At 34.8% G+C, this 72,089-nt stretch overlaps 2 protein-coding genes, 1 long non-coding RNA gene and 1 other non-coding gene across 5 annotated transcripts; all 4 read left to right on the forward strand.

Annotated features, from left to right (window-relative positions):
- Positions 1-3,083: 3,083 nt before the first annotated feature.
- Positions 3,084-3,189, forward strand: LOC127133903 (small nucleolar RNA R71). The gene has a single exon (XR_007807705.1). It is a non-coding gene; the product is annotated as a small nucleolar RNA R71 (small nucleolar RNA).
- Positions 3,190-13,144: 9,955 nt separating this feature from the next.
- On the forward strand, positions 13,145-13,793 carry LOC127126080 (uncharacterized). Its single transcript, XR_007804904.1, has 2 exons — positions 13,145-13,295; positions 13,441-13,793. It is a non-coding gene; the product is annotated as an uncharacterized LOC127126080 (long non-coding RNA).
- A 6,044-nt stretch (positions 13,794-19,837) lies between these two features.
- Positions 19,838-27,377, forward strand: LOC127126081 (coatomer subunit delta). Of its 2 annotated transcripts, XM_051054930.1 has the most exons (12): positions 19,838-20,004; positions 21,327-21,397; positions 22,281-22,320; positions 22,823-23,046; positions 23,468-23,710; positions 23,811-23,967; positions 24,131-24,435; positions 25,756-25,954; positions 26,041-26,194; positions 26,495-26,557; positions 26,635-26,731; positions 27,000-27,377. In XM_051054930.1, exons 2-12 carry the CDS (start codon positions 21,395-21,397, stop codon positions 27,087-27,089), a joined length of 1,575 nt encoding a protein of 524 aa, XP_050910887.1. In that variant the 5' UTR covers positions 19,838-20,004; positions 21,327-21,394; the 3' UTR covers positions 27,090-27,377. The 2 variants fall into 2 exon arrangements, with proteins under 2 accessions (XP_050910887.1, XP_050910888.1); XM_051054931.1 differs by lacking the exon at positions 22,281-22,320 and having other exon boundaries at positions 19,839-20,004.
- Positions 27,378-48,176: 20,799 nt separating this feature from the next.
- On the forward strand, positions 48,177-49,529 carry LOC127126082 (PRA1 family protein F2). Its single transcript, XM_051054932.1, has one exon. It carries the CDS (start codon positions 48,677-48,679, stop codon positions 49,280-49,282), a length of 606 nt encoding a protein of 201 aa, XP_050910889.1. The 5' UTR covers positions 48,177-48,676; the 3' UTR covers positions 49,283-49,529.
- The last annotated feature ends 22,560 nt before the right edge of the window (positions 49,530-72,089 follow it).

Here is a 72,089-nt window from a genome sequence, read left to right on the forward strand (position 1 = left end):
TGGAATGTCCAGTCGTAATCCCGAATATTAGGCTCAAGCTGTAAGAGCTTGCAAGCCATAAATATTCGTCTTCACTTCCACACTCTAATATTCAAAAATCATCTTCTAAATAAGTTAGAAGAAAAAGATTACCTGGATGGAATGTCCAGTCGTGATCCCGAATATTAGGCTCAAGCTGTAAGAGCTTGTAAGCCGTTAATATTCGTCTTCTCTTAACATTCCAAACATTCAAATATTTTCCTAAATAAAATGTGAAGAAAAAGGTTACCTGGATGGAATGTCCAGTCGTAATCCCGAATATTAGGCTCAAGCTGTAAGAGCTTGCAAGTCGTTAATATTCGTCTTCTCTTTAATATTCAAATCACTTTCTTAATAAAGTTGGAAGAAAAAGGTTACCTGGATGGAATGTCCAGTCGTAATCCCGAATATTAGGTTCAAGCTGTAAGAGCTTGCAAGCCATAAATATTCGTCTTCTCTCCAAAACACTTGTAAGTATCTCAAACCATCTTCTTAATAAAGTTAGAAGAAAAAGATTACCTGGAGGGAATATCCAGTCGTAATCCCGAATATTAGGCTCAAGCTGTAAGAGCTTGCAAGCCATAAATATTCGTCTTCCCTCCAAAACATTCATAAATATTCGAATCATTTTCTTAGCAATTTTGGAAAGAAACAGACTGCCTGGGTGGAATGTCCAGACGTAGTCCCGAGTATTAGACCCAAGCTGTAAGAGCTTGTAGGTCACAAGTACTCGTCTTTCAAACTTCAAAATACCTAATTCCTACCTTAATACTTCTTCAATAAAGATGGAAATGGAACATGGTGTATACCGTGCCCTCCTGAGGCTAGGATTCGAGATGTATATCTCGCTCATCCAAGTTCTCGCCATCACTCAAAATACATCCAACCAATCAAACTTTTTTTTTCTCGCCGCCGTGCGACTAATCAAAAACCTTTTTCATAAATGAAAGATATATTGTCTTAAATGATACAAAACAATGTTTCGGCCACGATTGTTGAGTAGAGATAAACGACGCTTTTCCGAATGTAGATCTATAAATCCGTTCGATGTGTGGTATGCGTCCACTCCTCATCTGTTTTGGGTAAAACAATGTTTTCGTCGATTAATACAATATAGCTTTCGCTAAAATCGACCAACAAACAAACATTTTTCTACCCAGAACTACGTAAGCCTTGATTTCTCTTTTGAGATACGTAGGAGCAGGATTTTTAAATCTTGTCAGGCCCACTAATAAAAAACTTAGGTTTAGTCCTTCGTTAAAAAATCCAAAAACATTTCTCCTATCTTCTATTCTTTCATTCCCACCTAATAAATTGAAAAGCCTAACATTTCAAACTAACATTAATGCACACAACTGACCTAATGGTTCCCGTTGAGTACAACGGACGTGAGGGGTGCTAATACCTTCCCCTTGCGTAATCGACTCCCGAACCCTGATATTGGTTGCGATGACCATATCTTATCCTTTCTTTTGTCTTGGGTTTTATCGATATTTCCCCTTTCCTTTTTAGGAATAAATAAAGTTCGGTGGCGACTCTGTTCAGTCCATCATTGCGAGCGTGCGATCGCGCTTCGCTTTGAAGTCGTATCCCCATATTTTTTCGAGGTGCGACACCTCTTCTATCTCAATGATCACAAAATTAGAAGGTATATGAGTTGCCTGATCCATATGGGCACATCCTCTAAAATACCTATGGGGTATTTAATCGTCCTGTCTGCCAACTATAGAGAAATATTGGTGGACTTCACATCACCAAGGTCGAGTTTTTGACAAACAGATAAGGGCATCATGCTAACTATGGCCCCTAAATCACACAATTCCCTCTTGAAACTCATCATTCCAATAACACATGGTATTGAAAAACTCCTCGGGTCCTTAAGCATGGGTGACAAGTTGCTCTTAACTATGGCACTACAATCTGCAATAAGCACTACATTCTCATGATCCTCTAATTTTCGCTTGTTATAGAGGATTTTTTCCCCAGAAATTTAGCATAAGAAGGCATAGAGCCTCTATGAAAGGGACGTTGATGTGGAGCTTTTTCAGCAGCTCCACAAACTTCTTAAATTGGGCATCTACTTTTACCTTTACCAATCTCTTCGAAATTGGAAGAAGTGGTTTATAAGGAGGAGAAACAACATAATGTTCCTCATTATCTTCCCATTTAACAACCTATGTCGCAGACGATGTTCATTCAGTCTCTTTAGCTTCCTCATTTTTCTCATAACGACCCTCCACTTGCTTACCACTTCTCGTTGTTAGAAATTCATATGCCCTTTAGGGTTAGGTTTAGGATGACCGAAAAAAAATTTGGGATAGGAAAATTATGATGTTTGTTTCTGAGCAACTCGAGAGATCCAAGTCTCAAACATCTTGGTGTGGGTGGAAATGGACTCCACCCTGGTGGATAACTGCATAAGAACCTCATTAGTGTGGAGATTTTGGTTCACAAACTCCTCATTTTTGTAAGTTTGAACCACTATAAATTTTTCCATCAACACTTCTAGATTTGATTTCTTAGGGGCAGCAACCACGCCTTGTTGGTAACCCGGTGGTCCTATAGCAGGTTGGGAAGTTATTCTTATAAGAAAGTTGGGATGGTCTCTCTACCATGGGTTGTAGGTGTTAGAATATGGATTACCGTGCTGATTAATATTAAGATAGTTAATACTTTCTTTCCTTGTTCCTTCGACGAGGATCATATGAAAATCAGTTGCGGTATTTCCCTTTATTCCGCAAACTTCATAGAAAAGAACTATAGGAACAGCTGGAGCTAGGAATTGCAGGTGTTATGCTTATATTTTCTATCTTTTGGTACAAAGCATCTATGATTAATGTTGGTCGAAGGGACTAACTTCCTAAGCTCCACCTTTTTTAGGGGCTTTTGTAGTGAGTTCATGGACGCTTCCCCACGTGTGGTGGTTTTTTGTCATGTCCTCTATAAGATTATAAGCTACATCCTTAGAGTTATTGATAAGGGCACGATCTTCAACCGCATCAAGGGCCATCCTTGTGGAATAAAGGAAACTATTATACAAGGTGTGGACATTGAGCCACTTTTCAATCCCATGAAATAGGCACAACCTCACTAAGTCCTTAAAATTCTCCCAAGCGTCAAATAATGATTCCCCTTATTCTTGCCTAAAATTCGATATCTCACTCCTAAATTATGTCATTTTACTCGGCGGGAAATATCGTGTGAGAAATACAATTTTAGCTCATCCCAAGTTATGACGGAGTTTACTGGCAAGGATTGTAGCCTAGTGCGGGCTCTATCCCGTAAAGACGAGGGAATACTATGAGTTGAATATCAGCGAGATCAACATTGTTAGATTTCAGTGTGTTGCAAAATTTGACAAAGATAAACAAATGTAGGTTGAGGTTCTGAGTTGGTAATCCTGAGAACTGGCTATGTTGGACCATACCCACAAGTGAGGGCTTGATATCATAATTGTTTGACCCTATGGGTGGGTGGACTATACTATAATGGTTTCCTCGCCAGTAGGAACAACATAGTCTTTAAAGGGGTTGTTATATATTTTTTTAACCATGTGTTATTATCTTAGTAATCGACGTCTCTCGTGTAAGAAACACTAAATTTTGTTAATCAACTCAAAAAGGTTTCCCTCACAACGAGATCTTCAGATAAGCTTGAAGTGAGAAAAGCAATAACAAAACACTGAACAATAATGTGTTTTAGTTTATATGGTGATAACACAAAATTTTAATATCAAATCAAATTGGTCACTGGAAACAGATCCAAAAACTTGACATGTTGCAAGCATGCGACAATATCGAGTAGTATACAAAGTATCGTACCATAGAGACCAAGTGACTGACTACCAAATTATATCTTATCTTTGGGTAGCTAAAATGATCAAAATAGAGTTTGTGAATGATTTTTACGTTTACAAGTAAAATAATTAAAACAAGCATAGTTTAAGACTTTGATTCATGCCTTTAATCCTCTTGTAGACCCTAGTTACGAGAATAAATCCAGTTTCATAGAAAAATGGAAAAGATTGACAACACCCACTTTCGTTGGCGTGTTTTCTTACTCTTATCAAATACGCTATCCACTTTCATCAAAATAATGTATTTGTTTAGAGTCAGTTTTCAAAGCAACCATTAACAAAAAGTACTTTCTCTGTTGAATTTTTGAGACACTTTCATCACCTCAATTCGACAGTTCAATGTTTCTAATTTTGTTATCGCACTACACTCTTTCAACGTATAAGCGATATCCAATTCTATAGTGTTATATTTTTACTAGGCCATAAGGATGGTTAGCTTACGAGTAAGGCCAATAAGGAGGCGGGAGACGAGGCGCTCGACTAAGCCACCCCTCGTCCAAAATGACCTATGAAGTCGCCCGAGTCTTAGTAACCGCCTGCTCGATTGGGCTTAGTGCATCTGGACTTTTTTCCTCTTGTCTCATGGACGTGGAAGATAATGTATCCCATTATAACGGACTTGAAGAGTGGGTCAAAGGAGGAATGACTCCTTCCTCCCCATGATCTAGTAGTGTGGGAAGTAACTTCCTTTAGCCATAGGCCTAAGAGCCTTTATAAATACTCTTTCACCCAAGGGAGAAAGGTGAATCTAAGTCATACACATATTTTACAACTTAAAAAGCACCATACTCCTAATAACCACAACACACGACTATTGTAATGACCATCATACAATCCTGGCAGCACCAGCCACTAATAGGGTCTCTCACCTCATGTGGGTTGGTCTTCTAGACAAACTCAAAAACCACCGCCTAGGGCTTCTCATTACCGTGAGAAATCCCTCACCATCAAAACATGTTATACACCTACTAAGGACTCTGAGTCTCCCCGCCATTGTAGGGGAACACTCACATTGTACTTTTTGACTAGTATAATGGTGTCCACCGTGAGACATCATTAAAACTAACCTGGGGCCACAAAGATACAGTTCTCTAGAATTTCTATGACATGAGTTGCACCATGCCCACACACGAATTCCATCTTCACTCAAATAGTTTGAATCACTTTTATGTTGATTTAAACTTCTCTAATTCAATATGTTGATAGATGATCATTTAATCATATTTTTGGCACTTTGAGTTAGTTATAGATCATCCCTAAATTGTTCCATATGTTTGGGTCCTTTGACTTGTTTGGTAGTGGATCCTAAGTCAAACACTTGAGCTTGATTTCATCTTTCCTATTATTCTCTTCTTTTCTCTTTGAGTTTTGAAACAGTTGTGCTTAATGCCTTGAGAGTTTGACTTTGTATCAATACTCTAACATGATTTCCACATACATTGTTTGGCTCATGATCACTAACTTGTTAAAATTCTAATATGCAAGGAAGCATAATTGACATAGTGCTGGAAAGACTGAACAATCTGTTGATTGAGTCATCGTTAAAATTCAAGTTTAAAGCTAGCAACAATTGGGGTGAATATAAAGCTCTCATTACCGACATGACCCTCACCCTAGAGGTAGGAGCCTCAACTTTAAAAGCCAAAAGTGACTACCAATTGGTGTCAAAATTGGTCGTTGGGGAATATTAGACGAACGAGCCATAACTCACAATGTATTTGAATAAGGTACATGATTTGTCTGAGCGTTTCAATACTTTTAAAATGGCACATGCACCTAGGGAGATTTTTTTTTAGAGAAAATCTCGTATCTAAGCTCGTCTGTTAGAAGAGAATGGGGGTACAACCGCTGTGATACGGTGAACTGACTTTGTGTTTTTGCTTTGAAAAGCAATGTTGCGGATAGCAAGAGTCGCCACCGACTTTTCTTTTATCCAATAAGGAAAGGTGGAAAAGAACAGGAAAGACCTTGATTAGATTTTGAGTTCGGGAGGTACACTATACAAAGGGAAGGTGTTAGCACCCTTTGTATCCATGGTTATCCATGGGCTCTTAATTGCTTAACTCACTTATGTTTTCCTTGTTTGAGAAAGTGTTTGAGAAATGTGGTGTGTTTAGAAAATATTTTGAAAGGAGAGTTTAACTTTGTAATGATTCTTGTACGAATGTATACAAAGTGTTTATCTCGTTTGATTTTGAAAGATGTTTAGAAAAATATAACTCGGCGATGATTCTGGTGTGAATGTATACCAAGTGGTGATTTTCTAAAAGATGTTATGAAAAGTGTGAGGTGTGAAAAGTATTTTAAGCTGTGAGCAAGCATTTAAGAGTTATACCCAACCAAGGTCTTTATAGGTATTTCCTATCCTTAGGAGGGTAAAACTGTCCTTACTATTGAGAAGTAAGTAGTCTTATCCTTTGGATGTAAAGGGACATCGTGGGGTCGTCGATTGGTCATTGAAGGCAACATTTGTAAGGATACCTTAGCATTCAAAGAGACGATCATCATTTAATCGTAGGCCACGACGAAGGGTCATCGAGGGACAAAGTCATATATTCGAAGGCAACGTTTGAGGGACAATGTCATATATTCGAAGGCAACGTTCGAGGGACTATGATTTATCTTGTAGGGACATTGACTTTTTGATCGAAGGGACTATGACTTATCTGTTTAGGGATGATGATGGTTTAATCGAAATGGTCTTTGCTAAGGGTATCCCCATATTCGTGGGACATGACCGTAATATCGTAAGGCAACAAAGAGAGGGTTACCCTAGAGGTGCAAGTGTGGAAATGATATATTATCTTGAATTAATTTATCTAAGTTCGATTATTTATCTTTCCATGCAATCCTATTAGCATACATCTAGACAGTTATATTCACAGTATGGAAAAATTAAAGTGCGGAAAATAAGACTACGCTATTACATGGCTTCGGGATGGGGGTACATAATTTAAAAGGGGATATAAAATATTTAAATCTTAATTAACGAGTACAAAAGTAAAAGGGCATGCCAAATAATAAAACCTAATTAAACTAAAAAGAAAGAAATAAAAAAAAATCTTAATTAAATCTATTACATAGAAAGTTCATGACAAATGAAATAAATAAACTAAATTTAAGAATGAATTAAGAATATTTTTAGTCTATAATAATAGAAACTTTTTTTTAATGAATTTATGGAAAAACTTAGACTAAATTGATAGAAATTTTAAAAGAAAAGAGAAAAAAAATATAATTAGATTTTTATTATTCAAAATAGCCTATTTTAATTAATTAAGTGATATATAAAAATTTAATTAATAAACTAGATTAAATTATATGCTAGTTTAAATAACTAATATAATATATTAATTAGAAAATTAATTAATGAGTTTTATTTTAATAATAAAAACTTAGACTAAATTGATAGAAATTTTAAAAGAAAAGAGAAAAAAATATATAATTAGATTTTTATTATTCAAAATAGTCCATTTTAAATAATTAAGTGATATATAAAAATTTAATTAATAAACTAGATTAAATTATATGCTACTTTAAATAACTAATATAATATATTAATTAGAAAATTAATTAATGGGTTTTATTTTAATAATAGAAAAATAGTGGTGAATTAATTATAATGGAAAGGGAGTAAACATAGTCTACCAACGAGCCATGTTGGTCCATTCGTTATTTATTCGCCTTCATTAAAATATATATTAATTCTACATGGATTTTTCCATTTTGACGCAACACCACCATGCATGTTAGAGCTTTCTCTCTTACGGCAAGCTACTTTATTTTTTCTCATGCTGTTTCTTTCATGTGAATACAACAAACCTGTAACTTCATCTTATATCAAACCATACACATAAAATAAGATCATATGTAATCATCATGCAATAATAAAAATAGCCATGCACAAATCAAGAAGCTTATATTATTTTACTCATGTATTAGTTCTCTTTACTGCAAGTGATAATGATAAAACAAACCTTACACATACATGTTAAAGACAACCAAGGATTTATATTATCACCATTATATCATCATCATCATTATTATGTAATAACAGCATGTGAAATAAACATAATCATGCTAGAAACAACACTCATATAATAATAATTAAATGGCAGATATAATTCTTTAATCATGCAAACAGAATTTCTCCAACATGTTATGACATATCAAGAACAGATGCATACTTGAATAAAGCAATATCAACATCCACCAAACCATGAATACATCATCTCAATATATATTAAACCAATATTATTCAAGCATGAATTAAGGAGTATTGCAAGGTAATCATGCTGGATGCAAATTCCATAATGAACACTTACTGGAGATTTGATTCTTCTAGCTTGCTCATTGTATGTGTGTTGTTCTTATTCAGGCTATGAGTGCTTTATGGTTGCTTCTCTTTTCCCTACCCGTGAATCTTCTTGCTTCTGCCTTGCCTTGTGTATCTTCTTCTGCTGTATCTCTCCTCCTTTTCGTCTCCCCCTCTCGCTGCAACCATATGAAGTATTTATAATGGTGTGGATTAGGGTTTAACCTTGCTAAATATTTGGATCCCTTCCTATACTTTAGGGTTTAACCTTGCTAAATATTTGATCCCTTCCTATACTTTAGGAGAGTTAGGGTTTAACCTTGCTAAATATTTGGATCCCTTCCTATACTTTAAGAGAGTTAGGGTTTAACCTGGCTAAATATTTATTAAATACAAATATTATTATAAATAATGAATAAATTAAATAAAAATTAATTTAAATTCTAGTTACATAATTGAATTAAAATTTAAACCTATTTCTATTTTTACTTTCATCATTTAAAAAAAATATATCAAAATTATTCTTACTTATAACAACCAAAATTATTTTATAATTTATGGGCTTAAAAAATGTTACTCTTATAAATAAATTTTATTAAGTAAAAAACTTGAATTACTAAATAAATACTATTTATAAATAATGAATAAATGGAACATGAGTCACTAAATTATAAAAAATAGTTATTATAATTTAATGGGCTTTAATAAATAAAATTAATTTAAAATTTTAATTATACAATTAAAATTCAAATCTATTTTTATTTATCATTAAATTAAAACTATTTTTATTTATATATATATATATATATATATATATATATATATATATATATATATATATATATATATATATATAATTTATATCATACAGATAACCAAAATTATTATTATTTTTTATATCTGTATCACATAATAAACAAATTAAAATTTATAATTTATATGAGAATGTATGCTAATGAATGAATGCAAATGTGAAATGAATGCCATGCATGAATCAATTTATCATAAAAATTAACAGGCAAATTTTGGGGTATGACAACCGCACAATAATTCAGGAGACACTTGTCATCCTTAGTATCGACGCATGCGAGACCAATACTATCGAAGTCGCCCAATCATCTAGTTGGATGATGCCTATAATACATTATCTGCAATCAAACGAGTTATTGCATAATGAATTAGAGGAAAAGAAAATCCACAAACGCGTAATAAAGTACATTTTGATGCAATAAGGCTCGACAAAATGGGAAGGGCCTCTCCCATGTTAACGTGCTTGGGGAGCCCAGGATCACTTTGTTCCTTGATGAACTATATAAAAGGGCTTGTGGCAGCCACATTAGCGGGCGAGCCCACAAGCTGTTGAGGGCAGGCTATTACTATCATACCTTAATGAAGGAAAATTGGTGTTCATCAATAAATGTACCAAATTTTAGAGACACACGAAGCTAGCAAAAATATACTCGAACGCATCGCACGCTCTAACATAAAACATAGTCGTCATCAAACTTTATTTATTCCCGAAGGAAAGAGAAAACATCGATAAAACTCGGGGAAAAGAGATATTTGGGTAAGGAAGTCGGTTATGCAAGGGGAAAGTATTAGCACCCCTAACATCCGTTGTACTCAACAGGAACCGTTTTGATTGTTATTGCTCGAATGGGTGTTATATCTAAGGATTACTCACAAAAGAATAAAGGATGGAATAGATAAAGTGCTTGGTAAGGATTAGGGCCCTCATGCCTACATATTCTCATCGTGCAATGAGAAAATTAGAGCTCTGTAGTTCATAGAACTAATGGTGGAAGGTGAAAATAAATTGTGATTAAGGTATGATCTGAACCAAAGGATAATGATTTGAACTCTAAAAAGGGGATGAAATCAGAACCCAAGAGTAAAACTGGTATGAACCAACAAGTGAGGGGCCTAAGGCATGATATCACTATATTGGAATAACCGAAAAACAAAGAGAATTGCCTGTATACAACTGCAAAGTAAGTAATGAGGTGTTCGTCTAAGAAATGTGAGGACTAACAAGACAAACAAATCTGCTCTTGGTTCAGAGGCAGGAACTAGATATTTACCCAAAAGTATGCATGAAACTAAAAAAAATATTGTATTTGGTTCAAAGATAATAATATATCACATAGAGTGAACGAAGGTAGAACATATTGAATGAAGGTATTTGAATAGTGAATGATGAATGATGAATGGAAGGTTAAAGAATAAATATGCTTGTGGAGGATTCGAACCCTCGTGCCTACGTATTCTCATCGTGCAATGAGAAAGTCAGAGCCCCATAGTTCATGGAACTAGTGATGGGAGGTGAAAAGAAGTTGTGATAAATGTATGGTCTGAACTAAATGATTGTATGATTTGAACTCCAAGAAGGGATGAAACTAAACCCAAGAGTAAAACTGGCTTTGACCAATATGTGGATAGTCTGAACATTCACCACTATATATGGTATAGCCGAAAACAAAGAGAGTTAAGTGTTTGGTTTCACAACATAAACAACTCTTGGTTCATAAGGTGACACAAGATGAAGCTTAAACAAATAGTGTATTTGGCTCAAAGATAGGTATATCACATAAAGTGAATGAAGGTAGAATTATGAATGCATCATGGAGATGGATGGGGAGAAATAAATAAATATGCTCACGGAGGATTCGAAACTTCGTGCCTATGTATTCTCATCGTATAATGAGAAAATCAGAGCATTAGTAGTTCGTGGAACCACGAAAATAAGGAAAAGATTGATATGATTGCCTAGAGGCGAAGCAAATTGCTTGACAAGCAAGGGTGTGGCATTGACCAATGATGGTAATCAACCACAAGATATTAATGAAGGCATGGTCTGAACCAAAGGTGCTACAAGAGTCTGAGACTCTACAAGGTAGGAAAGGATATTGCCATGGTCTGTACCCCATAAGGAAGAAAGAGATATGGCCAGAGTCTGAACTCCATAGGGAAAGATAGATGAATGCCATGGGGCATGAACATAAAGATGTGTCATATTCTGACTAATACAAGGGAAAAGAACGGACTTCCAGAGTCTGACACTCAATAAGAGAAAATGAATATGATGTCAAAGTCTGAACTTCAAGACAATATCAAAGGCTGCCAGAGTTTGCACTCAATGGGCAATATGTATAAGCATGCCATAGTCTGAACTATACAAGGCAAAAGAAATGATCTGAATTCCAGAGTCTGAACTCAATTAATGCAAAAGAGTATGATGCCAAAGTCTGAATTGTAAGGCAACGAAAGAGGTAGTCTGAGTCTGAACTCCATGGGTTGGATGAATAAATGCCAAAGTCTGAACTATAAGGCAGAATAATATGTCAAAGTTTGTAACTGTATAGGCAAAATCAGGATGGCCGAAGTCTGAACTCAATGGGGCAAGGATGCCAAGGTCTGTACCTTTTGGGCAAAGAACAAATCCAGAGTTTATACTTTATAGGCTGAAAGAAGTTGCCAAAGTCTGAACTTTATGGGCAAGAAACAAAGTATGCCAAAGTATGAATTGTATGAGCATAATTAAGGGTTGCCAAAGTCTGAACTCAACGTGGCAAGAATGCCAAGGTCTGTACCTTATAGGAAAAGAATAAAGCCAGAGTCTGTACTTCATGGGCTGAATGCCAAGGTCTGCACCTTATGAGCAAGGAATAAAAGATGATATGGTCTGAACTGTTAGGCAATGCATGAGGCAATTGATTAAGAGATAGGTATGTGACCCTAAGATAATGGTCCTAAAAGATGCATGAACATCAAGGAGGAGAGTCTGGTACTGAATCCAAGAGGAGAGTAATGATGTTTCACTATTGAAGAAGAATTGATGTGCAATGATGCTTCACTGTTGAAATGTTGAATGATTGATGCTTGCTTGAAGAAGACTTGTCAATTGCATGATTCAAATTGCACTAAAGTCTATGAGCGAAGGTGAATACTTTGAATAGTTAGAGCCTATGTCTCGTATGCAAAGGTACTCTAGACAAGTGTAGGAGAAACTCCATCTCATTATTCTTCATTGCTTAAGGCTCACTGTGTGTAACTCTCATCATAATTGACAAGTATTTTGTTAGGGGATTCTGATTAATGATCTTGATGATTCAATGTTGTTTGTTGTACTGAGAAGACTTGATCATTATTTGATTTGAATTGTGCTAAAGTCTATGAACAAGGACAAATACTTTGAATAGCTAGGGCCTACGCCCCGTACGCAAAGTCACTCTAGACAAGGGTAGGAGAAACTCCGTCTCATCATTCCTCGTTGCTTAAGGCTCATGGTGTACAACTTGAATTAGAATTGACAAGTTACTTATACCTTTGTTGTGCTTGAGAAATAGTCTACTTTGTTATCTATGCTTGATTGGTATTGACTTTTAAGTCTTAAACTTGCATTTGAACCTTGAGGTCCTGAGCTCTTGAGATTCAACATATCTGATATAACTTGAGCACAATGGACTTGCCCTATCAAGTGATCAAGGGTCTTTTGATCACTTGAATAAGCTTGGGGATTATAACATAATACAAAGGATTTGGTTGACTAAAGTGACCTTTGGTCAACACTAATCAGTGAGATTGAAAATATTAGTTGAATTATGTACAATTAACCTATTGAATTAACCAACTATATAAAATCATACAATTTCAATTAAAGCCCTAAGTTAAGGGATCATGCATAAAAACCAGAATTTCTAAGCCCTAGGGGCAAATGGTCATTATGTCAAAAATGAATAATTAGGAACATATTGAATGAAGTTCTAATTAAAACCTAATCAAAACTAACCTAATTAATTCTAATGTCATGAGATAAAAATCAAGTTAATCTATAAATTTACCTAAATTTAATATTTAATTACACAATTAATCAAGTTTTAATTGAAATTAATTAGATCTTTAATCTTAATTAAAATTAATATGATATCACATAGTGAAAAAACTAATTCTAATTGTTGTGTGCATTGCCCTGCTGTAATGGCTGCCTAAGTATTGGTTTACGCTAAGGTACATTTGTTGTTGGAAATGCAGGTTGTATGGTTGATGATTGTATGCAAAATGTTTTCCTATTGTACTTTGTTGCTATATGGTTGCTTAAAAAGTCAGGTATTAGACCAGTTCTGAAATGCTAGTTGTTGTTGCTCTTGATGCAATTATGTTAATTGGTTTTACTTATGCCATATGCTTGGAATGTTTGAAATCAACTTAAATTAAGTGAAACCTTCTAATGTGCATTGGTGACATGTTGCAGGTTGTCTTTGCATTGAATCAAGACCTCAAAACATGAGCATCATTAACATCTCATGGCCAAATGCAAACTAAGACTTCTTGTGATGGAAGCAAGCTTGGATGGAAGATTTAATGAGGTGATGCAATATGAAGACTCAAGATCCATGAAATTTAGGATTTAGGTTTAGAGAAATAGAGGGTTGAATTTGGTCAAAGTTGACCAAAAAGTCAACTATTGACCAAAGCCAACTTTTGGTCAAAGTGCCAATTTTGTAATTTTTTGTATGAATCTTGGTAAACGGTATTTGTATGAATGAATGAATAACTTTAAATGAACAATAATCCTTTATGATTCAATGTAAAATGTTTTGAATTCAAGTTATAACTTTCCCTCCAAAACTCAAGTTTGAATCATCCTCTGAATCATGATCTTTGTATGGATTAATGGACATGAACAAATGGATTATGAATGAGGTTCATGAATCAAGAACCAATGGCCTAGGAGTACCATAAAACATGAGCCAAACTATGCACCATGAAGACTGAATCAATGAATGCATCAAGGGCTTAAGTTAATGAACTATGATATTTGAATGAACCATACCTTATGAGGATCTTGAATAAGATGGACTATGAAGTATAAATCGGTGAACTTGAATGGTAAATTGAATAAAAACTTGAATGAGACTTTGGATCCAATGAATCATCAAACACGTAGGTATGTAAATCCAATAGTCAACTGGTTAAAAGACACTTGATTATTGATGATGCATGATAATTATCAAGAACCATCCTCTAATAAATTAGGGTTTGAAACAATTACAAGGTGAAAATCCAAATGAAGGCCCAATAGGACCAAGGTTTCCTGATTAGGGTTTCATGGTGCATCCCATCTAATCAAGGTCTTCAATCCAAGAATGAGGATCTACAGACAAGTCCCCACCATATGGGCCCATGATTAGGGCTTAAATGATCCAACCTATGCTCAAGAGCCAATCACAAGACCCCATAACATCATAGCCAGGAATTAGGGTTTGAATACCATAAGGAATGCATCCATATCTCAAGCAATTAGGGTTTCATTCCCAAGATGAGCATATGAAGATCCATGTCATACTTCTAGGGTTTAATCCATAAACAAACCCTAGCTTTGCAAGCTATAGAGCTTTGAACCCATTAATTAACCAATGTCAACATGAATGAGTGCATATGAATGAAACATGAATATATACAGATGAATCTCAAGTCCAAGGTTGAGTGAAAAGATGAAAAAAAGAGGGAAATTTTTGGGGTACGACACACACCAATCTCCATCGCGTGCCACCTGAACTCCTCTAATATGTCACAATGCCCTGGCTATTTTATCAATCAAGTGAGGATATTATAGGTTTGTTTCCCTTGCCTCCAAGTCATCTAAAACTCCTGGTCGTTAGGGGTAGACTATTTCATAAAATGGACTGAGGTAAAAGGTGTATCCAAGATTAAAGTAGAGAGGGCTCTCCATTTTTACTGGCAAAGAATCATGTGAAAGTTTATATTGCACGAGATCATCATTTTCTAAAATGTAACTTAGTTCGCCGCACCTCAGTGGTTGATTTCTGTCATGACCTGAGAGGTAGCATAAACATCAACCACATAAGGCAACTAAAGTATCGCCTGAGGGATCCAACTAAAGTCTTGTCAGAGGAACTCAAAACAAAAGTCTCGTGTGAGGGACTCAACTAAAGTCTCTCCAGAAGGGGCTTAACTAAAGTCTCGCCTAAGGGACTCAACTAAAGTCTCTCTAGAGGAACTTATCTAAAGTCTTGTATGAGTGACCCAACTAAAGTGTTGCTTGAGGGAATAAACTAAATTTTTTCTAGAAGGACTAAACTAAAGTCTAGCCTAAGGTACCCAACTAAACTCCCGTCAGAGGGACTCAAATAAAGTCTTGCTTGAGGGACTCAACTAAATTCTCACTCGAGGGACTCAACTAAAGTCTTACTTGAGGGACTAAGCTAAAGTCTAGTAAAACATCCCCGACTCGGGCCCTGTTGAAATATTCCATTTAGGGGCCTGTTACGGGTGTGAAAATAAAGGATGAGAAGTTAAAACACTTTGCCCTTTACAAGTCCTCATGTGTTGAAAGACGATGTATTAGTATATCCTAAAAGGGGCCAACAAGGAGAGAGGCAGAGACTAGGGACCTAAGTTGAGTCCATAACGCCTCTCTGGTCGCCCACTTTCTTGTTCGGGCACCCCTTTACTGGACATGTCACCCGTTCCATTGGTCATGTCGCCTCCCGTTAGGAATGGTCGTCTGATATGGGGAAGTGGGGGAATACCGTGTCCCAATTCCTTAACAACAAAGAAGGGGTCATTTGACCATATTCTCGAAAATAGTGGTGGGCTAACCATCCAATCTTGCATTTTCTCAATAGCAGTTGTTATTCCTCAAGGGCCTAGGATCCAGACCCATAAACATTATAAATACCTCAATGGTAAAGTTGAGGAACAATCTCATTCAGATACAAAAACCCAGATACACAGAGCTTCTCACCCCTAGAGCTAGCTTTCATCCCCACAAAATACCTTAAAATCTTTGATAGATATTAATCAATAGGAGTTGTCACGCATTGTACATTTTAGCAAGTACAAATATCAAAACAAAAATGAGAAGGATACAATCACACTAATAAGAAGTAATGTGAGATGTCAAATGATGAATGTTATCAAATTTCTTTCAAATGACGTAGCCTTGATCAAAATAGTGTATGGAAATGATTATTGAAACTAATTTGAGTGAATAGAGAGATCTTAGAAGGGAATCTTAAAATTTTAGGAGTGAGAATACATAGGTTTTCTTAAACCCATTTTTCCAAATGTTATTGAATATGGGGTGTTGAAAGCAACACAAAATTTATATTAAGGACGTGTTTGGATTACAAAATTGAATGACGTGTCTGAATAATGTTGTCTGGACTGCATGTTTTCCTCCATACGAATAAATGAGTCGATGTTGAGGGAATTATGATGTGTATGAATTGTATTATCCAAATAATGTGATAGGGACATTTTTCAAAAATACTTAGAGTTTAAGAGAAACACTAAGGGTGTAATGAGCAACACCCTTTGAACATTGAGAAAAAATGACCTTGTTGATCCAACCGTAGTTTAACGTGAGTGTTACATTTACGGACGCACCCGTTCAACCTAACTCATTGTCCATCCTTGATTAGACTCTATCAATTTTTTCCCACCAAATTCTATGTTACTTTTTTTTATCTCGTATATTTTTTAAGGATTTTTTAATGATAAAATCTATCAAAATATACTATATAATAATATTTTTCTAATAAAATATACTATTGAAGATGCTTTCGATAAACACAATCAATATCTATCAAAATATACTATCGAACAATATATTTTGAATTAAAATACGTTATAGGGAACCATGCTTTCCATAAACAAACGTGTTTTAAGAGGATATATTGAGAAATCCTTTTTTTTGAGATATTGATATGTTTACCTTGAGATATTTATTTTAATTTTAAAGTACTTATCTATTGGTCTTTATTTTTTATTTTATTTTAAACAAAAATTTATTTTTTAGATTAAATCAAAATAAGTTAATAAAAAAACACAAAAAAACATAACTACATCATAATTTTTTAAAAATACATGTTTTATAATTACTCATATATATATATATATATATATATATATATATATATATATTGATTTTAATTATCTAAATGTTATTATTTAATAAGAATTAATTTTATGTGAATATAAATTGACTAATGTTTAAATAATTTTTAATAAAAGTAAATTTTAAAAAATCTATTTATTATAGATTAAAAACATAATATTTATTAGTTTAAATATTTTTAGAGGTTTTTAAAATAATGTAAAAATGTTTTTAAAATAATGTAAAAATGTTTTTAAAGAGGAAATCAGGTAAAGTGATATATTTTATAGAGAAACTAAAAATAACTCTGATTTGAATTTTTTTTATAAATTTCTAGATTTTGATTTCTTTAAAGAATTTTAACAAACATTCTTAAAATTATTTTAAAAAGTGATTTATTTTTTAAAAAGTTATGACAAATGATTTTAAAAATAAATTCTTGTGGTTTTTTTACCAAGATAACCCAGTTTTTCGAAAAAATTCCCAAAATAACCCAGTTTTCAGCAAAATTCCCAATCTACCCCACTTTTAGGAGGTGTCTCCAATTGAATTGGCGACTCCTCTTAAAAATTGCAAGGAGGCGCCAATTGGATTGGCTAGGGCAGGTGCCCTAGCCAATCCAATTGGCGCCTATGTGTAATTTTTAAGAGGAGTCGCCAATTCAATTGGCGACACCCTTAAAAAAGGTTCAAATGGCAAAACCTCCAACATGAAAGTTGTAGATCTTTTCAAGACAATGAATTTGGACATAAATTTTGCATAATTTGGAATTTTTATGAGAAAGTTATGAGCAGTTGAAGTTGGACTTCTGATTTTTTCAACTGTTATCTGACCTATAATGTCTTGCATTATCGCATGTGTTTCTTTTAGAAATATGAAATTTTGTCCAACATAACATTTGAAGTAGACATCTCAAATTTTGCAATGCACTTGGTCCCACCTCAAAATAATTAAAAATGAGTGAGTTAGGTCCTTGCGAACTTGACCCAAAATTAGGGTTTCTGTCAAAACATGTGTATGTGAATTTTGCCAAAAGGGACCAACTTCAAGCCCTTCTGTTTGAATGATAAAAACCTCAAATGACAAAACCTTTAACATAAAAGTTGTAGATCTTTTCAAGATAAAGAATTTGGACTAAAATTTTGCATCATTTGCATTTTTGTTTAGAAAGGTATGGGCACCTGAACTTGGACTCTTTGACATTTCAACTGTTATCTGACGTATAATGTTTTGCATTATCCCATGTGTTTCTTTTAGAATTATGAAATTTTGTTCAACATAACATTTGAAGTAGACATCTCAAATTTTGCAATGCACTTGGTCCCACCTCAAAATAATTAAAAATGAGTGAGTTAGGTCCTTGCGAACTTGACCCAAAATTAGGGTTTCTGTCAAAACATGTGTATGTGAATTTTGCCAAAAGGGACCAACTTCAAGCCCTTCTGTTTGAATGATAAAACCCTCAAATGACAAAACCTTCAACATAAAAGTTGTACATCTTTTCAAGACAATGAATTTGGACTAAAATTTTGCATCATTTGCAAAAAAATTTAGAATTTTAGTACCTTTCTCAAAAAAATTGCAAATGATGCAAAATTTTAGTCCAAATTCATTGTCTTGAAAAGATGTACAACTTTTATGTTGAAGGTTTTGTCATTTGAGGGTTTTATCATTCAAACAGAAGGGCTTGAAGTTGGTCCCTTTTGGCAAAATTCACATACACATGTTTTGACAGAAACCCTAATTTTAGGTCAAGTTCGTAAGGACCTAACTCACTCATTTTTAATTATTTTGAGGTGGGACCAAGTGCATTGCAAAATTTGAGATGTCTACTTCAAATGTTATGTTGAACAAAATTTCATAATTCTAAAAGAAACACATGGGATAATGCAAAACATTATACGTCAGATAATAGTTGAAATGTGAAAGAGTCCAAGTTCAGGTGCCCATACCTTTCTAAAAAAAATGCAAATGATGCAAAATTTTAGTCCAAATTCTTTATCTTGAAAAGATATACAACTTTTATGTTGAAGGTTTTGTCATTTGAGCTTTTTATCATTCAAACAGAAGGGCTTGAAGTTGGTCCCTTTTGGCAAAATTCACATACACATGTTTTGACAGAAACCCTAATTTTGGGTCAAGTTCGCAAGGACCTAACTCATTCATTTTTAATTATTTTGAGGTGGGACCAAGTGCATTGGAAAATTTAAGATGTCTACTTCAGTTGTTATGTTGGACAAAATTTCATAACTCTAACAGAAACACATGCGATAATACAAAACATTATAGGTCAGATAATAGTTGAAAAAATCAGAAGTCCAACTTCAACTGCCCATAACTTTCTCATAAAAAATCCAAATGATGCAAAATTTATGTCCAAATTCATTGTCTTGAAAAGATCTACAACTTTCATGTTGAAGGTTTTTTCATTTGAGCCTTTTTTAAGGGTGTCGCCAATTGAATTGGCGACTCCTCTTAAAAATTACACATAGGCGCCAATTGGATTGGCTAGGGCACCTGCCCTAGCCAATCCAATTGGCGCCTCCTGTAATTTTTAAGAGGAGTCGCCAATTCAATTGGAGACACCTCCTAAAAGTGGGGTAGATTGGAAATTTTGCTGAAAAATGGGTTATTTTGGGAATTTTTTCGAAAAACTGGGTTATCTCGGTAAAAAAACCAATTCTTGTCATTGCAAATCAAATATACCAAAAATAAATAATTTTAATTAATTAACGTAAATAAGGCTAATAGGATGGACCCACCTAGGCGCACCGGACCTGAGTTAGATTAAGCACCGGCATCGATTAGCTTCGTTTCGTTTCGGATTCTCTTCTCTTCTCATCTCGGTGTCGCGAATCCTTTCTTCTGCGATTCAGATCAGATCAGATCTGCAGAATCTCAGATCCTGCATCGGTAAGATCTCTCTCTGCTACTTAGCAATTCAATCACTACATTACATTACCTTAGGTTAAATCATACTGATACGCTGAATACGATATATTAGGAGAGTTTTAACATAGGTCAAAGTTTGATTGTTAGTCAAATTGGTTTCTTTGGTGTAAGGATTATACTTTGAATTTTAATTAGGAATTTCAGTTGTGTAAAGGTGTGAGAAAAGTGATCAGTATTTGAATTGAGAGAGTCTAGGTAAGGGTACTGATCCTTGTAATTTTATTTAATGTGGTTTTGAATTATGTCGATTAACAGTGTTTATGATGTTCTGGTGTATATGTGATTATGTCAAATGTGTGTTGTGTTTATTTGATGAGGTGTGTGATTTGGTGAAGTCGTGTATGTTGATTATTCTTAATCTATATAGGCTTGTTTGAATAATGTTTGGTGAAATTTTTGATAAAATTGTTGTAGTGAGAGTGATTGGTATTGGTTATGTATTTTACATGCATGTAATGAATTCCTAAGGTAGTAGCCCTTTTAAGGGAGTGGTGATAATAGCCCTTACGAGGGAGTGGTGATAGTTTCCCTTACAAGGGAGCGATGATAATTGCCGTTACGAGGGAGTGGTGATATTGCCACCACAGCTGTTGGAGATGTCAGAGTATTGTGATCATCATCCTAGTTAGCCGGTCTAGTACTAGTCTGCGGGTAATATGCAATGTCAGTCTCGTTCGGCGGGTTGTTGCGGATCAGCTTAGATGTCACTTTTGTTTTCTTTATTTTGGATGCTATGTTTTTTTTTGGATGGTATATCTTAAGAAATGTGGTTGGGCCTAACTCATCCCTACAAAACCGGCTTGTAAGGTGAGGATTGCCTCCACTTATAAACACAACACATAACACAGGCCATATCTCTAAGCAACATGGGATTAAATCCACCCCTTCAATCCCAACACAATGAAGGTGTTGGAGGCTACAATGAATGAAGGCAAGCCAAAATGCCGCAATTTAGACAATTAGGAGCGGACCGCAATGAAAGTGGAAATTCCAACAGTATATTATTATTTTTTTTTTGAAAACTTGGGTTTGTTTACAAACTTGTGTTTAAAATCTTGTAAGCTGTTTTTTTTAAGGTAATACCTTGTTGCAAATTAGTTTGTATATTTATTTTATACGTGATTACTCTGATTGTCAGTTTTGAAAAGAATAAAAAAATTGGTATTTTGAAAACATAACATTTTGGTTTTATTAATGTTCCAAGAAGTTTGGGATGTTACAACCTTGCTTCGTGATCCCATAGCTCCTTACTAACAACAGGACTGTTTTTTTTTTTTTTGCAGATTTAATTGCAGATTCAATTCAACCCTAGAACAAACATTTTCCTGATTTCAATTATCAATCGAACAAAATGGTAACTCACCACTAGTTTGATATTGAGAACTTGCATGTGTTTTGCATTGCTTAGGAAACCAGTTTACATTTATTTATTTTCTCTCTTGATTTCAGTATTTATTTTTTATTTGTGTGTTATATAATATATTCATGTTGATGGAGTAATTTTGGTACTGGAGTGGCCTGTAGCTACTCCAATTTTGTTATATATATATACAGTTTTAATTCGTGATCGGTAAACAAAGACCATGGGAGTTTTAGTTCTTTCCTATGAATTTTCTCTTCTGTAGTAAGCTTTTAGCATGGTTTTTATTCTACATTACTGGTAATTTTGGATCTTCCAGTGCAAGCTTATGCTGCTAAGTAATGTTTGATTTTCTTTTACCTTGAATATAGTTATGTAACTTTTGATATTTGATTTTCATCCAAAAATGTGCTGAGCTTAATGAGCAAGTTGTTTGCTAGTTTGGCGTAGGCTCAATTTGTCAGGGTGAGGCAGGGTTTATGCAAAGGCCATACAATCACATTCCCTTTAGGTTTTGTTTGCAAGTTGGGTTTTAAAGGAGAGTGAACTGGAGGACTTACTTTTATTTTTTAAATCAAGGACTCTAAAATGTTTTTAAAAATAAATTGTGTGTGAATGAAGTATAATATTACCATTTATCGTGCTGCTCTTTCGATTTTTAAAAATGATCAAATATAAATCAAAGTACAGGCTTGGCCCTCTAAAATTCCCCTTCAAAACCCCACTCGCGAACACAGCCTTAGTAAACTGGAGAAACAAACATCTATTGGCTTCAGAAAAATAAAAGATTCCTATCTGTTCCTGATTTTCTCTTTTGTTTGTACCATGAGTTTTTTTTTTCTCTCTTTAAATGTTTTTTGTTTTATTTGTTTAACAGGTCGTTCTTGCTGCATCCATTGTCGGCAAGTCTGGTAAAGGTGAGTTGCTTGCAGCCCCCATTCACCAGTGGTCTTTTATCCTTTAAACTTAGAATAATTAGCACCGATAGTTTGTGTCTGGCTCACTTTTCATTTGTAGTCATTGTATTGTACTTAAGTATACATCAATTTCACTGAAGGGAAAAGAAACATATTAAATATATCATATATTGCTCTCGAGATGCAATTTTTTATCATAGTTAACTTTAGGCTAGACATGTCCTCATCTTTATTTATAATATTTGAATTTTGTCACATAGACCATTGAGTTATGAAATCCATTTACTATTTCAATTATTCCATCTTTTTTGTGTGTCTAATTCTTAATATCGCATCTTATTAGTGGGAGATTAATGTTTTTGCTTTGACATTCAAAATAACTTTTTAGTTTCTAAACAGCAGCGTAGTCCTGAAATGATGTTTTATTTGATGGTGCCTAAATAATAATGGATTTAACACCCATACCCTTATGCCACTAAACCTCTTGCTTTTTTGTTTACAGTGCTAGTTTCTAGACAGTTTGTGGATATGTCTCGTATAAGAATTGAGGGACTTCTAGCAGCATTTCCCAAGTTGATAGGCACTGGGAAACAACACACATATATTGAGACTGAGAATGTGCGCTATGTTTACCAGCCAATAGAAGCTCTGTACCTGCTACTTGTAACAAACAAACAGAGCAACATACTGGAAGATTTGGATACTCTGAGACTTCTCTCCAAACTTGTAATCTTTCTCTGATGTTTCAAATTTGACTTCTTATTTTCTCAAATCCATTTATTTTCAATTGATTGGTCTTTTCATCTTGTTAGGAGCATTATTTGTTTTGTCGTTAACTTGGTATGGCTTGCTAGCATGAATCTAGAATTTTTGTGTCCTGTCTTCTCAATTTTCTGTCATGTCGGTGCTTTCAAGGGGTTTTAATGGTACACTTATGAAATGCATAAGCTCCACTTCTCATTTAAACATGGCGTTTAGTACATTGAATTTTATCTGCGTTGACTACATTGATTTCTATAGGAAGGTTTAGGATTGATGAAATGTTTTTAGTGGGAGGTATTTCAACTTTTCAAATCAGTTTTAAAGCCCTTGAGTTAAACTTTTGTCAAGACTTTCTTAAATTCTGTTATTTTCTTAATATTTTCAGGTCCCTGAATATTCGTATTCCCTTGATGAAGAGGGTATCTGCAGACATGCCTTTGAGCTGATTTTTGCGTTTGATGAAGTCATCTCTCTTGGGCACAAGGAAAACGTGACTGTTGCACAAGTTAAGCAATACTGCGAGATGGAAAGTCACGAAGAGAAGCTACACAAGCTGGTTATGCAGAGTAAGATCAATGAAACTAAGGATGTGATGAAGCGGAAAGCCAATGAGATTGATAAAAGCAAGGCATGATCGGGGGACTTCAATTTAAAAACTTTTTTATGTTTTAACTTTTGAGTCTGGGATTGCTCATAATTTAATTGAACTTAATACATTTTTTGCGCAGATTGAAAAGAATAGAAGTGATAAAGGAGGGTTTGGTCCGTTATCATCAATGGGTTCTGGAAGAATTGAAAATAGCTTCAGTGATTCAAGCATATCTAGCACTGGAACTGGTTTTGGATTGAGTACTGATGTTGATTCCTTTTCTACGAAACCTAAAGGTTGGTTTCCATAGATTCTCACAAATTCATCTAGAATGTTTGTAAATGTTACTACTTAGAATGGCAACAGATCATGCAGTCTCCAATTCTCTTCATTAATGTATCGTGTTTTGGAATTAAGAGTTATCTTTTCATTAATGTACTCTCCTATTCTCTTCCTTAGGTCGTCCAACTGCATCTGCCGCTGCTCCGCCAAAGGGTCTTGGTATGAAGCTTGGTAAATCTCAAAAGACAAATCAGTTTTTGGAATCATTGAAAGCAGAAGGCGAGGTCATTCTAGAAGATGTTCAGCCAAGACTTAGCCAGTCTCGGACAGCTGCCCCACCACTTACCGATCCTGTCACTTTAACTGTTGAGGAGAAATTAAATGTGACTCTGAAACGAGACGGCGGAGTTGGTAGTTTTGATGTTCAAGGCACATTGTCTCTGCAAATTCTTAACCAAGAAGATGGACATATTCAAGTTCAGGTATTGTATATTTACTATCTTTCTCAAGCTGTGTCCTGTGGCTGCTGATTTGCATACCAGTAATTTATTTTTTATAACAAAATGAGTTATTGACATGCAAAAGTTATAGTTGTTTCATTTAATCTCATCATGATTTGGTAACAGTTCATGTGAAACAAAATTCTTTTCCCACCTTAGATGTTGTCTATAGTGTATATACACTTTTCTCATGGTTTATGTGAAGTTTAGTTTGCACCGATTTGTTAGACAAACAATTATCTATGTTTCTTATTGTTAATGTTTAAAAATCAGTCTGTATGCATGTTTGGCATGTTAAGATAGGTCAATTATAAAGTTTTAGTTAGATATTTCAGGCATAGATGTTAAGCTCAATATGAGCTATTTTTTTTGGTATGCTTTAGCCACTCAATCAATCTTCTTACACACATGGGGCTGGTACATATTTTCAATAGAGAAAAGCTTATCTTTAACTAAAGAGTAGAAGAATAACAGCCTTCAGTTGCTGGAGCAGCCTAGAGATTTTCCTCATTCTGACAATTTAAGAGGCCCAAGTGCTCTCCCTATCGCTTTCAGTTACACAATCTGTCTCCCAGGACTGTTCCGTTCTTTCCTTTTATTAACTCCTCCCCAACTAACCTAGCCTATATAGAGTTAAAGCTATCATTAGTTCAGTTAGTTACTGATCGTGGCTCCCTACAACTGTTGCTATTTCTCCTACTGTACACCCATTTAACAGGGGGTATGGTAGCACACCAGTTAGGTTATATAGTTGTGTATTACCTTATTCTCCGATATTTTGGATGGAAAAAGAATAGGCCTGAGTGAGAGAACAACTACAACAACCAAGCCTTATTCTGGTAAGTCTAGGCAAGGATCGGGATCCTGAAAGAGAGAAATAAAGAGAAAAAGTCTATATGGTTGTGGTTCAATTAGATCTAAAAAAAGAAATTGAAAAGAAAGATAATGGGATTTAAAATACATGTAAGCTGATTATTTTTTTGGTCAATCACAACATTCTGATGCTTTTGATATGTGATGTATTTTAGAGTTCTACCGAAACAATCATTTTGGTTCCCTACAACAAAGAAAGACTAATGAGTTGTTTACGTGCAAATGAAAATTTCAATATACAAAATGATATATGTTTCTGTTCGATCAATTTTATTTGTTTTGTACAGTACCTGCATTTTCCAGTATGCACCTTACATCTTTCATTGAAAAATGCTTCAATTCTCCCCCTCATGACTGTTTTTGTATGTATATATCACTTTAGAAGACAACTAAAGTATCTGTACTGCATATGGTGCCATGTTTTTGCAGGTCCAAACTGGTGATAATCAGGCCATCTCTTTCAAGACACACCCTAACATGAATAAAGAACTATTTGCCCATGACTATATACTAGGTCTAAAGGATCCCAATAGGCCTTTCCCCACTGGTCAAGCCAGTGATGCTGCAGGTGTTGGTCTTTTAAAGTGGAGAATGCAAAGCACCGATGAGTCAATGGTGCCACTGACAAGTGAGTTAATATCTATCATTAATATGGTCAGCTACTTTATTTTCATGCATTAAGAACTGACAGTGTCGCATATATTTCAAATGCAGTCAACTGTTGGCCATCTTCTTCTGGAAATGAAACTTATGTCAACATTGAATATGAGGCTTCATCAATGTTTGATCTGCGGAATGTTGTTATTTCAGTACCTCTTCCAGCTCTTCGAGAGGCACCATCTGTTAGTCAGATTGATGGAGAATGGAGGTGTGTAATTTGTTGTTTTTATTCCCTCACCAATCGTGTTTTTGGTTGAAGTCAGTTGTAAATTGCTGTGGTTAGTAGAATCTGTTACACATCCGGGAGCTTTAAACCACTGATCAGATTTTCATGCATTAGATTGTTTGATGGAACTAATTTTGCTTCCCACATCATCCATCCCCTCCCAAAATCACCAATTGATAATGTCTTTCATATTTTTACTTACATTTATAGTTCTAAATCATTTAATTTTATTCCTTACATTCTTGTGCACTCGATAATTTCCTAATAAAATCGGCTTTGCAGGTATGACTCTAGGAATTCCATTTTGGAGTGGTCTGTCCTTCTGATTGATAACTCAAATCGCAGGTATGCTAAGTTTGGAGTGACTTTAAGATTTAATTTTAAGCTTTCAATTGTTTTGTCTGATCTTAAAAATTTGGCAGTGGGTTAATGGAGTTTGTTATTCCACAAGCGGATTCATCAGCATTCTTTCCCATTTCAGTTCGTTTTGCAGCAACTGAGACATTTAGTGACCTGAAGGTTTGTGTTCTTCTTTATGGTATTCAATTTTATTAGGGGTAGTGGATGTAGTGTAATTTGGAACATGTGTCAAAATTTGAAACTGACACATTTATTAACCCAAAGATGTTTGTATGGTTGGTAAGTTTTTTTCATCTCTAAATAGTTCTTTTCTTTCACAACTCATTTGCCGTCATCAGCTGCTATGGATAAATATATGATATTATTAGCTTGAATGTTGTTGTAATGGGATCTTAACCAATATACCTTTTTTTTCTTCTCTTTGCAGGTTACAAATATCATACCACTTAAGGGCGGTAATCCTCCCAAATTTGCTCAGAGAACTCAGTTGATCACAGAAAACTACCAAGTTGTGTGATTGATTTCCTCTCGACTTTTGAGTTTCTAAGACAGTTTTGCGTTTACAGTTTACAGCCAGTCGCGTTTTTTTCATCAATAGGATTTATTTAGCTGCAGTACTTGTTAATACTCTATTCATGAATTTATACTTTTGGTTTTACTTCTCAAGACACGGATGTTACTTCTATTTACTATCATGTGAAGTATCTTATGTGGAAGGGGATGCATATCCATCTCCCCTTAAAAATCTTATAAGTTTATATAAATAAGAAGAATATCAACTATCTAATACAGGTTAGTAAACTAACTAGTTGTGTATGTATTGTGGTATATTTGCTAAAGTAATGTTTAATGTTTAGTTTACATCTCTTAAAAATACATTTTCATCCAGACACAATTGAAATTTAGGGTATGTTTCGATGGATGTCCTGAGATTTTAAAATGGAAAGAAAAACACTCTTTTAGGAACTCAAGTCCCTTAATATTTGATCACCTTATATTACCATAAAATTGAGTAAGAACACAAGTCCGGACCTTTCTCATATGGGAATTTGCATCATTTATTTATTTTCATATTCATTACTTGTTCTTCATCATCATGCGAGTCTTCGAAATCTAAGTATTCCTATTTTTTTTTTTGTAGTATAGCAAGACGAGCATACTTAAATCAAGATCAATAACTAAGTCATGTTGAGATAAAAATAAAGGGAATTGCTTTAGGAAAATCATTTTAACACTTTGGGAGTTTGGAGGGGGAGGGGAAGAGTTTCAAAAACAATTTTTTTATAAAAAGTATAGGAAAATATTTTAAATTTTGTGAACGAATGATTTTGTATAGAATGTTAAAAAGAGTGTTGATTAAAACCAAAACCCTAGTCCAATAAATTTTTGACTTCTCTTAAATTAGAGGGGTTTTGGTGATATAAAAGCAAACTCTCCAAAATCTTCCCAATCGAAATTCTTCAATTCTTCCTGTTCAATCATTCTTTTTTTAGAGTCCTCCCCTCCCTTCTCCTTCAAACTCTCAAACAAATCCTAAGGAATTTCAAAAACGTTCTTTAAAATTTGAAAGTGTATTTCTGGACATATATTTTTTACACCAATATACGTCCTAAGTGAGACTCATTCTATTTTTCTTCAAAATTTAGTTTAAAAATTTCTCAGATTTACCGTATATCAATTTCCTCTTTGTCAAAAAAAGAATAGTCTGATTTATTTTATATATTCATTTTATCCGTTTTGTAAAAAAAGAATTGAAAATATATTTTCAAGTGGTTGTATGGTATTTTAATCCTCCATGTTATTTGTTGAATCAAGTTGAGGGTGTGGTATTCCAAACATGTGAAGAAATGCCTTACATACACATCTATTATATTTTTCACAACCACACCCGTCTTCTTCATTTTTCCATCTTCGGATTCTATTTATTTTGCCCCAACTGTGAGTTTAACCTAACTTCTCACATTCTTTGTTATGTGATATGTACAAAGTAACGTATATGAAGTAAAAAATACCTTTACAATCGAATTCATCAAGGTGATATCACGGTTGATAATAATCACTTTAGGCATCTCATCTTGGTCCTTCAACATTGTCCGAAACACCTCTAAAGTCCAAATAACATTCTCCTCTTTCCCGCTCTCTAGAAATACAAACCCAACATAATAGATCTTCTCAGTTGAGTAACACTAACCATCTCCAACAATGAAAGTCTATATTTGTTGGTCTTGGACGTTGAAACACATCTTCTATCTGAATCATTATCGGACATTCTAATAACCACATCGAATCCCTGTTTGGAGGCATCCATATAAATCCATTGAAGCATTTAATAACCACATTCAAACTCTTGCTCATTTTTAAATTGGTTACTAACATCTACCGCCTTCACAGTAACACCTTGGACATTCGGAGACACAACTTGTTAGAGGAAATGTCGGGATGCACCATATCTAATAAAAACGATTACCACAACACACTAAATCAACGTTACTGCTGAAAACAGAGCTAGGAAAATGAACACAGACTGATACCGAAAATGCATTTTCGAAAAAGTTTATACACATTTCGAAAATACATTTTCGGAAAAAACGCTCGTTTTTCATACAAAAAACAGGATTAATGTGAGCAATGCAGCTTGAAATAAATGATCTTTGCCTGGAATTTTAACTTCTTTTGCTCCCTTTAGTGTGATGAACCACAAGATTGAAGATTTGAAGTGAAAATGTGGATTGAGAATGGAAGGATTTTTGTTGAGGGTTTGTAAGGAAAAACAACAATGTTGTGTGTTATATCCGATTATTTTGGAGATGCTTCTCCGAAATATCTAACATGCAAAGGTGACAACACATTTTAAAATCTCGCGCAAACTTTCGAAGATGCATCTCTTAAATTTCCACTGGGTTGATAAATTATGAATATTTTTTTGAAATATCCCAGAGATGCATCTCTGAAATTAAAAAAATCCAACTTATATGGCGTCACTCAGAATGGTCAATGGTGTGTGTGTATTGGATGCAAGATGTATCCTAGAAAACATGTCTAAGAAACATAAATGGTGTATTAAAAATCCCCAATAATTTTAACTATTGATGTTTTATAATTCTGATCGTACTGTATTTTGAGTGTTTGTATAATTAGGATAACTATTTGCAATTTTATTTTTATCTTAAATTAAAAAATAATAAATAAATACGCTAATCAATTTATTTAATTTGCTTAATGACAATGTGAATTTTAATCTTATTCTTACATTATCTTGGTGGAAGACAACTAATAATACACTACTCAACTTATTTAGTTTACTTTAATGACCATGTAAATCTTAATATTTTATATTTTGTGTTTAATAAGTTTACACTTAAAAAAATAATATTTTTTAATTTCAGTTTTAAAGATTTTATCTCTATCAACACTTTTATTCAGAGACCAACATTTAAAATAATTTTTTATGTTAAATAATATATTAAAAATTAAAATTTATTATTTTAATATTTTGTTTCATTTAACATTATAAATTTGTTTTTCATCTCATCTTAATTTATGATTTTCCATTTGTCTCTTGTGATACATTTATTATTTTTATTTTAGAGTAGTGTTAACTTAAAATTTTGGAGTAAAAAGTTGAAAATTAAGAGGAAAAAAAGAGGGAACAGTTAAAAAATTTAAATTAAATTAAAAATGATTAAATGAATTAGCTTCATTACTATTTTAAAAAAATAAATGAAATTAATTACTTAATAGAATAAATTATTTTAGATTAAAAAATATCAATTTTAGGCAAGACTATAATAATTTTAATTAAATATTTTATAAATATTTTGCCTTGGGCCTTAACATGTGTCAGACTGGCACTGGAAAGAGGTATAGATGAGCTATAGAGGTAGTGACTATATTAAACTCCATGACTATTTTTGTCTCAAACGAGAACGCCAAAGATAAGAAGAATGTTCAAGATTTTGAATTTTTTATACCCTCTTATTTTTTCATCCTTAGACCTCTAAAACTCTTACGCAACAAAATTCCAACAAATTATCGCATTCTTTTGATGTCTTCAAATTTCAACTCTTCGAGAGATTTCATGGAGCTTTTCAGATGGATGACTCTCATTTTGTTTCTGGAAGTATACTTTCATATTTATTTCGGAAGTATATTTTTGAACTATTTTTTTTTGTGTGACAAAAATGAGGGTGTGACTCATTTACGTATGTATTTGTGGAGCGCTTGAAAATGCATTTTTAAATTCTACGTATAATTTTGGTTTTTCACTAGGATGGAGAAATAATACTTAGGGGCATCAAACAATCGCTAAAATAAATAGAATATAGACTTGGAGCAAACCCAACAGTGGCGATTACTTTGGATGATGTCTTTCCTCTCTTCCATCTCCCCTTGCCAGGTAGCTTCTTCACCACTCCTCTCATTAACCAGTAGCTTGAATGTATTACTACTACACAATGCTTGGGGGTTACTATAACAAATGTGATGAATGAGTTTAAGTTTAACAAGGGTGCTTACTTTCTCCTCTCTTGGCCCCGGGAGAGGTATACGACATTGGTGGATGCGTCTATGTATGAGGTAGCCACTAGGGTATATATGTTACATCTTGTAGGATGTAATATCACAGTGGATAAGTCTCATGTATTTATCGATGCCATATGCATGTCTCTGTTTACTGATTTTCACCACGTTAACTGGGTATCGAGGTGTGCTACATTAACTGTACTATATACTACACTTGGAGAGGTGTTTGTCTTTGAGACGGGGCAACTTATAGGTTATATAAGTCTATTTTAGGTATAAAAACTAATTATGTATTATCAATTTAGTTCTTATTTATGAAAATTTCTGATTTTCCTATGTTCTGTGCAGTGTTGGATTTCCCGTCCATTTTATGACATTTTCTGATTTTCCTATGTTCTTGACATTTTATGATTTTCCTGTCCATTTGTAATAGGCGTGTTAGTGGTTCTACCTCTGATGGCTCCCCACATGCCAAGAAATGGTGGGCCAAACACTCACATCCAGTTGGTCTTCAAGAGTACATGTTAAGGATCATGTGTTGGCTATGATGATATCATCTAGACACCTTACGAAGACCATATAGTGCATCGGGAGTTTGATTACACTTCCCATTTTCTAATTATCTGTGATGAGAGACCTTAATGACTAGACAATTACCTGAGAGGTGTCTGCACCAATTTGGGTAAGTTTAAAACATACTTCAACCAATCCTTGTTGTTCCAGCGGAGGGTATTGATAGATGGATTATATCTAATGTTATCAGTTGTTCCTGTACTATTATAGATCATACAATGGAGGTCCAATTCTCTGGGAAGTGTGTAATAGTTTTTTAGAGTGGTACCTTACTATATGACAACCTCACACCATCCTACTTGTTGGGCATGCAGATGATGCTGGATCTTTCGATGTTGGGGGATCTTCCGATGATGTGCCACCACCTCTAGCTTGAATGGGTGACCAATAATGTTTGTAGATGATTACAATACTTATAGATAATCTCACGGACTTGGTAAACCCATATGATGAGGTTTATACTTTGACATCGCAGATAACACACATAACCCGTCTGTGTGGGACTTGTGTAGATTTTATTATTTTTGTATTATTCATATATTATTTGTATATTACTGACATTTTAACTTAGCAGTTTATTAAATAACTATTTAACATTTCATCATTGTGAGATTAACATAATTTAACATATAAAATTATATAACTTAACAAAATAATAATAAATAACAAAACTTAGAAACTACTAGATAATTCTGGACGTTTCAACATTTTGATTATATCATTGACAAATCTAACAATCGTCACATCAAACCCGACTGAACCCTTTGTTGGCCTACAGTGATATGTTCTCCATATAACCTTCAAATCTTCATCATTATTCAACCCAATATTTATGTATTTCACGTTTTCTTCAGTATTAATCGATGGTGCTTGGAGTTCGATCTTACCCACCTTTATGTTCTTAGTGATGGGACAATAGATTATTTAATTTTGATCTCAAAACAACGAGAGTAGTGGTTTCCGTGGCACAAAAAATGAGCACGAGTGCTCGCACGCTCGAGATGATGATGGAGTCAGCACTGAACTTTATTTATTCCAAAAGGAAAGGAAGAACATCGATAAAACCCTTAAAAGAAAATAGAACATGGTCGCCACAACCAAATTCAGGTTCGGGATTCGATTATACGAGGGAAATGTATTAGCATCTCTCGCGTCCATTATACTCAACGAGAACCATTTAGTTAACTTTGAGAATGGAATTTCAGCCTTTGTTATTTGCGATCTTATAACTATTAAGAGTTTAAGAGAAAATAGGAAAAGGACTAAAAATAATTTTTTTATTAGCGTGTCCGACGAGACGTTGAATCTCGCTTCTACATATCTCCAGGTGTGATGGTGAACTCAAGGCTACGTAGTTCTGGGTAAAGAATGTTCGTGTGTTGGTCGATTTTAGCAAAAGATTCTTAGTCACATTCGAGTAAAAAACACTACTTGCTACTCAAAAAATGAAGAAGTAAACATTGGCATCACGTCAAAATGGACAACATAACTTGGAATCTCACAAATTTATGTTCTCATTGCATTTGAGCGAAAAATGTTCTAACTTCTTTTACATAGTAGGAACAAAGCTTTGTTTGCATCGTCTCAGAATGGACAAAGCATATTTCGTTTATAAACGGATTTTGACATCGTGCTAAGGCGGAAAAGACAGTTTAATTGGTTGAGTTCATTTTAGGTGGATGAAGAATGCTCGGTAAGTCCAAGACGCGTGCCTCATAGCCAATTGTTCGAGGTTTCAAGGAGCGTGTACCCCAATGTACCTTTTCCATCCAAAATGTTCATGAAATTTGTTCGTCGAAGACGAACATTGGGTAAGACCAAGACGTGTGCCTCAGGGCTGATTTTTCAGGGTTTCAAGGATTGTAAACTCCTAAGTCCTTTTTCATCCAAGTTTGATTAGGTGTTTTATAATGAAATAAGAATGTTCGATAATACCGAGACGTGTGCCTCAGGGTCAATTATTCGGGGTTTTAAGGAGTGTAAACTCCAGTGTCCTTTTTCATCCAAGTTTGATTAGGTGTTTTATAATGAAAGAAGAATGCCCAGTAAGACCAAGACGTGTGCTTTAGGATCGATTATTCAAGGTTTTCATGGAATGCATACTCCAATGTTCCTTTTCTTCCAATTTTATTACGAAAAAGATTTTTGCGAAGCGCTTAGGTTAAAAAACAAGTTTGATGACGATTAAACGTCTTTGTTCATGTTTAAAAAATGTTTGAATTTGGTGAAAGGAGCTTGAATTTGATTTTGAAAGCTCTTAATGTTGGTCAAGACTTTTGTTAAAAAGATCAACTTATTTTATTAAAATGAGGTTGATTTTATTATGTTAAAATATAAATTTAATAGCCAAAATAATAAAAATTGAATAATAAATAAATAAAACAAAAACAAAATAATGAAATAAAAAAAACTAAAAGAAATAAGAATAAATGGGAGTTGAGGTACATAAAATAAAATAAGGGAGATGAGGCTAGCAATCATGAAGAGCAATGGGTATGGCACACACGTTTGGGCCATGTTAGCATGAGAAGGATTTCCCAACTAAATAAGCTTGGATTAGTTAGAGGCTTATCCAATCTGAAGTTAGCTTCAGATGCTCTTTGTGGAGCATGTCAGAAAGACAAGTTTTCTAAAACATCTTTCAAAGCAAAGACTGTTGTTTCTGCCTCTAGATCGTCAGAACTTCTGCACATTGATTTGTTTGGACCGGCAAAAACCTCCTCTATCAATTGAAAGAAGTATGTAATGGTCATTATTGATGATTATAGTCTATGGACATGGATAAAGTTCTTGAAACACAAGGATATGTCACATTCTGTATTCTCTACCTTCTGCTCACTAGTGCAAACAAAAATGAATTGCAAAATAGTCGAAGTCAGAAGTGATCATGGTGGCGAATTTGAAAATAAACATTTTGAAAATCCTTTTGATGCAAATGGTATTTCCCATGATTTCTCTTGTCCTATAACTCCACAACAAAATGGAGTTGTAGAAAGGAAGAATAGGACCCTACAAGAAATGGCCCGCACCATGATCCAAGAAACTAATATGGCTAAGCATTTTTGGGCAGAAGCAACTAACACAACTTGTTATATTTAAAACAAGATTTCTATTAGACCTATTCTGGGTAAGACTCCCTATGAATTGTGGAAGAACATAAATCCCAACATTTCTTACTTTCATCCTTTTGGCTGTGAGTGTTTTATGTTGAACACTAAAGAGAATCTTGGCATGTTTGACTCTAAGGCACAAAAGTGCTTATTGTTAGGATTTTCTGAACATTCTAAAGGCTACAAATTTTTTAACACTGAGACAAGAATTCTCGAAGAATAAATTTATGTTAGATTCAATGATAAGCTTGACCCTGAAAAGTCAAAGCTAGTTGAGAAAGTTGCAGATTTGAAGATCAATCTTTCAGAATCCAAGGATAATGATTCTGGAGAAAAAGACTCTGAAGGCAAAGCTAAAGAATCTGAAGCAAAAGACCCAGAAGCGACTCAACTGGAAGCTTTCGTTGGTCCAACTCATCAGAAGAAGAGTAGACCAAGAACTTCTCATTCTGAAGAATTGATTTTGGGAGATAAAGACGTACCAGTCAGAACTAGATCTTCATTCAAACCTTTTGAAGAAACTCTTCTAGGTTTGGTATCTTTGAGAGAACACACATTTATTGATGAATCTCTTTTGGATAATGAATGGATTCTGGCTATGCAAGAGGAATTGAATTAATTCATCAGAAACAACGTTTGGGATCTTGTTCAGAAACCAAAGGGTTTCCATGTTATTGGAACCATATGGGTTTTCAGAAATAAGCTCAATGAGAAGGGCGAAGTTGTCAGAAATAAGGCTCGATTGGTAGCACAAGGTTATATGTATCAAGAAGGTATATACTATATAGACACCTTTGCTCCAGTTTCCAGGTTAAAGTCTATTCGTCATTTAATTTCGTCTGTAATCAATCATAAGATCATCCTTTATCAGATGGATGTTAAGAGTGCATTCTTAAATGGATAAATTTATGAAGAGGTATATATGCACCAACCTCCTGGTTTTGAAAGTTCTCAAAATCCTGACTCCGTTTTTAAGCTGAAAAATTCGTTATATGGTCTGAAGAAAGCTTCTAGAGCTTGGTATGATATACTAAGTAACTTTCTTTTAGAAAATGATTTTACTCGAATGAAAGTGGACACAACTCTCTTTTGCAAAACCTTTAAGAATGATATTTTGGTTGTGCAAATTTATGTTGATGATATTATTTTTGGTTCTACTAATGCTTCATTGTACAAGGATTTTGTTAAGTCAATGCAGTCAGAGTTTGAAATGAGTTTGATGGGAGAACTCAAGTTCTTTCTGGAAATCTAGATTGATCAACATTCAAAAGGAACACACATTCATCAGAGAAAATATACAAGGGAACTTCTGAAGAAGTTTAACTTGTCAGAATACAAGCAAGCAAAGACTCCAATGCATCCTACATGCATTCTGGAGAAAGAAGAGGTCAGTAGTAAGGTGAATCAGAAGCTATTCATAAGTATGATAGGCTCTCTCCTTTATCTAATGCACTTCTAGACCTGATATTTTATTTAGTGTTTTCTTATGTGCCTGCTTCCAATCAAATCCTAGGTAGACTTACTTAACTGTTGTTAAGAGAATCTTTAGGTATCTGAAAGGTACTCCTAATCTTGGTTTGTTTTATAGAAAATCAAGTGAATATAAATTAGTAGGCTATTGTGATGCTTATTATGCTGGAGACAGAATAGAAGGGAAAAGTACGTCTGGAAGCTGTTAATTTTTGGGAGACAATCTGATCTCATGGTCCAACAAGAAGCAGTCAACAATTACGCTTTCAATAGTCGAAGCTGAGTATATTGCATCTTCTGGATGCAACACTCAGATACTCTGGATGAAGAGTCATCTAGAAGATTATCAAATATTTGAGAGTAACATTCCTGTTCTCTGTGATAATACATCTGCTACCTGTTTGTCTAACAATCCTATCTTGTATTCTAGGGAAAGGCATATTGAAATTAAACATCATGTTTTATGTGACTATGTTCAGAAGGGTATTTTTCACGTAAAATTTGTTGATACAAACCATCAAAGGGTTGATATCTTTACAAAACCCCATGCTGGAGATATATTCGTTTTCATTATGAAAAACTTATTTATGGATTTATGTCCAGAATGAAAAGATAAATTTCAGAATGTTTAATTCTTCAGAACTCTAGATTAGATTCTGAAAAAAAAATTATTTGTTGATTCTAAGACATGAGCTTTCTAAAGTGAGAAAGTTTCATGAATCATAAAGGTTATGATCAGAAGAAATCTTATCGATTTGCCTTCCTGATTCTGAACAGTTATTGCATTAAATATTTGTCATGTTGTTTGATATCATGTGGTTCTAAGTGGTGACACTTGTACCACATTTGATAGCGTGGCATATTGGGTTTCACATTTCTTAGAATTAGGTTAAAATATTTTACGCCTCCCCCCATGTCTGCATAATTTTTAACTTGTCATCATTGAAATTGTTTTATACAAACCCACTTCACTCACATTTACTCCCACGCCTTTCTCTCTTTTAAACCCTAAATCACCCTCTCTCTACAATTTTTATTCTTCATGTTCAACATCTTTCAAATGGAGGATCAAAAACAACCACAACAACAAGCTCAACCCCAACCTCAACCTTCTCATCAGTCAACTACTGAGAAGAACACTCCTCCCTCCAACGGAGAAACCAACAGTTGTAATAACCCACCAGACTACCCTATCTTCAAAAATATCGATCCTCTAGATGTTTTAGGTTACTACTTGGAAATCTGCCTTGAGGATAATATTGATTTATTGGTAGATCCCCTAAATCTTCCTGATATATATCCCGTTGATCCGTTGCCTCCTCCTCCGCCATAAAACCATAAGATTTCAAAACTGTTTAAGTACTTTTGTCATTTTTATTTTTAAGTCCTTTTGTAATTTTTATTTTTTTAAAAATACTTTTATATTTCTTATCTTGTTTAAGTGTTTTGTGTTTCTATAACACGAGTGTACTCATTTATGCCTTTTGGCACTGTTTAATGAAAATCATGTTTATTTTTTTCCATCACTTTTACTTTATTTGTCCATGTCTTTTTGATTAATGACAAAGGGGGAGAAACGTAGTAAAGGGAGAATCGTATTTGATTTTAATATACCTATATTCATAAATCAGAACCCAAACGTTGTTTAATGTTTATGCTAACAACTATTTCGAAGAATAGTTTGTTAAGTGATTTGCAGGGATAAGTTCAAACATCAGAAGCTTTTTTTGAAGTTTTTTAGATCATAATATTAGTTATCAGTTTCTAAAGAAATGGTTTACTCTCTAAGTCTGAAGCTTTAACGCTGTTTGAGAAGAATCTTCAAGGAATTAATAACCAGGCTCTGAACTTGGAACTTGGCATCAAGTTTTGAAGAATTGAAAATTCGTCAGGAAGTGTAAATTCCATGGTAATCAAACTTGGCAATCAAGCTTTTAAGAAGAATCCTTAACCAGGTTTTGAACGCTCTTTTTAAAGATATTTTTCAAAGGTAACCAAGCTCTGAAAGATAATTTCAAAGAGAACCAGAATTCAAGCTTCTAAAGGGAATTGGGATTTGAAACTTCTTCAAAAGATTTCAACCAAGGCATATGAAGGGAAGTTTATTAGAATGTTGATGTTAACAAACCAGTGCTCTGGACAATATCAAGCAACTTCTGAAGACAAACTAGATTTTGATGGAAGATCATTCTGGTATTTCAAAAAGGTTAATCAGGAAAGTGTTCTTTCATTCTGATTTTATCTTTTTAGGATTATACATGTCAGGGTGAGCTTTATGCTTATGTAAGATGTATCCTACTGTGATTATCCTATACAAAACTATTCATTAAAATGCATGTTTTTGTCATCATCAAAAAAGGGGAGATTGTTAGAATAAGATTTGGTTCTGCATCTATACCTTGGGTTTTGATGATAACAATGTTGTATTTGTGTGAGAACAATTTTGGTACCCTAATGGTTTGTTATTGTGTAGCTTTAATAACCAGTTTCGATTCTGAGTATATGACGTGCAATTTCACCAGTTTCTGAACATTGTGTTCCAAATTTTGCTTTTGCGCCAATCACGAGAAATTCTTAAAGATGTTCAAAGTTGTTTCCGCAATGATCTTTCTTCTTCTGTGTTGATTCACTTCTGAGAAGCTTCTGAGGAGACGCTATGTTGCTGCTATAACGTTCTCTCAGTTTGTGCTTATGTACGTGACTATGATAATTAAGCTTCTGAAGAATGGAAAGCTTATGAAGTTTTGTTATTTAGCTAAATATGCTGAAAATCTCAAGCCATACGTTGAGGTTATCAAGGTTCTGACTGAAGAGTCTGAAGATTCTGAAGATTATGAAGATACTAAAGATCTCAAGCCAGATTGCTGACGCTGTCAAGGTTTTGACAGAGGATTATGAAGTTTCTGAACCCATCTGTATGTTTCTTCATTTCATGCTTCAGCAACTTTCATCAGAAGCCAATGAACTTGAAGATAAGATCAAATTCATATGTGATAAAATAGTACATAGTACAAATCAAATATTATTTCCACTACATGATTTCATGGGCAATGACAATACTATACATCACACCTATAACTAAATTTATGGGCGAAGGAAAATATGCAATATCACTTCTTTCACCATCCAACAGTGAACAACCACTCTATTTGATTTCCCCATTTTGCCCTCCAACGGTCTTCTCCTTATGCTATATAAGTGGGACTTAGAGACTTGAAAAAAAAAGAATGTTGAAGCACTGCTAAACTTAACAAAGTCTATTTCTTGTGAAAATCTATCATTTTTATCCATAATTTTTATTAAGTATTTGTTTAGTGTAGAAGAAACTTGTAACATACAAAATACTATTCAAACTGTTTGTTTGATTCCTCAAGGACACTAGGGTATAGTCGGATTCTTAAGAAGTCAAAAAAAAGTTATTCTTTGTAAATTCTTAAGGAGACTAGGGTATAGTCGGATCCTTGAGAAGACAAAGAAGATTATTCTTTGTGATTATTGTAATCAGTTGATTATGGTGGATTAAATCCTTGTGTATAAGGAAAATCACCTTGGCGGGTGGACTAGAGTATCTTTGAGTTTCAAGCGAACCAGGATAAAAATACTTGTGTTTTTATCTCTTTGTTATTAACATTTAAGTGGTGTTCTTGATTTGTTAAAAGGCTTTTGTTTTTAAAACCCAATTCAAACCCCCCATTTCTTGTGTTTTTCACCTTCACATCTCATTGATCATCTTGATCTAAACAAGTAAGAAGTGGCTATTTCTTAGAAACAAGAAACTGTTCAAGACCAGGGCGTCGGGGAATCAAGGCTTGATACCTACGAAATTCATAAACCAGTAAATTCATGCATTAGTTTTTTCTTGCATATCATGTACAAAATAAATCATGCACAAGCCTCATCTGTATCCAACAACCATTCAAAGAAATTCAGAGTAATCCTCAGCAGAATCAAGATTCAAGAAGTGTTCTCAAGAGTAGAACAATTATTTTCCTCAATACAATTTTCTTTCAGAAGGCCATCATTGTTAGTGATTATTCTCAAGCAAGGTTTCTTCCCCAGTAAAGTGATTGATGTTACCCAAGAGACCTCTGATGTCAATGAAATTTCTGCTTGGTTTCTCCAAAAGATATCTCCCTATAGAGTTTCCACAATAATTTTCTCCAACAAAACTTCATGAACTCACCCGACGAGTTTCATATCAACAAGATTCTTAAGAAAGGTATCCCCAACAATATTATCCTTAGCAAGTCTCTTTGAAGGATTTGTCTAAGATAGACATCTTTTCACAAGCTAATAATCTCCGTAGTGAGTCTAATGGATAAGATATTCATAACAGATAAGCTTTACTGGATGATCCTCAACATATATCCATTAAGTCTCCTATGTGTTTCCCCCCTGAAAGTCTCTTGTATTCCTCAATAGGTTACTTTAGTCAGTCCCTGACGTAGTCCTTGTTCCTCATTGATCTACTCTCCGAAGAAGCATTTGGATTGAGCCATTCAGTTTGATGTTTGAAAATAATGATAAACCTTTTGTTAACATTAACCTTTCATCCCCCAGTAAGTCTCTGGGATCTGCCCATTCCCAAGAGGAGTCTACTGTTAGGTGAGAGTAGCTGAATATGTGTTTATTCCCCAAAGAAAGTCTTTTGCTTATTTTCTAAAAGATTTTCTTCAAACAAGAGCATTTGAATGCAATAGTTTCAACCAAAAGTTGTTGAATAAGATGTTTTTAGCCAAGAGAAGTTGGATACATTCATTTGCATATATCACTTTCATCCAAGAGCAACTGAATACTATGTTTGCATAGTTTTCCTTCAACCAAGAGCGGTTGAATGCAAAGGAAATCAATCGAGAGTGATGAATATAATGTTGTTAGCCAAAAGTAGTTAATACATTTATTTGCGTATATTAGTTTCAGCCAAGAGTAGTTGAATACTATTATATTTTCACGATTTTTTCTTCAACCAAGAGCAGTTGGATGCGATCAGTTTCAGCCAAGAGCAGTTGAATATGATCATTTCTTCCCCATAAGAGTTTTCCTTCAACGAAGAACATTTGAAGAACAGACAAGTATGATACTTTGTAACAAATCCATTCCTTACGGATTTGTCTAACATATTTACATGTTTGTTGGATCTTCTGTTAGCAAGAAGCAGTGGAGCATGATCAGTCAAATCTACCGTCAGTCAAGAGCAGTTGAACATGATTTTTTTATAGAAGAGCCTACATTAAGTTTAGAGTGGCTAAATATGATTTTTCTATCCCCGGAGGTCTACCGTCAGTCAGGAGCAGTTGAACACAATTCTCTGATCCCTAGTCAATTTGCATATCATCTAAGAAATCAAGAGCATTTATCATTTTATTTACAATCATGATTAAGAAATCGAGAGTATTTCTTATTTCATTTTCATAGCGTCTAAGAATTCAAGAGTATTTCTTAGTTCATTTACATTCATGATTAAGAAATCAAGAGTATTTCTTAATTCATTTATATTCATGATTAAGAAATCAAGTGTATTTCTTAACTTATTCACATTCATTTTTAAGGAGTCGAGAGCATTTCTTAACATTCTCATAATTAAGAAATCAAGAGTATTTCTTAACTCATCCGTATTCATTTTTAAGGAGTCGAGAGCACTTCTTAACATTCTCATGATTAATAAATCAAGATTATTTCTTAACTCATTCACATTCATTTTTAAGGAGTCAAGAGTACTTCTTAAACATTTATCATTAACATATGATAATTAAGAAATCAAGAGTATTTCTTAATTCATCTGTATTCATGTTTAAGAAGCCAAGAGTACTTCTTAGCATCTAATGATTAAGAAATCAAGAGTATTTCTTAATTCATATGCATACCATCTAATGATTAAGAAATCAAGAGTATTTCTTAATCCGTTTGCATTTATTTTCTATGGGAGTCAAGAGTACTTTTTAACCTTCATTGCATTCATTCATATCACTAGATGACTAGGAAGTCAAGAGCATTTATTAAACTCGTTGCATCCATTTGCATTATCCTATGATGATTAAGAAATCGAGGGTATTTTTAGTCCATGTGCATTCACTCATAACCATAAGCATATCATTCCATTGCATAAAAGGGAAAAATTTGGGTTTGTTTGGTGTTTAAACTATCTCTCACCATGATGATTTGAAGATAAGAGTTCTTCATACTCCAGTTAAAAATGTTTAAATAGGGGCGACTGTCATACCCTAAATTTTACCATGAGTTTTTAACCTGCATCATCATAGCAAAATCGTCTCATTTTATCATACATTACATCCGTCAAATATCAGGGTTTAGACGAAAAGTTAGGAGTTCTAGCATTTTATCTGATCTTGCTGACATTCATCCAGTCATCTATTTATTAAGAAGTCAAAAGACTTTATTTCTAAATCTTCGTGTACCATTCATTTCAATGCATCATGTTTCAGAGGTCCAATGAGTGACAATCAAGAGTATTATCGTCATTTGAATCTTCGTAGATTTTTAATTGTAATTGAGAGTCATAAGTAAATGGTCCAAGAGTGATTCTTTTGAATCTGCTTATCAATGCATTCACCAAACATTTTCATTTTCTACTCACCACATCATGCATTTTGTTCCACATAACGTTTAAAATAGCAACCAAAATAAGTTTCTGGATCTACAAACAAACCGAATGAAACAATTTTCAAATGTGCGTAGAATTAGCGCGCGAAAAATTTCAAAATCGAGCTTGCACATGTCGCTATTATTAATACACGGTTCATGTAGTTTAACCTGTCATACTCATTTTATTTTTTATCATCACTACACACACACACACACACACACACACACACACACACACACACACACACACACACACACACACACACACACACACACACACACACACACACACACACACACACACACACACATATATATATATATATATATATATATATATATATATATATATATATATATATAGAGAGAGAGAGAGAGAGAGAGAGAGAGAATTTTTAGAGTATTTTAATCGTTTAATAGAGCAATATTTAAATAGAAAATGAATGAGGACATATACCTCTCATTAGACTTAACTAAGTGGTTCAACCTACGGCGATTTATTCAGCCACAAAACTCAAATGAATAATTAATTAATAATTAATGCTTCATAACAATTAACTAATATAATTAATTAATATTAATTATATAAATTCATATTTAATTAGTTAGATAATAAATCTAAAACTTTCTCCATTAAATTTGAAGCAAATTTGACCAAGGTTGTAACACCCTAAACCCTGATAATAATTTATAAAACATTGCGGAAGATATTAATATGCGATAAGGGTGTCACATTGACAAAACATTAAGCTTTTGTTCCGAAGTAGAAAATTAAATTTCAAACATAGTGTGAGAAATCAACTTAAGCAACTTAATAGACATAACAAAGTATTCCCAATCCGATGTTAAAGTATCAGAGCAAAATCTAAAATATACTAATAAACCAACAAAGGTCCGACGAAAATATAAAATATAAGCAAAACTACTAAAGAGGCCAACTACGCCATCCTCCATAGAAAACGATAACTATCACTCTTCAGTCTCGACCTGAGAATTATCAGCATAATGTACATATGTAGAAACTTGAAAACAAGAAGGGGTGAGAATCCATTCCATAAATCAAATGGTGTAAAAACAACAAGGATAATATACAACATCAGTTACAGTCAATACAGTCAGTGGCGGAGCCAGATAAAAAAATTTGGGATGACCGCTAACATAAAATAAAGATTATAAATAAAATGTAAATAGTATTTTAAATAAAACATTAAAGTTAAAATAAATACAAAGTTAATTACTAAAAATTTAAATTACATGACTTAAAACTACCTTAAAGTAATGCTTTACGCGTTCCGAGTGACTTGAAATCGTCAATAATTGACTCTGAACTAATGCTTGCACTAATCTCCCTTTCAATATATACTGTCATGCTATCTCCAAGAAACCCATCATCCATCTTATTTCTCAACTTAGTCTTAATAATTTTCATTGCTGAAAAAGACCTCTCAGTTGTGGCCGTAGAAACGGGAAGAGTCATGATAAGACGAAGTAGTCTATCAATCAAGAAGTAAGTTTCAGCCTGTCCAGATGCAACCAAACATGAACATAGTTCTTGAATAGTTGATAAATTATTCAAGTTTGATGCTTGACGAGCAACAAATAGAAAATGTTGGAGTTGAAATTGCAAATTATTCTTCACTTGATCACTAAAATCCATAGGATAATATTTTTCAACTAAAGAACAAATAGTATCAATGCTAAAAGCTTTATATCTATCCTTAGGAGAAAAATAACAAAAAGAGTTGACAAATCCATTGCCTGCTCACTGAATCTGCTATTCAACTCTTGTAACTTTTTGTCAATGGTAGTGAAAAAGATTTCAACTTTAAAGGAATGTTGAATTGTGACTTGATTCTCTTCAAGACGGGAGCGTCCAAATCTTGTTGTTGAATGAACATCGTTAAGATCAGGAATCTCAATACCATGCTTTTCACAAAAAGATACCACTTTAGTAAACAATATATCCCAACCATTTTCTCTCAAACCTTGAATAAGATGTTTTGTTGAACGAACCAAGTTCATAGCATTAACTACATCTTGATTTTTTTTGTAAGGCTTGACAAAGCATATCTGTTATTTCCATGATTTCTTTCATCAAGTGCAAAATACATATAAAATCAGATGCCTTCAAGTAATTGTAACAACTATCTTCATCCCCACGTGTAGCATAACTCCCTCTATCTTTTGCATTTTTTTTTATAAAACTAAACAAGTTGCTTCATACATGTTTATCAAGCTAGAAATTGAATCGTAATGTGATCCCCAACGAGTATCTCCATCTCGTTTCAATGTACCAACTTGATTTGCACCTTTACCAGTTACAATCTCATCAATCTCTAACAAATAAGCAATTTCTTCTAATTGGACAGCTTGTAACTCATCATGACGCTTTGTAGAAGAACAAACAACATTCACAACAAAGATCAGCTTCTCAAAAAATTTATGAACAGGTTTGACTTCTCTTGATGATGTAACTAATGCAAGTTGCAATCGATGAGCAAAACAATGAACATAGTATGCATAAGGACAATCCTTCATAAAGAGGGCTTGTAAACCATTCCATTCTCCTCTCATATTGCTAGCACCATCATACCCTTGGCCACGAATGTTAGAAACATCAAGGTTATGTCGAGAAAGTATATCACATATTGCTTCCTTAAGAGTTAAAGATGTGGTGTCTTTAACATGCGCCACATCAAAAAATCTCTCTTGTATTAAACCAACTTTATCAACAAATCTTAATACAAGAGCCATTTGTTCCTTTTTTGACTCATCATGAGCTTCATCAACAACGATACAAAATTTGGAATCACCAATTTCCTCACGAATACTCTTTTTTACCCTACTAGAAAGAATTTGCAAGAGCTCTTTTTGAATTTGATGTGAAGTATACTTGCAATTTTGTGGAGCATTTTCCAACACAACTTTTGCAACTTCATCATTGTAGGATGCTAAAAGTTTCAATAACTCAAGAAAGTTACCTTGATTTCTTGATTTGCTACTTTCGTCGTGACCCCTAAAAGCACAAGCTTATAGTGTTAACCAACGAACAATGTCAATTGAAGTCTTGAGTCGTAACCGATTATTCATTCTTTGACTTGAACTTTGTACTTGAATAACATTTATAATATGACCATCTTGATTCAACAAGTCTTGACAAGCTTTCATTGCATTGTTGTGTGGTGAGCAAGGATCCTTCCCTATGTGTTTAAGAAAGGAATAATGTTTTCCATTCCTAACTTTCTTCCAATTTCTAAAACCCATAGAAATAAAGACAAGTGATCCGGGACGTCCACTTAGTTTTTTGCTAAAAAGCTAACATGGTAAGCAATATGCGGCATCTTCAGATGGTGAATATTCTAACCATGATGGAAATATGCTAAACCAAGTATGTTGAAACCTTCTCGGATGATCCTCGTTACCGGACAAAGGATAGTTTTCTAAATGAATTTGATATGGACCCCATTTTAGATAAGCTCTTCGTATTGCATCCACTTGATTTGGTGGATATTGCCAAATCGGAGGATGCTTTCCAGGATCACGTTCCAAAGAATTTTCAAAACCATGATGCTCTTCAATTGTTGGATTCTCAAGAACTGTTTCAGATTCGGATGTTGGGATTATAATTTCTTCATCTCTCTCTTCTCTTTCAATTTCACATGCTTTCCTTTTGAAAAAAGAATCAATTTTCCTATTATTCATCTTTACTCTTCCTATAATATCATATCAGATCCAAAAATCAATTTAGAGAACATAAAAATTAAAAGAGAAAAAAATTAATAAACTTAATTAATCAACTTTAATCCATTTTCAAATACCGGTAACTTCACTATTAAAAATTAGCAGCAACAATGATTAAATAAACCTTATTACAGTGTATAACTATATTTGTAAATTACAGTGTTATGAATTGGCTTAATAAACCTCATATAGATTATTTTAACACATCAAGAAAAAAGAACCCTAAAAATCTCAAAAACACAAATCAAGCAATCACTTTAATTTGTTACTTTTTATAAAAGAAGAATGAATAAAGTTTTTTACCTGTTAGATGCCGATCACTTTAATCTGCTCCGATTCCGGTGCCGGTAGCAAACCCATATGAGAAAGAAAGGAAAGGTAGGAGCTTTTTACCTTATCTGTATTTTTACCTAACTTTGAATGAAAAAGAAAAAATAAAAATTAATTTTAATTTAAAATAAGGATGTTTTAGTAATTTAATATATATGAATTAAAAAAAAATAAAAAGTTGAGGGGTGGCCGTGGCCTTCCCACGTCCCCCTCAGTTCCGCCACTGAATACAGTTATACAATTGACAAAATTAAATATGCAATGCTCATCTTCTCTACTCCCATGCATGTGGTACCATCACTGGATATCAAAGATATATCACTGAGTGATCCTAAACACTGAACATAAATCATAAACATTGGACTGAAGTCCTAAACACTGGACTGAAGTCCTAAGCTAACTCTAATATACATGATGCATGATGTTACAAACAAATGCATTTCTTGAACCTAAACCATCAATATTCAACACCGCCTATTCACGAGGTGGTTATCAATTAAATTGATCATAAGGAAACAAAACTCATTTCTCAATAATTATCACTTAAATAATATGAAATAAGTCGAGGAATTGGAACCTCTACACAAAATCGAATCAAACGTCAAAATCGGTCAAAATCAGGCTGACAGTTGAACCGTCACGGCCATGACGGTCAAACCCCAATTTTTCGGTCTCCCTACAGACCCATTGTAGTACATGTTCACGAACGATATCACTTCTTTATTTGTAAATTGTGCACGAACATCTACCTCGACAACAACCGGTCAAGCACCCAGTTTAACGTCATCATTCGCTTCATCTAGTTGAACATCATCATTCACTTCATCCTATTTAAAATCATGATTTACTTCGACCGGTTTAACATCCACACTCACATTAACTTTGAGAAACATATTCGAGTGCACCGTATCTATTACCACCAATAACAAAAAAAAAATGTTAAAATTCAAACTAACAGGGCCATCCAAATATGCACACCCGAACTTCACCAAATTTTGTCTGAAGATGCATATTCGGACTCAACGTCCATTTTTTAGCTCATAAACAAGATTAATACAAGGAATAAAGAATGAAATGAATAAATTTTATCTCCAATTCCAACATATTTTGCTCCCTTAGATATAATAACATATAAAATTGATGTTTTGGTGCTGAAAAATGATTGAGAATGAAATAAACTTTTTTAAGGATTTTGAAAATGGAGTGCTATTTAAATATGGAGGAAAAATTATGCAAATGATATTTTATCCAATCTCTCTTTTGCTCATTTTCAAAAATGTTCAAAAATACATCTCAAATTACATTAAGGACATTTTCGAATTTTCAAAAATTTATCTAACTTTATTAAATGCCCATATCTACAAGCCAATTAATTCTTGTTAAATTAAAAATATTGAATTAACAAAAAAGACTACACACGCAATTATGCAGAAGATCGTGCTACGTGCTTAGTTTCGCTGGAAGTTAGTCACTTATTTGTCGTTTTGCATCCCGTGGGACCCATCCACACTTCAGTGCCATCCAGGTGGATTTTATGGATTCGCTGGCATTGCTGTTTCTGGAGTAAACGACAGCAAGAGTCTTCCTTGATTCTTTCTTTAATTAAACCGAAACACGTAAAACGACATCGTGGCTTCTTCTTCTTCCCTCTTCCTCACAATCACTATCATAAACTACAACTTCATAACAGAAAATTAGGATTCGTTAATTGAATCTTCAATTTCAACTCAAGCTCTTCATTTTGATTTGTGATGTTATGTCTTCTTCTTCTTCAGCACCTCATTACAGTTCTCTCCCTTCATTTTCAAACTCCACACCTCCAAACTTCATCTCACGCGCCACCGCAACAACAAAACCCGTATCCGTCACGCGCAGACCATGGGAAGAAGTTTTCGCACTCTACTCTTTCACGCGCCCTTACTCAATCGGCGAAGCCAGCTCGCGCGTGAAGCGGAACCTCAACCACTTCCGCGTTAACTACATCATGATCGTCCTCTTCGTCTTGTTCCTAAGTCTCCTATGGCATCCTGTATCGATCATCGTTTTCTTGGTCTCGCTGGTAGCTTGGTTTTTCCTCTATTTCTTCCGCGAAGAACCGCTTGTTGTGTTTGGACGTTCAATCGACGATAGGGCTTCCGCGGCGGTGCTTGCGGTGGTGACTGTGGTGGCCTTAGGGTTTACCGGTGTATGGGTGAACGTGTTGGTTTCGGTTGTGGTTGGGGTTTTGGTTGTTGTGTTGCACGCTGCGTTTAGGAGTACGGAGGATTTGTATGTGGATGAACATGAGGGGTATGATGGAGGGTTGCTTTCCTTTGTTGGGGGTACCCCTACAAAACGTACTACAGGGCAAGGTTTTAAATAACTCGCGGTCGTTTTCGCAATGAATCCCTTGTTAGTTTACATTCGTTTATAAAAATACATTTAATTTGTTCAAGGGAAATTGAATTGTTCCTGTATTCTTAATTCTTAATAGGACTGGTTTATACTTGTACATTTTTTTTCCTTCTTTTTCAAACTTGTTTGCTAGAATGAGGTTGATTTTTTGTATTTTGAGTTTCGGTTTCACTGTTTTGATAGTTTAAATTTTGATAGGTTTTCGTTGCTGTTTATTTGTTTTTTTTTTTTTTATATATTTGGAATCGGATATACTTACTTGTATGTTAATGATGGGAAATATTCATCAATGTTGTGAGTCTCTACTGAAATTTTTTGACTGATGGGAAATATTCATCAATGTTAATGATGGGAAATATTCATCAATGTTGTTGGTTTTTTCCATCAACAAAAGACATGTTAATGAAAAGATCAAAGTTTAAGGGGGTGTTTTAAATTAGGAATTTAAAAATGGAGAATCCTATGTTAGGGAATTTTTTTTTTAAAATAATCGTTTTTTTAAAATTAAATCTTAAAATAATTAATTTAAAAAAATAAATAAATATTTTTTCTTACTTATGCGTTAGTTGAACTGACGCATCCAACTAATCATCAAAGGAGGTCCTTAGAGCTTTGGCGCATGCATGCAAAATTAATGGATGTAGGCGCCACATGCATTGACGCATGCGTGCCTTGATGCCACATGTATTGGTGCATGCATACACTACATACTGTATGCGTCAATGCATTTGACGCATGCTCATTTCATATATATATTTTTTAATTTTAAATGTTATAATTATAATTAATTAAATGGAATATTAAAATTAAAAATTATATTATACTATACAGAAAAATTATATAGAATTGACAAGAAATTCAATGACCCGCCCGATTGAAACTCCCCCCTGTTCCACATCCATGTGCGTTAGCCTGCCTTCAAGGTCTCCCACGATTTTCATGAGGTGTTTGGAGTATTTGAGTGCTGACATGATCCAATGGTGGCTGATGTGAAGGTCCAACGGTATTTGATAGATTTGTCATCATTTGTCCCCAATAGCTTAGGGTGTTATCGCCAGCGGTGCTTCCGTAATTGAGTTCGGTGCCCATGTTGTCGTAGTTGGGTAATTGTGGTTGGGTGAATTGTGGACGGTATGGTTTCCCGAATTGGGACATTGAATCGGTTTGGAAACGAAGCAATGACTCATGGGGTGTACTAAAGTCAAATAATGATTGGATGTTATGGCGATGAGATGTTTGTATGTTCATTGGTGGGGGGTTACGATGGCATGACGCAAAATCGTATGAATCATCTGGGCTATAGACTATTATGGTGGCTGCGTATGGTTGTTGGTGGTTAGGATTTGATTCTTGGTTTGGGTGATCGTTGGGTTTGGGTGGGTTGACATTGTTCTTGGACGGGGATTTGTTGTTAGGCGTATGATGACGAAACTCGTTGGTGTGGATCAATCAAATACCTTGGTTCAGACACACATTTTGGCGTTGTAACCGACCTAAACCATGTCATATAATGTTGAGTTGGTTTAGCACCCTGCATGACTGATTCGTTTAAGATGTGTTACCGTCGATTCCTCCAATGACGACACATCTCTTTTGCAAAGTCTCTTCAGTCGGAATAATCCCATTAGGCATCGACTCTTTGTTGATGCCAATCTCCCAAACACGTCGGAGGTTCTTGAATTTGTCGCTGCATGCCGAACTACAATTTTACAAGGCCACTCTCGTGCATCTCCACAGTAGTGAACCAGATAATTGGTGTTTTTGCTGTCCAAACTGCAACATCATTATGGTTAACCTGATGATCAAAATCCAAATATGGCCTCCAGATAAACTGTACAAGAAAATGATATGATTATATGATATGTAATTGGATAATTTTTTTTAAATCAAATGTAGAGTTGTGTAGTACTATTACATCGTCTGGTTCAATGTGGTCTAATAGATTGCGATAGACTACTACAACGTGTTTCAAACACCTGTTGTAGTTCATCCCTTTAACTAACCACCTAGATCAAAAAGATTTGAAAAATATTATTTACAGTTAGTTATAATATAAAGTCTAATAAATTAGATGGTAAAATTTTAAACTTACTTTGTTGCAAAGGGGAATATGAATGACTTCTCGTTTACTGGGGCGAGTGACGACATTCTTGACCAACCCTGTGCTTGTAGCAAATACACACATGAATAAAACGTAAAATTATTTTTTTTTGGCATTTTTAAACAACACACTATATAGATGGGACAAAACAGCTGAACCCCAACTATATGTGCTTACCTTATTTATGTTTCGTAACAACGACAAATACATAATATTTACTGTATTACCAGTATGTTCAGGAAATAAAGAATTACCAAATAGAATCATAATATAACGCCGAGATTTAATTATCTTTACATACTCGGTAGATTCTTCAGTTAATGTTATACTTGCATAATACTGTTTAAGATATTTTAAGTTAATACCTTGACCCCTACCTTGACTAGAAGTCTCTCCCGTAGTTGTGTCTTTACACAAAGGGGGACCAGACAATTCATTGCATATAGAGTTATCTTGGTTAACTCTATCATTTAAGACCTTACCATCGATACGTAGACCTAACAACATGTAGACATCCTCAAGTGTGACAGTACACTCACCGAAAGGAAGGTGAAAAGTGTGGGTCTTGGGTCTCCATCTCTCTAACAAAGCAAGACTAAATTTGTAGTCAACCAGGTATGAGACTATGTTGAGTAGATTACCAAAACCGCATCCTCAAATATATGGTTCTATCAAAGGATCGTGTGGTACATATTCATGTACACGGCATCAAAATCGCTTTAGGTCCTAATAAAACATAAGTAAGAAATAAAGTAAGAAGAAGTAATAAATAATAGAAACATAAGTAAGAAATAAGTAAGAAGAAGTAATAAGAATAAGAATAAGTGATAACATACAAATGTCGTAATATTGTCGATTGTTCCTCGATGCTCATCACCCATGGTCAATAGAGACATATTGTTGCAGAGAGATTGACCTTGGCAGAGATTGAGTATTGCAGAGGTTGAGTATTGTATAGGTTGAGTGTTGCGGAGGTTGATTGTTACAGATATTATGTGTTGCAGATGTTAAGTGTTGTGAGTTGCTGCAATATTTATAAATGGGATAGGCAGCATGTGAATGCATCATGTGAAACATGGGAGTAGGGGCAAGGCTGGGGCCCATGCATGTGAAGAATGTGGTAGGCGCCAAGGCTAAGGGCGCATGCATGTAATTAGACATGCATGGTAATAGGTGCCATTGATAAGGGCTTCTGCTTTGGATTATTATGGCAGAATCATCTTTGCAGGCACATGCTTTGGCTTGCTTTGGATTATTAGGGAAGAGAATCATGAAGGCGCATGCTTTGCATTGTCTTGTCTCTGCATGGAATCCTGCAGATTCTTTGCATTGCATTGTTTTGCCTTTACAAATTATTTGCGTGATCAGTACATTCACCGTCTCCCCTATTTAACTGCATGCTAATATGAGATCAATGCATTCACCATTAAACACTAAACTTACATTTAAAAAAATGTTTTCATCACCACATTACAAGATCAGTGCCCATACCGATGGTGAAATATTTGAGCATCACTTATTCAATTTTTGTTTTCGCAACACAAAAGTAACTCGGTTTACAATAAATCGACGATCAAAATTTTCACATTTGAAACAAAGAATAGAAAAGAAATTGTAGTGTAGTCAGGTGGGACAAATCATCTATAAAACTCCGGTGTGGTTTGCAGACAAGTAAATTTTATCAGTTGAAAATTCGAGATGATGACAATGTTCAGCTGAGGGATGGAGTTTTTTCCTAAAAAATCTCCGATTGCATGTTACTCCTCAACCTAACTTATGTTTGATCTCTGACCGACACCCTTCAATAGTGAATTCCTACAAAAACATTGATAATTACTGGCAGGATCCTCCGTCGGCGCATGTCTACTGCATTAGACATATCGCTCAAAATTTTATACGGGAGATCAAAGACAAAACATTGCGGAAGAAGATTTTCAATGCAGGGTATGCATTAATAGAACATTCTTTCAAACACTACCACGAAGACATCAGATTGTCAAACGCAAATGCAATACGATGGATCGACAATATTCCATTGGAGAAGTGGACTAGGCATACGACAACGGTCAACGTGGGACCACATGACAACAAATCTTGTGGAATCAATGAACTCTGTCTTCAAAGGCATATGAAACCTACCTATAACCGCTTTAGTGCAAGCAACCTATTTCAGGATAGGACCGTTGTTTGAGACCAAACGTTCCAAATGGAGTTCAATGTTACAATTTGGGCAGTTGTTCAATGATGCTTCAATGAAATTCATTAGACACGAAGCTGCCAAAGCTAACACACATGTGGTCACGATGTTTGACCATACTAAAGGTTGGTACAATGTTGCTGAGTCCATGAATCACAATAAAGGCATGCCCAGGGGATAACATAGAGTGGAACTAGAGAGAGGTTGGTGCGACTGCGGAAAGTTCCAAGCCTTTCGTATGCCATGCTCCCATGTCATAACGTCGTGTTCAAAGGTTTGACGAGACCCATCCTACTTACTATTCGACGTTTACAAAGTCATAAGCCTCTCCAATGTTTACAAAATTAGCTTTTGAGTGGTAGCAAAAAAGGATCACTGGCCTGAATATCAAGGGGACATTCTCTGGCACAATGAAGTAATGCGAAGAAAGAAAAAGGGCCGCCCAAACAGCACCCGTATTCGAACCGAAACGAATAGGATGAACAAAATGGTTCGATTATGTAGTTCATGTCGCCAGCCCGATCATAATCGTACTAACTGTCCTAGTGTTGGAACAAGCACAACAAGATAATTTTAATTGTACCTCTTTCACTTTATATTATAAACAATATTTATTTCATATGATAACTTTGTGAGGAAATACCATCACAAACAAATACAACACATATTACACACAAGCAACACATAACCAACAACACAACAGACTACAACAAATAAACTACCATTACTATAACTATGTGATTACAACCATCAAAACAATTTTGAACATATTATACATCATCTTGTGAACGCCTATGTCAGTCTTAATATCCACCCATACACGAACTTCTCCATTTCGGTTGAACGTGGACTCAAGCCATTGAATTCTTCTAATCCTTTCACACTATGCAATTTCTCCATCTAACCAATGGTTCAACGTTCGATTAATACATTCAAACGATTCTATATTCCAAAGTCGAATCTTTATTGGAGGTTGCACTGTGTAAGACCCCAATTTTGACCCTAAGATCTCTCATGCCATCTCATCATATGCATTAGCATTAGGATCACACCTTGGCATCGTCCTTACCCTTCATTCATTGGGGTTGCATTGGGAGATATCATCAAGTACATTTGATTGTATCATACTTTGTTTTTCATTATTTACTAACCAAAATACCAAAAATATGTCAATGTATAGTTTAACTCTTTTGTAGGTAGTGTGTATGCTCACCTATGTTCCATCAAGCTCATATCTAGGGTTTGAGACCCTCAATGCAAGGAGCTCAATCAAGAAATAGTTCACATTGGTTCTAAGCATCATATATGGATCCCCATGATCTTCACATGTTATTTTGATCAAGAAATCATCAAGAGTTTGGAATGTGTTTGCCTTGGAAACCCTAGTTCATCTGGGTATCTTATGTGACTTCTCCAACAAGTTTCTTTAAAACTTGATCAAATATTTCAAGGGATACTTCATATTACATCATCCTACACATATATGATCCTCCATGAGTCCCAAAAGTCAAGCTAGCAAGATGGTTCATGGTGGTTGACCAGAGAAAGTCAACTGGTCAAAACGGGGGTTCCATAGACCTTATTTCCTACAATTTTTGTCATATGCAAATTATTACAAGAGAAAAGTTACTCAAAATTACATTCCAAACAATTTTCATGTTGAAGTCAATAGCTAAGTTTGCTTGGAAAGTCATTTTTTATGGTGAAAGGTTATAGGTCATTTTGTTTGAACCCTAGTTTGGAGGTCAACTTACCAAGACCATAACTTGCTCATTGTTTATGATATGAAAGCCATTAAAATTACATGATTAAATTCAGGATGTCTACTTCAACTTTTATGTTTGGAGTAAGTTCTAATTTAACTTGCAAATGCATGTGCCAAGAGGAAACATTATAGGTCATTTTGGACCAATACCATTGAACAAGTGATTTTCCTCAACTTCTAAAATGCATAACGCCTTCATGCCAAATCCAAACGAGGTCAAAATTGTGACCAAATTGAAGAGTTTTGAAGGAGATAAAACTTTGATGAAGTAACATTTCTCATTTTAAGTCCATAAAAAAAGTTATTCAAGGTGGAAGAAGTGAACATATGGCTTGGTACTTAGAAAATTTTCAAATATGTTTGATTTCCCAAACTTCCACCTCAAAATTCATAATGATCCAAGCTTCAAATGAAAAAGTGTTCAACTTGAAAGCTGTTCCCCTTGACCCCACCTTTCCAAAAAGTCTAAGATCACCTTATTTGGCCAAAGTATGAAGGACTTGCGCATGGGTGCAAATTGAAGAACCATTTGGATGATTTCCACTTCCACTTTTCATACATGATTGCATGGCTTTGTAACATGGTTTCAACATGATTCACATTCAATTATGGACCTAATTGCATCACTTAATGGGCCTATCACACGCCCATACAAGCATGCAAAGAGAATTTTCAAAATTTGCCAAAATTGGAAGTGTGTGGAAATCAATATTATAGTCTATAAATAAGACCCTCATTGCTCAGAATTAAGGAGCTCATGCCCAAGCTTTGAATCTGCAACCCCAAACCATCACCATTAAAGGATAAGCTTGAAGATTTTCTTTGAAAAACGAGTTTTAAATCTCCAACTATTTTGAGATTGAAACTCCAAGAGTCCATACTTTTCATTGATCCTAATCACTTCCAACAAGCATCTGAAGCAAGGCCAAGCATAATTGAAAGCAAGATCATGCCAATCTGAAGCTCCATTGAAGGTGAATTTTCAGAATTTTCATCTCTTCGATTCTCCCTCAATTCTTCACCATTCTTGATTGTATGAAGTCCTATCAATGTAGGCAAGAAGATTGAGTTGCTTTGAGGTCAAATCGAAGCAACTCAGTTCATGATCCTCAAAATTCAAATCCCTGTATCTTTTTATATACTTGGAATTGGAAAAATTGAGGTCAGATTTGTGTTCATGAACATTTTTCCTTCAAATTAGTGTATTCACTTTCCATTTTCCATTGAGTTGAGCTTGGACTAGACCGGTGGTGCTCACCGGAGCTAGGGCTCCGGTGGTGTGCTGGCTTGTCCAGGACCATTTGATCTGAGTCTCATGTTCTAATCTCACACATCCATTATGATTACCATGCCTGCAGCATGCTTGACTCGTGTACATGTAGAATGCGCGCTCCTAGCCATCTGGTCTGCCACCTCAATTAATGAGGGAGATCAGATGGCCCTTATTTTTTGATTTTTTGATTTTTCCATTTAATCCTTTTATTTTAATTAATTCATATCAATTTCATTTTTAATCCAAAAAATATGGGACTTTCACCAAAAAAATTCTAATATTGTCCTCTTTCATTTTCTGAATTAAAATTATTTTTTGGATTAACTTTGATATTTTTCATGATTTATTTATTTTTGTGCATATTTTTATTTGTTTAAAAATACTTCTTTATGAATTTTTTTGTCCAAGGTCCTTTGACCTTCATTGACCTGGGATAAATCTTTTGGCCATTTATTTGGTGTTTTGAAGAGGTTTTAGGTTTTGGCCAATTTAAATTGAAATTTAATTCAGTTTAATTTGATTTTTAATTGATTAATTATATAGAAATTGTGTTGATCCATTTTTGTTGACTTGTGATGTTTGACTATGTGTTTGAGCCTTGATCAAGGTTGATTTGACTTTTGTTAAGTTAAAATCATTTGATTTAGGGGATTGATGAAATATACATTTCATCTCCCAAAATGAATGGATGATTTTAATTTGATAAAATTCCTCCCATGGCCAATTTGTGTTTATCTCATCTCCCCTCCCTCTTAATCTTCAATCCCATTCTTTTCCATCCCTTCCATTGACCAATGACATCTCAACATTCTAAGGCTAATTGGTTCATCAATAACTTTATGTTAGATGAACCAATACAAGTATGGAAGAGATAGGTTCATCCCTTTGATCTTTTTCTTTTAGTGTGTGGTATGTTTTAGGAGTTTGAATCATTATACCAAATCTCTAACATGCATTAGCACCTAAATTTCTATTGTCTGGTGTAGCGGTAAATTCATGACCATTAAGCTATAGATAAACTTAACGTTAATTAAACTAGAGTCGCCACCACGCTTTTATTGTTTCCAAGGGAAAAGGGAAAAGTACGAACAAAACCCAAAGGTAAGAAGTTTTCAAATCAAAACTAATAAAATGCCAGAAATTACAGGTAAGGGGGTTGGTTACACAGAGGGAATGTGTTAGCACCCAAAGTGTCCTAGGTACTCCTAGGGAGCCCTTTTTTGTGTGTACATGTGTTTTGGTATAAAATGATATTTGCAATAAAGAGAATGTGGGGATGAGAAAAGAATTCATTAATTATATTTTTGTGTTTGACAAGACCTTCAGACTTGTGCCTACGTATCAACATAAAATGAGGGATCAAAACCTCGTAGTTCGTGGTAACAATTTCAAAGTGAATAAGTTGCTTTTAACAAAAGTTTAAGTTTAACAAAGGCACAAAAGGCCTAAAAAGGTTTGAATGAGTGTTAGTTCTTTTTGTCTTTTGAAATTTTACGTCAAGTATAGTTAAGTTCATTTACAAATTGGATTAAGAAAAGAGTTTGAAAATACAATGGCATAAGGCCAAAGTTTCTAATTTGCAATAAAGTCTAAGTTTAGAAAAACACAAGCAAATAAGATTTTAAAAGGAGGGAGAGATTTGAAATTAAAGAAGGTTGGAGGAGATGAAGAGACTAATCCTAAGCAAAAGTAAAAGTTTAGAGTTGAAAAGATCTGAACAATGGGATGCAATCCAATAGACAAAAATGTCATATACAAACCCAATTTTCCTTGGACTTTAGAATCAAGCAATATCAATAAACACAATAGCAAGGTGAAGAACAAGGCATCAAATAAAGATAGCCACATCCAATCTTAGCAACTCCATGATCTTCTTCATAATCTCCCTTGTATCAGATGACATACTCCTTGAGTGACTTAGAATAAGGCATTAGACACATGTTTAAAGTAAGAATTGCATCAAGACCATGTAGCAGATGAACTCAAAAGGGATCTCAATACTTGCTTCAGATGAAAGTTTTCTTCACAAGCACTTGGTTTCAGAAAAGTTGGCATTGGCCAAGTCCTTTTGCATAGGGAATATTGTCTAATTCTAAGTCCAATGTCTCAGATCAAATCCAACAGTCCATACAAATCTTTTTTAGAGTGTTTATTGTTATTATGTACATTAAGGTCAAAAGACCACAAACACAAACAAAGTACACAAACAAGTATATACAATCACAATATCATCACAAGATATGGCTCAAGTGAGAAAAATGAAAATGGCATTAAAGTAAACAAGTTAAATAGTATGAATAATGGTAAATGAATAAAGACTTGAATTTAAAGTTCAAAAGGTAAATGACTTGAAATTAAAAGTTAGCCAAAGGTTAGTTGATTAGAAGTTAGTATTGCTTTTGCTTTTCAATTGTTTAAGTCATCCTTTGGAGAACACTCAATCCTCTACTCACAAGCATGGATCTTTGAACCAAGACATCTTCCAAAGGAAGGAAAGAAGGGCAAGTTTCCACATAATACCATGAAAGGGGGGAGACTTACAATCTCACTTACTAGAATGCTATGCTTTTTGGGTCAAAATTTAGCGCTATGTTAAGCAATCATAATTGGACTTATGTAGAAGTCACAACTATTTGAGGTTGGGAAATAGAAATTTTAGTGTTAATGCATGTTAGAGATATGGTATTATGAACCATACTCCTAAAACATACTACACTTAAAAGAAAATGGCAAAAGGGATGGACCTAATCTCATCCATACTTATGTTGATTTTGCAACCAACTAGCCTTAGAATATAGAGATATCATAGGTCCAAGATATGAATGGGAATAGAATAGGATTGAGATGAAGAGGGATGGGGAATGAGATCAACACAAATTGGTCAAAGGAGGACTTTTATCAAATTAATATCATTCATTCATTTTGGGAGATGAAATATACATTTCATCAATCCCCTAAATCCAATAATTTTAATCCAGCAAAGTCAAATCAACCTTGACCAAGACCCAACAACAAAAGTCAAACTCAGCAAGTCAATAAAAGTAGCTCAACACAATTTATTTGCAATTAAACAAATAAAAATCAATAAAAATACATTAAATTAAATTATGGTTGGTCAAAATCCTAAAACCTCTTCAAAACACCAAATAAATGGCCAAGAGATTTATCATAGGTCAAACAAGGCCAAAGGACCTTGGAGATTTTTTTTTATTATTTCTTGAAACTTAAAAGTATTTTTAAACAATTAAAAATATGCACAAAAACAATAAAATCATGAAAAATATTAATATTAATCTAAAAAATAATTTTAACTCAGAAAGTGAAAGAGAAAAATATTTGAGAACTTTTGGTGAAAGTCCCATATTTTTTGGATCAATAATAAAACTAATATGAATTAATTTTCATAAGTTAATTAAAATGAAAATAAAAAAAATGCAAAAATACGTGGACCACTTGATCTCCCTCATTAATTGAGGTGGCAGATCAAGGGGATCAGAGCGCGTGTTCCATGATGTTCCCTAGTCAATGTGCCACACACGTGGTAATCAATTTGGACGCTCAAGATTAAAATAAAATAAGAGGATAATGTGGTTTGGAGACACACCAACGCATCTGTAGCGGTAAATTCAGGATCGTCAAGCTATGGATAAGCTAGAGATCAAATAACAAGAGTCGCCACGGCGCTTTTATTGTTTCCAAGGGAAAAGGGAAAAAAGTACGAACAAAATCCAAAAGTAAGAAGTTTTCAAATCAAAACTAATAAAATGTCAGAGATTTCAAGTAAGGGGGTTGGTTACACAGAGGGAAGGTGTTAGCACCCAAAGTGTCCTAGGTACTCCTAGGGAGCCCTTTTTGTGTGCATATGTATTTAGTACAAAAATGATGTTTACAAATAAATAGAATGGGGGGATGAGAAAAGAATTCATTAATTATATTTATGTGTTTGGCAAGACCTTCGGTCTTGTGCCTACGTACCAACATAAAAATGAGGGATCAAAACCTCGTAGTTTGTGATACAAATTTCAAAGTGGATGCATTGCTTTTAACGAAAATTAAGTTTGAAAGGCACAAAGGCCCAAAAATGATTTGAATGAATTAGTTCTTTTATGGCTTTTTGAAAGTTTATGTCAAGTATAGTTAAGTCTATTTACAAGTTTGATTAAGAAAAGGAAGTTTGAAAATTCAATGACATAAGGCCAAAGTTTCTATCTTTTGTAAAGTGGTCAAAGTTTAGAACAAAATAAGTTCAACCAAAGAAGATTTTGAAAAAAAAGAGGGAGAGATTTTGAAATTAAAGAAATGGGGAGAAGATGAAGAGACTAATCCTATGCACAAAATTAAAAGTTAAGAGTTGAAAAGATCTGACCAATGGGTAGCAATCAAATAGACAAGAATGTAAATAAAAACCCAGAAATCCCTTGGACATTTAGAATCAAGCAACACACAAATGCACAATTATATTATCTTGAAGAGCAAAGGCATCACATAAATATAGCCACATCCAAGCTTTAACCATTCCATGATCTTCTTTCAAATTGGCCCATGTAATAGATGAATTCCACAAGTCACAAGTTCAAAATAACAACTTCACAATGATCATGTTGCAGATGAACTCAGAGGGATCTTGAATGATGTATCATATGAAGTTTCAAATTGCCAGCACTTGGTTTCTCAATAAGTTGGCATTGGCCAAGTCCTTTAGCATAGGAATGTTGCCTAAGTTCTAAGTCCATTTGTCCAAGGTCAAGCCAACAGTCCACACAAAAAGTTTTTTTGGGTTTTTGTTGTTATTATGTACATTAATGGTCAAAGACTACACAAACAAGCAAAGTATACACAAACAAAATATATCACACAATATGGTCCAAGTGGACAAAGGAAAATTGCATTAACATAAACAATTAGAATGATATGAACAATGGCAAATGAATAAAGGCTAGAATTAAATGAAATTAAAGTAAATGGCTTGAAATTAAAAGTTAGTTGTTAATGGGTTAGAAGTTAGTATTGCTTTGCTTTTGCTTTTCATTGTTTAGACATTCTTTGGAGAACACTCAACTCACTTATCACAAGCATGGATCATTGAGCCAAGACATCTTCCAAAGGAAGGAAAAAAGGCCAAGTTTCCACACAATACCATGAAGGAGGGGAGACTTACAATCTCACTAACTAGAATTCTATGCCTTTTGTGTCACAAATTTAGCGATATATTAAGCAATCGTAATTAGACTTATGTAGAAGTCACAATTATTTGAGGCCAGACAATAGAATTTTGGTGTTAATGCATGTTAGAGACATAGTATAATGGACTATGCTCATGAAACATACCACACACACAAAGAATATGCAAAAGGCGTGGCCTAATCTCATCCATACTCATGTTAATTATTCAATCAACTAGTTTTAGGACTTTGAGATATCATAGGTCAAATGAGATGAATGCATAAAGAAGGGGAATGAGATGAAGAGGGAGGGGAATAGATGAAAACTCAAATTGATCAAAGGAGGACTTTTACCAAATTAATATCATCCATTCATTTTGGGAGATGGAATGTACATTCCATCAATCCCTTAAATCCAATGATATTAACTTGACAAAGTCAAATCAACCTTGACCAAGGCCCAGCAACAAGAGTCGAACTCAAACAAGTCATCACAATTGATCAACAAAATTATTTGGCATTTATTCAAATTAAAAATATTAAAATAAGACATTAAAATTAAATATGGTTTGTCAAATTCCTAAAACCTCATCAAAACACCAAATAAATGGCCATGAGATTTATCATAGGTCAAACAAGGTCAAAGGACCTTGGAGAAAAAATTTCAGAATTTTTGAAGACTTAAAAGTATTTTTAAACAATTAAAAATAAATGAAAAATCAATTAAATCATGAAAAATATTAATAATGATCCAAAAAATAATTTTAATTTAGAATATGAAAGAGGAAATTATTTGAAATATTTTGGTGAAACTCTCATATTTTTTGGATCAATATTAAAATTAATATGAATTAATGAAAATAAAGCAATTAAAATGAAATTCAAATAATCAGAAAAAACGTGGACCACTTGATCTCCCTCATTAATTGAGGTGGCAGATCAAGTGGGCACCAGCGCGCGTTCCATGGTGGACTTGAGTCAACGCGGCATATGCTTGGTATTTGAAAACAACGCACGAGATTAAAACAATTTGAAAAGGATCAATGGCGCTGAACCATGCAACCACATCACCGACGTCCAAAGGCTGGTCATCTTCTCCGGTGACCCTGGCCGGACTGGTTCACTCATCACCATCAAGAAAATGAATAAAGAGGACATGATCTGAAAGAAAAAATGACGTAGAGCACGAACCTGACCTCAATTTTAACTAACTCCACATGTATAGAAAGATATGAGGAGTTGAATTTTGAGGTGTGTCAAATGAGTTGCTTCGATTTGACCTTTAAGCAACTCAATCTTCTTGCCTATATTGGTAGGACTTCAGATAACCAAAGATCCAAGAGAATTGAGTGGAATTAAGAGAGAATCGAAGAGAAGGAATTTTCTGGGAAATACCTTCAATGTAGGTCTGGATTCAACTATTCTTGCTTTGGTTTGTGCTTGATTTTGCTCAGTATGCTTGCAGAAGTGGATTAGAATGCACAAAAGGTCTTGGATCCCTGGAGTTTTGAATCTCAAAACAGTGATAATTCAACTCAATTTCCAAAGGAAATTCTCAGGTTTATCCTCTCAAATGGAAGGGTTAGGGGTTTAGGATCAAAGCTGGCGCGAATGTGTGTTGAACTCTAAGCATATGGAGCTCTATTTATAGCTGGATCAAGTGATATTTGCACCTTCTAAATGACTTTCCAAAATTGGCAATGAGTGATGCATCAGTGCATGGTCGTGTACAGGCCCATGAAATCATTCCATTTGATCCACAATTGAGTGTGAGTAAGTCTGAAATCAACTTGGAATGCAAGGCAAATGTATATGGAAACTTGAAGTTTGATCTTTGCCAAATGATGATATCATGTTCAAGCCATGCTCAGCCCTAGCAAATCTTGTCCAAAATGGATAAAATTAGACTTTTTGGAAAGGTTAGATCAAGAGAAACAACTTTCATGTTCAACACTTTTCCATTTGAAGCTTGTATGATGATGAACTTTGAGGTGGAATTTTGGAAATTTCAACATATCAAAAATGTTTCTAAGTGTCAACCATATATCTCAATATTCCACCTTGCTTAACTTTTTATGTGAGCTTCAAATGAGAAAAGTGTCTTCATCAAAGTTGTATATCTTTCAAATACCTTAAAAATGGTAACCAATTTCATGTAATTTGGATTTGGGATGATAGAGTTATACATTTTTGATGTTTGGAAAAATCACTTGTTCAATGGTATAGGGCAAAAGTGACCTATAATGTAACCTCATATCACATGCTCATAAAAGTTGAATTAGTTCTCACTCCAAACATAAAAGTTGAAGTAGACACCTTTAATTTTATTGTGCAACTTGGAAATCTTTCATATCATAAAAAATGAGCAAGTTATGGCCTTGGGAAGTTGACTTTCAAATTAGGGTTTAGACAAAATGACCTATAATGTTTCAACATAGAAAATGATTTTTCCAAGAAAAACTAGCTCTAGGTCTCAACATGAAAGTTATTTGGAATGTCATTTAGAGTAATGTTTCTCTTGGAATCATTTTCATATGGTGAAAAGTGTAGGAGATAGGGTGTAGGGGGACCCAGTTTTGATCAGATGAATTCATCTGGCCAACCACCATCAACCAACTTGCTAACCGTCAATTCTTTGGACTTTCTTGGCTCATGGTAGATCATATATGCATTAGATGATGAATTTTGAAGTGTACCTTGAGAAATTTGATCAATTGGTGAGATATCTTGTTGGAGAAGTTACTCAAGATACCCAGTCAAACTAGGGTTTCCAAGGAAAATCACCCTCAAACTCTTGAAGAAAACTTGATCAATATAACATGTAGGAATCAATGGAACTCATATATGATGCTCATAACCATTCTTGGATCAATTCATGGTTGTGCTCTTTGTCATGAGGGTCTTAAACCCTAGATATGAACTTGATAGGCCAATGGGGACCATGCCCTACCTACAAAAGAGTTAGGCAAATACAAAGACATATTTTTGGTATTTTGGTTAGTAAAATGATAATATACAAGTATGATACAATCACGTGATGCTTGGTGATCTCTCCAAAAACAAATACAATGAAATAGAGGTAAGGAGGATGCCAAGGTATGATCCCAATGCTAATGCTCATGATGAAATTGCATGAGGGATCTTAGGGTCAAAATTGGGGTCTTACAGCTGCCCCTATTTAAGGACATTCTAACTGAGGAGGCGAAGGTTAAAATCTTCATGTCGACTCAGTAGAATGGGATTAAATAACAACATAGAAACAAATTTTGGTCCCTAAGAGACCTCATGATGCAAATGATATGAATGTAAAAGTTAATTCTTTGTGGGGAAATATGACCACAAAGGAAAATAAATCAGAGAGACCGAAAGTCCGCAGGAGTATAATGCATTCTGTAAGGAAAACTCACTGGGGAGATAGAGACTCTGGGGGATAAAAGAGTTATGCGTAGGCCAGACTACGACTTAAAACTACGGGGACTCAAGGAATTCCATACAAACATGGAAAAGACTCAGCCGGGGAACAACAACATCTACATGGGATACGAGTAAGCCAGGATAAAACGGAAGTACTTGAATCATGCAGGAAAAGCGATTTCACAAAGGAAATGCACATTCAACTCGACTAGGGAAGAAATAAAATTCGACACAGGAGGAGCATAAATCTATTATCTACTACCTGTTACTGGGTAAGGAGATAATAAAGATCTGACAGAGAGGACATCCGTCACCAGTTAAAATGAACATATCAAGGATGACTCGTTGAGAACCCACATGAGGAAGTATTCATTACCAGTTACTGTGTAAGAATAGCCTTGCTGGGGAAAACTGCAGAAAATAGGATTTACAACTACTAGTTATTGGGCAGAAGACCAAAGGTGAGAATATCCGTCACTGGTTAAGGTGAACATATCAAGGATAAACTCAACAGGGAAGAAAATCCGTCATCGGTTAAGATAAACATATCAAGGATAGACTTGCCTGGGAAATGTCAAGGAGGATACCCATCATCGGTTAAGATGAACATATCAAGGTTAAACCAACTGAACAAAAAGTAGGAATTACATCTATCGGGTGCTGGATAGAAGACCATCAAAGAGAAAATCCGTCATCGATTAGGATGAACATATCAAGGATAGACTCTGAGAGGAGAGAAAATAGGAATTATATCTATCAGTTACTAGATAGAATACCAAGAGAGAGAATCCGTCACTGGTTAAAGTGAACATATCAAGGATTAACTCTGCGAGGGGGACAAAAACAGGATTTACAACTACCGGTTACTGGATAGAAGACCGCAAAGAGAAGGAAATCCATCATCGGTTAAGATGAACATATCAAGGATTAACTCTCTGGGGAACAAGAATATGGATTACAACTACCTTTTAATTGGGTAGAATACCAAAGGTGAGAGTATCCGTCATCGGTTAGGATGAACATATCAAGGATAAACTCAGGGGAGGGAAATATATCCGTCACCAGTTAGGGTGAACATATCAAGGATATACTTTCTAGGGAATAGATCCATTGGGGACTCTACTGAGGAGAAAACATGGTTACTTTTACCGGGTATTGGGCATGAAGTAACAAACTACAAACTACGATGAATATTACCAGTTACTGGGTAATAAACTCTTAGGAGACTCGAAGCATCTATCTAGTTAAGAGCTAGAAAGAAACAATCAATCAAGACTCAACCCAATGAGGATATAACTCAAGGGGAGTGATTCCATCCAGATAAACAACTGGAAAGGAAATTGAAATAATAATAATCCATGAGGAAACAAACTTAGTGGGGAAGAGGAGAGAGGTTAAAATCTTTCTGCCTAAGGGGCTGACGCTCTATAATTGAGGGAGGACAGACACCGAAATTTATATGGGGATAAAGTACCGCCATACAGAGAATGATAATCTCAAATCGACAAGTTAATTGGATATGCAAATATGCAATTATGAAATTATATGAATGTATATGTATATGATGATTATGCTGACAAAACGATCACAAAGGATACAAAGGTATCACAAATAATTTTGAATCATCGGTACAATCCACAGTCAATCCACAAAAAGGGGGAGACAACTGCTGGAGAACAGAGAAATCAACAAACCAAAGGCTCAAATCTAGCCGAGGGAGGAGATCTGTTGAGGGGAGGCGGAGCTATCGAGCTTGCAGGGAATTTTAGGTCAACACCATATTAAATGGGAGACAACCATGCAGAAGATAATCACAAAATAGCTGCTCAGAAACCAGGAGGGAACTCTGAATGGGAGCGATGCGAATGGCGACTGGTGGGGAAACCAATGCGATCTACTGGGGAAAAGATCTTACTTTGCTGAAGATCAACCCTGTTGGGGAATACAAAAACACTGTCGGGAAATAACACGCCGCAAGGTACTGAATCAACCAACTTAGCTGGGAAAAAGAATCGGAACTCCGCTAGGGAAAAAACACTTCACAGGGGAACCAGATCAACACAAACGACTAGGGATACCCGAAGGGTTAACTGCTTGGGGAACCTCTGATGTTTCGCACTTAAGGACTTGCTGCTCTTTTGAAGTGCTGTTGATACTTTTTTTTTCTTTGAAAATTTCTTACTTTTATATGCTTTAAGAAAAAGAATTTGATTAAAATTTTAAATTTTCAAAATGATCATAATAAAATTTAAACTATTGGCTGAAGTAAATAAGAGTAGAAATAATTGGATAAAAGCTCAACTTTATTTAATGGGATGGTAGTTTGTAAATGACAAGACTCCATAGATTTTTACAAAGTTGAAAATGGTAATTTTAATGGAAAAGGGTTACATTGAATACAAATGATCCTTAATCCTTCTACCAACCCTTGATACCCACTGTGCTCTTGACCGTTACTGGGATGGTGAATCAATGTCAACCCTTATGCTCAAAGTTCTCCAAAATTTGAAGATCGGCAGAATGCAGTTACTTGCCATAATCCCTAACTTTTGCATAAGTTTCCCCAAGGTGGGGTACCCAACTTATCGGGAAATCTCTTCTGTTTTTTATGTCTCTAACTTTTGCCTGGACTGCCCTTTCGGGTTTTCAATCCACCGAAATGCTCATTTTTGCCTAAGTCGCCCTTTCGGGTTTTCAACTTAGCGAGTTGTTCTTTTCTTTTTAGGCGAAGTATTTCTTGACTGCATCTGCATTCACGGGACGAGTGAACTATTCACCATCCATAGTTGTAAGAATCAAAGCACCGCCTGAAAAGGCTCTCTTAACAACATATGGTCCTTCATAATTGGGAGTCCATTTTCCCCTAGAATCTGGCTTGAACGACAAAATCTTCTTGAGCACAAGGTCACCTTATCTGAATACCCGAGGTCTGACCTTCTTATCAAAAGCTTTCTTCATCCTTTGTTGATATAACTGACCATGGCACATGGCAGTTAATCTCTTCTCTTCAATTAAATTCAACTGGTCAAACCTAGTCTGACACCATTCATCCTTAGTCAACTTGGATTCCATGAGCACACGCAACGAAGGAATCTCAACCTCTACGGGGAGCACTGCTTCCATACCATATACAAGAGAGAAAGGGGTTGCCCATGTTGAAGTACGAACGGATGTATGATACCCATGCAAAGCAAATGGGAGCATCTCATGCCAATCCTTGTATGTTACAACCATCTTCTGAATAATCTTCTTAATGTTCTTATTTGCAGCTTCAACAACCCCATTCATCTTGGGTCTGTAGGGAGAAGAGTTATGATGTGAAATCTTGAAGTCCTTGCAAAGAGCTTCCACCATATTGTTATTCAAGTTCGATCCATTATCAGTAATGATCTTACTTGGCACACCATAATGGCATATGATCTGATTCTTGATAAACCTCACAATAACTTGCTTGGTTACATTTGCATACGATGCCGCTTCAACCCATTTGGTGAAGTAGTCAATTGCAACCAAAATGAAACGATGTCCATTTGAAGCTTTGGGCTCAATCATCCTAATCATATCAATTCCCCACATGGAGAAGGGCCATGGGGAAGAGATAACATTCAATAGTGTCGGAGGAACATGAATCTTATCAGTATAAATTTGACACTTGTGGCACTTATTCACAAATTTGCAACAGTCAGATTCCATTGCCAACCAATAGTAACCTGCTCACAACATCTTCTTCGCCATTGCATGTCCATTGGAATGAGTACCAAAGGAACCTTCATGCACTTCAGTCATCAACAGGTTTGCTTCGTGTCTATCCACACATCTGAGCAAAACCATATCGAAATTTCTCTTATACAATACATCACCATTCAGGTAGAAATTGCCGGCTAACCTTCTCAAAGTCTTCTTATCTTTCAAAGATGCCCCAGACGGGTAAATCTGATTTTGAAGGAAACATTTGATGTCATAATACCACGACTTCTCGTCTTTAACTTCTTCAACAACAAACACATGAGCTGGCCTATCAAGACGCATCACAGACAAATTGGGAACTTTATTCCAATACTTTACCATAATCATTGATGCCAACATTGTAAGAGCATCTGCCATCCGGTTTTCATCTCGAGGGATATGATGAAACTCAACCTTTGTAAAGAAAGTTGAAATCCTCCTCGCATAATCTCTATATGGTATTAAACCGGGTTGATTTGTCTCCCATTCACCTTTGATCTGATTCACAACCAAAGCTGAATCTCCAAAGACATCTAAATACTTGATTATGAGATTCATGGCCTCTTCGAGCCCCATAATGCAAGCTTCATATTCTGCCATATTGTTTGTACACTTGAAAGTCAATCTAGCTGTAAATGGTAGATGCGTGCCTTGAGGAGTAATAATCACTGCCCCAATGCCATTTCCATATTGATTAATAGCTCAATCAAATACTGTGCCCCAACGGGAACCAGGTTTTGGCCCTTCTTCAAGCAATGCTTCATCATAATCTTTCATTTTCAAGTACAAAATCTCTTCATCCGGAAAGTCATACTGTACTGACTGATAATCTTCAATTGGTTGGTGAGCCAAATAATCAGCCAAGATACTACCTTTGATCGCTTTCTGAGATCGGTATTCAATATCATACTCTGATAACAACATCTGCCAATGGGCAATCCTCCCAGTTAAAGGAGGCTTCTCAAATATATACTTGATTGGATCCATTTTGGATATCAACCAAGTGGTATGATTCAACATATACTGACGCAAACGCTTGGTAGCCCAAGCCAATGCGCAACAAGTCTTCTCAAGCATAGAATACCGAGTCTCACAGTCGATGAACTCCTTACTGAGGTAGTAAATCGCAAATTCTTTCTTTCCAGTCTCATCTTGCTGACCAAGAACACAACCCATACTACCTTCGAGCATATTCAAATACATGATCAACGGTCTTCCTTCAACAGGTGGAGACAAAATCGGAGGCTCAAGCAGATATTCCTTGATACTTTCAAAAGCTTTCTGGCAGTCTTCGGTCCAATCACAAGACTGGTCTTTCCGAAGAAGGTTGAGTATAGGCGCACATGTGACAGTCATGTGGGAAATGAATCTGGAAATATAATTTAAGCGACTGAGAAAACCTCTGACTTGCTTCTCTGTTTTGGGCGCAAACATCTCTTGTATTCCTTTGACCTTGGAAGGATCAACTTCAATACCCTTCTCGCTGACAATAAAGCCCAACAACTTACCAGAACGAACACCAAAAGTACACTTATTTGGATTCAAGCGGAGTTTATACTTCCTCAAACGCTGGAATAGCTTCAACAAATGCTCAACATGTTCCTCTTCATCAATTGATTTAGCGATCATGTCATCGACATATACTTCAATCTCTTTATGCATCATATCATGAAAAAGAGTAGTCATTACTCTCTGGTAAGTCGCACTAGCATTCTTTAGACCGAAAGGTATCACTCTATAATAGAATGTTCCCCAAGGTGTAATGAATGTGGTCTTCTCCATATCTTCGGGTTCCATCTTGATCAGATTATATTCGGAAAATCCATCCATAAACGAAAAGACTTTGAATTTAGCAGTATTGTCTACCAACATATCAATGTGTGGCTTTATTCAAATCTCTATAATCGACACACATGCAGACTTTTCCATCTTTCTTCGGCACAAGCACAATATTGGCCACCCATTGCGGATACTCAGCGATTACAAGGAAACCAGTGTCAATTTTCTTCTGCACTTCCTCTTTGATCTTCACAGCCATATCAGGATGCGTTCTTCTCAACTTTTGCTTGACTGGCGGGCATTCTGGCTTCAACGACAATCTATGCTCCACAATCTCAGAATCCAAACCAGACATGTCTTGATAGGTCCAAGAAAACACATATGAATACTCTCGAATAAGATCAATCAACCCCTTCTTGACATCTGAACATAGGCGAGACCCAATCTTGACTTCCTTCACATCATCCTCGGAACCCAAGTTGACTAACTCAATCTGCTCTTCGAACGACTGAATGGTCTTTTCATCTTGCTCAAGAAGACGAGATAATTCATCACTCACTTCTACATCACTTTCCTCCTCAGCCTCAAATACAAGGAATTCAAAATTTGGAGAAGGCGAAGGATCATTGTATTCAATGAGGTAAGGAACCAACCTGCATAATGATTTGATATTTTGATTTTAGAGAAGTGAGTTTGTGACCAAATATTATGCAGATGAACAGTTATATTGTTTATTTATGTTTTTTGTGATTACCATTTTCAGAATAAAGCAAAAAGTAAAAACAAGACATCATAGATGTGGATGAATAGAATTAATTTTATTAATGATCAATTTGGAAATGCCCAAACAATGTTCACTTCTCCCTTAGGCATAGGAGAAGGATTTTTAAAAAACATATAAAAGAAATTACTTAGATCGATGCAAAATAACAGGAATATCAACAACAGTCTAATTGTCGCAAGCCTTTCCATACGTCACAAAATTGGTGCAGTCTTCCTCTTCGTCATCCTTTAGCACAACAGCTAAGTGTTGTTCATTTCCATGAATGAACCCTCCGCTACGGAAGCTAAGTTGCATATCTTCAGATGTTGCAGTTGATAAACCTTTCTGGAACCCCAAACCGGTTCTACCTTTGTTGTCGGAGACCTCTACCATGCGCCCTCACTGATCAACATTGCCTTCTTCAACAATCTTCTTGGCATTTTTCAATGAGGACATAGGTGCCCCAGCTCTCTTTTCAGCCGCAATAGATAAGGCCTGGAATGGAGTTCCAACCTCAACCTCAGCTTCCACGTAAGAGAAAGATGACAAATGGCTAACCAATAGAGCCTTCTCTCCACCAACAATCACTAGCTTA

This window comes from Lathyrus oleraceus, chromosome 3 (assembly GCF_024323335.1).
Source record: "Lathyrus oleraceus cultivar Zhongwan6 chromosome 3, CAAS_Psat_ZW6_1.0, whole genome shotgun sequence".
Classification (NCBI taxonomy): domain Eukaryota; kingdom Viridiplantae; phylum Streptophyta; class Magnoliopsida; order Fabales; family Fabaceae; genus Lathyrus; species Lathyrus oleraceus.

Coding starts and splice junctions, on each gene's coding strand:
- LOC127126081 (XM_051054930.1), top strand. Junction 22,321..22,822: donor TGTCGGCAAGTCTGGTAAAG/GTGAGTTGCTTG, acceptor TTTTGTTTACAG/TGCTAGTTTCTAGACAGTTT. Junction 26,558..26,634: donor ATTGATAACTCAAATCGCAG/GTATGCTAAGTT, acceptor AAAATTTGGCAG/TGGGTTAATGGAGTTTGTTA.
- LOC127126082 (XM_051054932.1), top strand. CDS start 48,677: ATGTCTTCTTCTTCTTCAGCACCTCATTACAGTTCTCTCCCTTCATTT.